Source organism: Myodes glareolus, chromosome 7, assembly GCF_982192425.1.
Source record: "Myodes glareolus chromosome 7, mMyoGla1.1, whole genome shotgun sequence".
Taxonomy (NCBI): Eukaryota; Metazoa; Chordata; class Mammalia; order Rodentia; family Cricetidae; genus Myodes; species Myodes glareolus.
Genome location: NC_142032.1, coordinates 55,393,236 through 55,454,183, shown reverse-complemented (window position 1 = coordinate 55,454,183; position 60,948 = coordinate 55,393,236). Strand labels below are relative to the sequence as shown.

Sequence of the window (60,948 nt, the reverse complement as noted above, 5' to 3'; positions counted from 1 at the left end):
GCTGACTTGAAGCCCTCATTTCACATGTCGGACCTCTCCAGCTGCTGTCTTCCTCCCTCGGTCACACCTGAACCCAGAAAGGCTTCTGGAATTCCTGCTTAGACACAGCCCTAGTCCCAGACGCCCTGAGCACAGGCTGCCTGCCATTAATGAGGCAGTGAGCCACTTCCATCCAGAACCTCCGGGGAATTCAGGAGCACAAACACGGCTCAGCGTCACCCCCTCAAACAACAGTTTTAACTGTCCAATGAGCTCTGACGTCTGAGAGGCCGTCTGCATTTCATAAACAACCGAAACGCTTGTGCTCTTATCTTTTCCTTTGTTTGCAAAAATGTTAGTAGACCATCCAAGTGGAAAAAAAGATCAGAAAACTGAAAATTCAGAGGGTTTGTGCCACAAAGTAAACCCGTCCCCGGCAGGCTAATTCATTTGTTTTTGGGCTGCGAAGCCATGTAGAGGGCGATCAGGCAGTGGATGGTCCCTCCTATAGTCAGCGCCATGGTGATCCTGTAAAGCATTTAATCGGGAAGGCCTCGTTTCAGGTGGATGGGCAACCCATCAGCCTTCAGGAAGAACTTCTGCAGCTCTGGAACTTTATTCTTGCCTGCATAGTCATACGCCGTCACAGTGGAGGTCAGCTTAGTCGCTGTGGCAAATATGATAGGCAGTGCTTCTGTGGAAACCACTGGCTTTAACCCCTGTGGACTATAGGCTTCTGAAGCCCAAGCTCCAGCCAACTTCTGCGTGAAACCGCCCTAGGGAAGGCCAAAGTATTCATCTTTATATCATATCTTCCCCCACTGTTTTAGAAAGAGATTGTGACCATTTAACCATTTATAATCAACCCCCTTTAAATGAAAACAGACATTTATAAACAATCATTTTGGGAACTTGGATGTAGTTTTCTCCAAACTGTTTCTTGATATTTATTGGGTGAAGTATTTTTAGGGTTCATGGAGACCTTTTGTGGGGTTTGTTTTTATCAAACTACATTAGTCTTGAAGGAATCCACAGGTTTTTATCTTCTGTGGAAACAAAAGTAGAACCTATTTACCAAATAAGCATTCTTAGACTCAAATTTTGAAGTCAAGATATATTAAAATATATATATGTTGGTTTAGTTTAGCAGCCTGTACAATAAAATGTCTCTGTAGTTAACTCATTCATAGTCAAAAAAATTCAAAGAAAACGCAATAATATGCATAATCCAGATTCTCTGTGTATAGTCCATCTTTATGTGCCTTATTTTTTTACTTTATTACTTTTTAATATTTATTTTATTATTTTTACTCCTTTAATCTATGGCTGTCTCTTTCTTCTCTTTCTCTTAAGTCCACATACATTTATCCAATACTGTGACCCATTTAGAGATCTTTTTTTGTCTGAATCTGTCTTTATTGCATAATCTGTAATCCTTTTCTGACCAGGAGTGCTTCTTAAAAATGCTAAGCTGTGTGGCTATGACTAAGGCTGCTTTGCCTTTTGGCTCCACCCAGTCCAACATGGAGGTATGTTTGCTGCCAGCTCTGTAGGCCATGCTCACTGCCCCGGTTCCAGGAACTCAGTGGGTCTGTTTTGCCATTAAGCAACTTGTAGCATTATTCTCACAAGCCCCATTTAAACAGACCTCCTGAAAAATTCAGAGCTATTCATGTTGCCAGCATGAACCAGGAAGCTGGCTCTTAAAGGAGCCAGGCAGTTTTTGCTGCTAACGCTGAGTTAGAAAGCTTCTCTTAAAGAATCACACCTCTGCTTGCCTCCAGCAAACAGAGCCCACCCGAGAAAATGCTGCTACCAAAAAATTGTGCTTAACTCTGTTCTTTTGTGTCTAGAATTCCTTTCCAAGCCCTCTCAGGTTTTATGTGGATTTAGCTGGCCCACATTGACACCATTTGTAAACTGAGACTGCATATTCATTTCCCAGTCACCTAGACCCGAGTAATCACACAGAAACTCTATTAACTACAATACTCTTTGGCAGATGGCTCAGGCATATTTCTAACTAGCTCTTATATCTCAATTTCACCCATTTCTATTAATCAATGTATCACCATGAGGGTGTGGCCTACTGGTAAGGTTCCGGCATCTGTCTCCTTCAGCAGCTATGTGGTGTCTCCTTGACTCTGCCTACTCTCTCTCTATATCTCTGTTTGGATTTCCTGCTTAGCTTTATTCTGCCCTGCCATAGGCCAAAGCAACTTCTTTATTAACCAATGGTAATAAAACATATTCACAGCATATAGAGGGGAATTCCATAAACTTTCTTTTGTTTGTTCTTCCCTTCCTTTTATTTTTCTTCTTCTTCCTCCTCCTCCTCTTCTTCTAGAAATTATTGTATGTGTGTTTGTACGTGGGTATGAATGTAAGCGAGTGCAGGAGCCCACAGGAACTAGGGGTGCTGGATCCCCTGGAGCTAGAGTTACAGGTTGTTGTGAACCTGATATGGTGCTGGGAATTGATTTCTGGCCTTCTGGAAGATCAGTGCATGCTCCAATCCCCCAAGTCATTTCTCCAACCTTAATTTCTGTCTGTCTGTTGTGTGTGTGTGTGTGTGTGTGTGAGACTTTGACAGCTTTGGGAAATAACACTCAGGTATTTTGTAGACACCCTCAGTTTGGGTTTTCCTAATGTTTTTCTTGTGATCAGACACGGTATAGGCCCTGGAAAGGTCAGTAGATGATAGACAGCCTTATCATACACCTGCGAATGTATGCACAGTGGTGCAGATATCACTACGGATCCCCAAGAATGTTGGGCAAGGTGGTGTCTGTCTAGTGTCTTGGGAACCCTGACTAAGGCTGTTATGGATCAGTTGCCAGTTTCATCTGGTTTCAGCTGCCACAGCAGTTTAGAGTCTTGTGTTCTCAAAGGAGATGTATTCAGACAGGACACAGTAGCAGACCAAGAGGTCATGGTTTGATTAGAGCAAGCAAGGGAGTAGGAACATGCTCTTTAGAGAGAGAATAGGCTATGTGAGCAGCTAGGACCTGACCTTGGCAGACATGGGCTATGTCTTTCCTCCTGCTGTTATCTCCTCCCTGGTGTCTTTCTTTAGGGTGGGCACTGCTGGGAAAGGGGTGTATTCTTTCTAGAAGTCCATTTTACCCAGAATCCAGTTTACTTTAAGGCTCCCTATAAGATGCAAGGACATGCCTCAGCAGGGGAGCTGGAGAGATGCTCAGTCCTGGCTGTTCTCCCAGAGGACCTGAGTTAGTTCTCAACACCCACACTGTAACTCACCCGTCTGTACCTCCAGTTCCAGAGGGTCTGATGCCCTCTTTGGGCCTCTGTGGGCCTCTGTGGACATTGCATGTGTGTGGCTCACAGATACTCAAACACATCAAATAAAAATAATAAATCATTCTTCAAAAAGAAAATGTGTTAAGTTCACTGGAGGGAAGAGGAACCGTTCACTGCATACATTCTCCAGACAGAGCTGACCTGGCTAGTTGGCCACATGACTGGCTGTTCTTCACTTCCTGTCTCATGGACTCCAACTATCTCTACATCCTGTTTCGGGACCCTGAGCTGTCACAGCTGGAGAGATCACCACCACCTATGATCCCCTGTGCCTGTTTTTGGGATCCTTTTGGTCAGTTCCTCCAGAGCTCACCCCCTACTTACCACAGTCATTGCTAAGGATGTTTAGTTCTCTGAGTCCCTGCCCCAAGCAACCAGATGTGGAAAAACAACCTAAGTACAGTGATAAGGCAGAGCAGCTCATTTATACAGCATCTGCCTAGTGCAGAAGTCTGTGGGTTCTGTCCCTGCAATACACACACACACACACACACACACACACACACACACACACAGAGAGAGAGAGAGAGAGAGAGAGAGAGAGAGAGAGAGCCAGCATTGGTGGGACATAGACAAGGCTGAGAGAATTCACTGCAAGTTCATGGCCAGACCCAACCTAACCCTCCTCAGTCCTTCAGTCTCATTATTTCCCCATCGTTCCCTCTCCATGCTTTTGATCCCTTAGCCCCTTCTCTCTTGCTTGCTGCTTTCATCCCTCCCTTGAAGTCTCAGGAAACAACTCATACTGTCCACCATCCCACCCAGCCCTTTAGTCCCTGTTTTTGTACTCCTTCCTCCAACGTGTACACACAGCTCTTCACCTTATCCCCATCTACAGCCTCCCATGTTATAACCCCTGATGAGGACAGATTCACCCACTGTAATTTGCTGTGGAATAATCCTCTTGTTTGCTGTAAAGACTTGTCACTTGAACTGGTTTAATAAAACAGTGATTGGCCAGTGGTTGGGCAGGAAGTATAGGTGGAACGACCAAACTAAGGATGCTGAGATGAAGAAGGGCAGAGTCTAGAGAGATTGCGGTGAATTCAGAGAAAGCAGGATGTATAGAAAATGAGGTAACAAGGGCTGGAGAGTTGGCTCAGCGGTTAAGAGCATTAACTGCTCTTCCAGAGGTCCTGAGTTCAATTCCCAGCAACCACATGGTGGCTCACAGCCATCTGTAATGAGATCTGGTGCCCTCTTCTGGCCAGCAAGGAGACAGACAGAACACTGTATACATAATAAATAAATAAAAAAAAAGAAAAAGAAAATGAGGTAACAAACCATGAGTCACATGGTAGAACTGAGATAAGAAATATGGGTTAATTCAAATGTAAGAGTTAGCTAGTAATAAGCCTGAGCTATTGGTCAAGCATTTGTAATTCATGTTAAGTCTCCGTGTTGGTTATTGGAAACTGGCAGCTGGGAAAGAAACGTCCACCTATAGTGATTGATCTGAGATGTAAATCATAAAGACCACAGAATCCCACACGAATGTTACCAAGCTGCACATGTTGAAGTGTACGAGACCAAGCTGCACATGTTGAAGTGTAGAGTGTATTGAATGTTTGGAGTGGTGTGCCACTTTGGTCAGTGGCACATGCCTGGGAACATGTGGCTGGCAGTGCTGAAACGGCTCCATTCCTACAACTCAATGTGGATCTGTTGAGATTTATTTGATTTAACTGAATTTTTTTGCTGTACTGAATTGGGCTTGGACCTTATTGTCACTGGGCAGGTAGATTCTCTTCCACTGAGCCACACATTCAATCCAGTGATTTTAACTATAATTATAGTGTTTGCTTCAGAGCTTGGGGCAGGGGAAGAGAGTCATTAAGAAGCCCTGGCTGACCTAGAACTTACATCTGGTTTACTTATTAATATATTTATTATGTGTGTGTGTGTATTCACACATGTAGATGTGTGCGTGTGCGCATGTGTGTGTGCACGGGTCTATGTGGATGTTGAGGACAGCTTTGCGGCTCTGGTTCTCTCCTTCCACCTGTCCAGCTGCCAGGCTTGCACAGCAAGCACCTTTAACTCACCCATCTGTCAGACTCTTGATCATCTATTCATCCGCGGAGTAGTGTTTTGGTTGTTTCCAGTTCTTGGTAATTACAAATAAAGTTGCTATAAACTTGTATATGTTAACGGTCACAGTGCCCTGCATTTCCTGTCCTCCTGCTGAATACGCAGCAGAGATTGACAGGCCCCATGGTGGGTTGATGCTGAATTTCCCCATCCCAGTCACTCCACAGTCTTGCAGTCGCTGCTACCTTAGCGCCTTGTTCTGCACTGGGCTTTGCATGTCGTCCAGGCAGGCCTTGAACTTGTGATTCTCTTGCCCCAGCCTCCTGAGTGGCAAAGATGACAGGCACGCCATACTCTGTTGCCGCTTTCTCTTGCTCGTCTTCCTTTCCAGGAGTCCTTGTCCCAGATAAGCGTACCCTGATGTGTACCTAAAACTGCAAAGAGCTGCAAGGAGTTAGGTAATTTTTAAAATAAGAGAAAGGAAAGCGAGCAGATGTGATAGTGCAGGCCTTTAATCACAGCACCCTGAAGGCAGAGGCAAGTAGAAAAATCTCTGTGGGTTTGAGGGTAGCTTGGTTTACACAGTGATCCCAGGCTAACTAAGACTACATAGTGAGACTCTGTCCCCCCCCCTGCAAAATACATATTTTTAAAAGCAACTAACATCAGACTTTCTGAATATGTCTTTCATATTTTTTGAGATATAAGATGATCGTGTATACTCCTGATTTCCCCCTGCAACTTCCCTGGATCTCCCCGCAATGCACCTTCCCCCTCCTAACCTCATATCTTTTCTCTTTTTTATATCCCAGTAAGTCCAGTTAGTGCTGCCCATATTTGCATGGGGGTAGGGCCAGTAGCCACAGCATTCATAAAGGATGGTTTCCCCCAGCAACTGTCTACTGTCAATAGTTCCTCAGTAAGGAATTGTGCCAAGAGAGTCTCCCGTCTGTCTCCGTCTCTGCTGCTGGTGATCACAGTCGCTCTGGGTTCATGGGCTTGAGAACTACATCATGTCCAGAAGTCAACATGCCATATCTCCTCCCCTTCCTCAGGCTCCTGCACTCTTTCTGCCTCCTCTTCCTTGATGCTCCCTGAGCCTTGGTGCGGGTGGGTCAACCCAGATGTCTGTCTAGGCGGTGTAACAAGTGCTCTATCACCGAGCCACAGCCCAGTCCTTTGTTCTTCTCTTTGCAGACTTGTTTGAGCTAATTCTGTTCTTTGTGTTTCCGTGTAAACATTAGCTTGCATGTGCTTGTCATGGTTTTGTTGGTATGTTTCTTTGAGACAGGGTCTCCTGAAGTCCAGGCACTCTGGAAATTGCTATGTGGCCAAGGATAACTTTGAACTCCTCATCTTCCTGCCTCTCTCCTACATCCTGGAATTATAGGCGCCTCCACTTCTGACTGTGCTTGTCTGTTTATACATAGGAGAATGTTGACAAGGAGGTTCCATCGAATCCGAGAACCAAACTGTAGAGAATTGGCATTTTAATAATATCCAGCTTCCTAATCCTGAACACAGGCCAAATGTCCATTATTTGTTTCTTCATGAGTTTGTGCCTTTGTTCTTCCTAGCGGCATTCACGAGCTGCCCTTCCTTCATTGATTTATTCCTGGGTATGGCGTCTCCCCATGCCACTGTTAAGAGGCTTTTGCATTAACACATTCACTTCTATAGGTTACTAGTTCCCAGAAATACAGTGGAATTGCAGATATCAAACTCGCATTCGGCAGCTCTGCCAATCTCAATTACTTCAGTGACTTAATTTTGAGCTAGCCCAGTGAGCTGGTTACTTCTTGTTTTTGAGACAGGGTTTCTCTGTGTAGCCTTGACTGTGCTGGAACTTGCCCTGTAGACCAGGATGGCCTCAAACTCAGGGATCCACCTGCCTCTGCCTTCTGAGTGCTGAGATCAAAGGTGTGCGCCATCACCGCCCAGTGAGCTGGTTACTTTTAACTATCAACTACACACAACCTAGACTCACTTGAGAGTCTTACTGAGGAATTGTCTAGATTGGCTTGGCTTGTGGACATGTCTGGGGAGCATTGTCTTTAATTTGTGATTGATGTAGGAAAACCTGTCCTGAATGCTGAGATACCACGTCACGGGCCAGCCCTGGGCTATATGTGAAGAACGCTAGCTGAGTGGAAGCAGGGAGCAAGGATGCTTTGTTCCCACTCTGCTCTTGACCGTGGATTGAGTCTGATTAGCTGCTTGAGTTTCTGCCATGACTTCCCCTCAGTAACAGACTGTGTGAAGGTCTCTAGCAGGCCTCAAGTGTTACAAACATTGCAGATAGGTTTTGCCCATTTACCCCTTTTCTTCTCCTCTGCTGGAAACCCTTACATCCCTAAAGCTGCCCCCAAGGTTTATTCTCTTATTTGGCCTCTTTCTCCTCCCGAGGCTGACTACCAAGGTCCAGCTATCAGAGTATTCAAGTCCAGCAATCAAAAACCTCTTTTGGCTGCTCTAATTAACAGCCTAATCAAAAGTAAACACCTCATCTAAAGGCAGGGTTTCCCTCTTTCCTTTATAAAGTGCCATTTGCCTACAGGTCTCTGTCCAGAGGCAGTCCTTTGTCCCTCCAGGGCAAATATCCCATCCCTCCCTTGTTTCTTCCCCCTCTTCCTTGTTTCTCTTCCCTTCTCCCTTGTCCTCTGTCTCTTGTTTTTGTCTCTTGTTTGTTCTCTGCCTCCCCCCCCACAGGACAAATAAATCTTCTTCATGCCAAGAACTTGGTCTTGGGGTGTCTTGTGCCGACTTTGAGGTCCTTTCACGGTGACTTGGAATTATTGTTGTTTGGGGCTTTTTTGGTGTTGTTGTTGTTGCTGTTATTTTGTTTTTTGAATTTTTTTCTGTGTAACCTTGGCTGCCCTAGAGCTCAGTCCGTAGGTCAGGTTGGCCTTGAACTCACAGAGCTTCCTGCATCTGCCTCCTGGGCGTGGAATTGAAGGTGTGTGCCACCACCACATGGCTTATGACCTGGAATAGTAAGTCCAATGAATCCCTTTCCCCTCCAAGCTGCATTCTGTCGGGATGTCTTATCACAGCTGCAGAGATACAGCTAGACACCCAGGCTAATTTCGAACCTGTGGTCATCTTGTCGCCTCGACCTCTGGGTTGCTGGAACTGCAGGTGTGTGTCACCACGTTTTTCTGAAGTGTTTATCTAATTATTTTTTAATCAATAAAAACTCGGCAGTCAGATACTGGCATAATGATCAGAAAAACAGTAAAGAAGCCACCAGTGACTCTCCCCTCTCTCCTTGATCCAAGAAGGCAGAGACCCTCTCTCAGCCCCGCCCTACTACTTCCTGTGTGTCTCTCTCTCTTCAGTCCTCTAAAATCTCTATGGTTAATTCTGGTCAGTTAGTGGCTAGTTCCCCCCTCTTATTCAAAATAAACTTTATTGGAAGTCTTGGGAGCATCAGAATTTAATCAAAGTTTATACAACACTTCCCCATTTTTTTTCTAAATAGAAAGGGAAGGTTTTCACTCTGACACAGAAAAACTATATTAAATAAGAACAATTATCAGGTAAGAATTGCATTCACGATGAAATTCACAATTGCATTTGACAAATGCAGAGAAAATATTTCATTATCTATCTTGGTGAGTCCAAAGCCTTGTACCTAATTCACTTTCTATCCTAACTTGTATTACCAACCCCAAACTATTTTTTTAGACCTCAAACCTTTTCTTAGGTAAACAATTGAAGCTTTTATGTCTCTCAACCTTATATATGTCATACTTGTGAGTTTCTTTTCTGAATTTGGTACTAAGGAAAACTATAACTATAACTATCTAGTCGTCAACTCAATCAGAGACTGTTTACCTGAGTAAACAGAAGTGCAGAACAAACAACTTCCAAAATTGTAGACAAGAAAGAGACAGCGACTGCCTAGACAGTTACCCAAGGTTCCTCTGCAATGTTGGGGCACCCTTCTTTGGCCTACAGGCTTAGAAAATCTGACAGGATTTTTCTGTGAAACAGGAGTTTTGGCGGACTGGCTATCTTGTCTTGGCAAAGTTCAGCAGTTGCTTTCTTTTGTGTCCTGCTCATCTAATTTGGTGTCAGCAGTGGACAAGGGCAGTTTCTTCCCCAGTGGCTAACTTTGCCACAAAGAAAGCAGACTCCATATGAAGGCCTTTGGATGCCCATCATCTTCTCTGAAGTAGATTGGTGTTGCCAGGAGCAGAAGTGTCTCATTGTCATAAAAAGACTAATGTTATTATAACATTTTAAATGACATATTCTGAAGCTCTCTGAAGTGTTTGAAGATCACCTACCTAAAATATTTCTCTGTTTGACCTTGAAAACATACCTAACATGACTACAAGTTTTATTGTTATAGGTGACTAACAGTAACCTGAATTTCTTTATTATCATAAATAGCAATAGGACTGGAAATTTACATTACATTGTTAAAGAGCTGCATAGGTGTAAGAGTAGAAATATATGTTCAGTATATCCTAACAAAATAATCTTGTATTTGTACCAATATACAAAAACCAATATCAGTGTAAAATATTTAAGACGAGTAGCTGCTTTTTCAGTTTAAAAATAGATTCAATAATCTACTCTTTTATCCTATCATTTCTATTTCCCTCTTTTTCTTTTCACAGTGAGTTCCCTGAATATAATCTCCTTCTTTCAGTCTTTTTCCTGACTGATACCAATAACAACTTGTAACAAATATCCATAACTCACTGAATGACAAAAAACACCCATCCCCTGCCTGCCTGCCCTCAGCCAGAGCCAGCAGGAAAGAAGGCCCGCCCACCCTCTGCTGGAGCCAGCACAAGCAGACCTCCAGGATAGCTGAACAGCCTCTGGAGTGACCAGAACTGTGGCCCTGACTCCACTACGAGGAGTGACCATCTAAGCCTTGGAACCACTGGCACCAGAGGAGAGACCACCAGAGACGCAGCCCCAACTGCACCAACTAGAGGAAAAGATGGGTAGACAACAAGGTAAGAACACATTCAACAACACAAACACGGCACCACCAAAACCTAGTGGTTCTGCAACAGCAAGCCTTGAACACCCCAACACAGATGATGCAGAAGAAAACGACCTAAAAAATAACTCTAGGAAAATGTGTGACACCCTTAAAGAGGAAATGAAAGATTCCCCAAAGGAGTGGAGGAAAAGACAAAAAATTGAAAGAAATCAACAAATTCCTTTAAGAAAACCAAGAAAAAGCAATCAAAAAAGTAAAAGAAATAATTCAAGACTTGAAAACCAAAATAGAAACAATAAAGAAAGCACAAACCGAGGGAGCACTGGAGATGGAAAATATGAATAAACAGTCAGGCACCACAAATGCAGCCTAATAACAGCATACAAGAGACGGACGAGAGGATCTCAGGCACCGAAGATACGATAGAGGAAACAGAGTCATCAGTCAAAGAAAATGTTAAATATAACAAAAACTTAACACAAAATATCCAGGAAATACGAGACACCATGAAAAGACCAAACCTAAGAATAATAGGGATAGAAGAAGGAGGAGAGGTTCAACTCAAAGGCACAGAAAATATATTCAACAAAATTACAGAAGAAAACTTTCCCAACCTAAAGAAGGATATGCCTATGAAGGTACAAGAAGCTTACAGAACACTAGACTAGACCAAAAAAGGTCCTCTAACCATATAATAATCAAAACACTAAGCATACAGAATAAGGAGAGAATATTAAGAGCTGCAAAGGATAAAGGCCAAGTAACATATATAGGTAAACCTACAAGAATTACACCTGACTTCTCAATGGAAACAATAAAAGCCAGAAGATCCTGGTCAAGCATTATGCTGACATTAAGAGATCACATACCCAACAAAGTACTAGAAGGAAAACTCCAACCCAAGAAAGTCAGCTACGTCCACAAAAGATAATTTCCAAATACCAAAGAAGGAAAAAGCACACACAATAGCATCACCAACAACAAAGACTAAAATGACAGGACCTAGCAATCACTGGTCATTAATATCCCTTAATATAAACGGACTCAACTCATCTATAAAAAGACACAAGCTAACAGATTGTATACAAAAACAGAATCCACCCTTCTGCTGCATACAAGAAACACACCTCAACCTCAAAGACAGACATCACCGCAGAGTAAAGGGTTGGGAAAAGATTTTCTAATAAAATGAACCTAAGAAACAAACTTGTATAGCTGTAGTATGAGGGCTGGCTTGTTGGGGTTTCTGTCCCTCCCAGTACCCCAACAGCCGGCAAGCAACAAAGAAAATCACACACAAGACTCCATAAGGTTATAAACTGATTGGCTCATTAGGCCAGGCTTCTTGTTAACTCTTATAACTTATATTAACCCATTATTCTCATCTATGTTAGCCATAATGACTCCGTACCTTTCTCTGCTGGGCAAGTTACATGCTGTCTCTTTGGTGGTCTGTACAGGAATCGCTGAGAGAGAGCTTCTGCTTCCAGAATACTCCCAGTCTCTTTGCTCCACCCCTACTTCCTGTCTGGCTTTCCCACCTATACTGCCTGCCTGGCCAATCAGCGTTTTATTAAAATATGATTGACAGAATACAGATAATTCTCCCGCACCATTTCCCTCTTTTTTTTTTAAACAAAGGAAAATACCCATAATCCATTTGTTGGGAATGTGGGCGTAGTATTTCAGGCTACTTCCTGCTGGTTGGGGGCGCTGATAGTCTTAAGGGGACCTAAAGAAAATTTAGAGTTATAATCAAGTCATGACTGGAGTATCCTGTGAGCCTCGATCATCTCAGGCAGCAGTCTTGGATCAGTTCTGGATGTAGACCTCTGTCATCTGGGCCATCTGTTCCTATTGGAGATTTTTCAGGTGGCCTCCCTTGGTCAAAGGTGATTATTCTTAACTCTGAATAAATCCAGAGTCTCTCGTTTTCTGTGGAAACAAAAGCAAAATCTCTTCTCCAAAGTAGCATACCTTTTGACTTCAATTTTGAAGCCAAGGTATTTTCAAAATATCTATATTGGATTAATTCAGCAGCATTTATAAAGAAAAGTCTTTTAGCAGCTGTTGCTCCTTCCTCAACAATCAAACAATTCAAAGAGAGCATAATAGGATACAGTATGAAGATTCTCTGTGTATTTTCCATTTTTATGCGGCTTTATTTTAACCTCTATTTCTTTTATTTTTACTTTTACTTTTTGAGACAGGTTCTCTGTATATCTTTGTCCTGGAATAACACTGTAGACCAGGCTGTACTTGAACTCACAGAGATCCTTCTGTCTCTGTCTCCCCAGTACTGGGCTCAAAGGTGTTTGCTACCACACCTTGAACTACAGAGATCCACGTGTCTTTGCTTCCCCAGTTCTAGGATTAAGGGTGTGTGCTATCACACCTTGAACTCACAGAGGTCAACTACCTCTGCCCCTTAAAAGTCTCAGAGGTCAATGTACCTCTGCCTCCCAGGCATTGGGATTAAAGGTGTGTTCTACCACACCCAACTACTCTCTTTCTTTTTACTTTAAGAACTTTAACTTTTATCCTGCATATATTTTTAACATACTGTAAACCATTTAGAGGTTTTTTTCTCTTTGAATCTCTCTTTACTGTATATCTTTTTTTTTTTGACCATATGAGTCTTTAATTTACTAAGCAATATGGAAAGCTGTGGCTTTGACGGCTAGATCCAGCTCATTCCTTAGCTTTTCAGCCTCAAGGCTGAGGTACCAGCCAGAGCTGTGTTCACTGCCACAACTCTATGGTGTTTCAAGGTCCTTGTCAGCAAGCAAGCTGCAGCATTCTGCTCACAGACCACACTCAGTCGGACTGCCTGCCTGAAAGAGTCAGAGTTTGCCCTGGCAGGACAGTCAAGAAAGTCGGCATTTTAAAACAGCACAGTTTTTCTCCTGCTACAGCTGAAAACTGAAAAGAATGCGTTCAGCTTGTCATCAACAACATTTAAGTGTTTTGTGGCAGGACCTCTTTAAAGAGCTGCAAGGTTTTGCAGCTAAAGCTGAGTCAGGAAGCCTCTCTCAGATGAGAGCGCTTGCTTGCCTCTAGCAAGCAAAGTAGACCTGAGAAATTGCTGCCACCAAGAAGCCATGCTTTACTCTATTCTTTTACAAGCTTTCTCAGGCTTTCTGTGGATTCAGTTATCCACGTCTGGGCGCCATATGTAGTATGAGGGCCGGCTTGTTGGGGTTTCTGTCCCTCCCAGTACCCCAACAGCCGGCAAGCAACAAAGAAAATCACACACAAGACTCCATAAGGTTATAAACTGATTGGCTCATTAGGCCAGGCTTCTTGTTAACTCTTATAACTTATATTAACCCATTATTCTCATCTATGTTAGCCATAATGACTCCGTACCTTTCTCTGCTGGGCAAGTTACATGCTGTCTCTTCGGTGGTCTGTACAGGAATCGCTGAGAGAGAGCTTCTGCTTCCAGAATACTCCCAGTCTCTTTGCTCCACCCCTACTTCCTGTCTGGCTTTCCCACCTATACTGCCTGCCTGGCCAATCAGCGTTTTATTAAAATATGATTGACAGAATACAGATAATTCTCCCGCACCATATAGCCGTCCTAATATCTAACAAAATAGACTTTAAACTAAAAATCAAATAAATGAGACAAGGAAGGACATTCATATTTGTCTCAGGAAAAATCCATCAAGAGGAAATTTCAGTTCTGAACATCTATGCCCCAAATACAAGGGTTCCTTCATATGTAAAAGAAACACTTCTAAAGCTTAAATCACACATCTATAGAACATTCCATTCAAATATAAAAGAGTATACCTTCTCAGCACCCCATGGAATTTTCTCAAAAATTGATCACATACTCAGTAACAAAGCAAACCTCAACAGATACAAAAATATTAGAATAACCCCATGTATCATATCAGATTACCATGGCAAATATGTGAAACCTCCTTAAACTGAGATGTTCTGTGAAGCAAAGGACACAGTCAACAAGACAAAGCAGCAGCCTACGGGTTGGGAAAAGATTTTTACCAACTCCACTTTGGACAGAGGACTGATCTCCAAAATATGCAAAGAACTCAAAAAACTTAACATCAAGTGAACAAATAATCCAATAAAAAATGGGGTACAGACCTAAACAGATAACTCTCAACAGATGAATTTCAAATGGCTGAAAAATACTTAAGGAAATGTTCAACATCCTTAGTCATCAGAGAAGTGCAAATCAAAACAATTCTGAGATTCCATCTTATACCTGTTAGAATTGCCAAGATTAAAAACACTGATGACAACTTATGCTGGAGAAAATGTGAGCTGAGCTGCTTCATTGCTGGTGAGAGTACAACTGGTACATCTGCTTTGGATTTCAGTATGGCGATTTCTCAGAAAATTAGGAAACAATCTGCCTCAAGACCCATCAATACTGCTGTTGGTTATATACCCAAAGGATGCTCAATCATATCACAAAAACATGTATTCAACTATGTTCATAGCAGCATTAGTTGTCATAGCCAGAACCTGAAAACAACCTAGATGCTCCTCAACTGAAGAATGGATAAGGAAAATGAATAAGGAAAATGTGGTACATTTACACAATGGAGTACTACACACCAGAAAAAATAATGACACCTTGAAATTTGCAGGCAAGTGGAAGACAAATATAACATATACTCACTTATAAGTGGCTCTTGACATTAAGCAAAGAAAAACTTATAGTCTGTAACCCCAGAGAACCTAGACAACAAAGAGGACCCTAAAAGAGACATACATGGATCTACATAGGACAGAGAAAAAAAAATAAGATCTCCTGAGTAAACTGGGAACATGGGGGTAATGGGAGAAGGTAGAAGGGGAGGGAAAGGAAGAGAGGGGAGCAGGGAAAATATATAGCTCAATAAAAACAATTCAAAAATGGTTAAAAAAACAAATCACCCATCACTTCTTGGGAATGTGGGTGTTGTGTTCTCTAGACTGTTTCCTACTGTCAGGGGAAGGCAATGGCATCTCTAGGGGACCCTGAGAAAACAGATAATGATCAAGTACTGGGAATGCTATCTGTATTATTTGTTACCAGTCTCTGTGTGATAGGAAAGCGTAGAGCTTATCTGGAGTCTTGACTGGAGTAGTGCATGAGGTCAGAACACCTCAGTTCAAAGCCAGTTGCCTTGAAATTGTCCTGAGCAGTTTGTAGTCTTTGGGTGGTGTTTGTCAGCTTAGTGGTGTTACCACAATCCAGGCGGAATTGTTGCTGTGGGGCCCCATCATCCTTTTGGAGAATTTAAAGGTCGCTGTTAGGAATGGTCACAGTTCACTGCAGAAAACTTATACGTTTTAAATGTCACATGCAGCAGATCTCAAAGAGGTTAAAGGACCACAATTTTCTAAGTACATGGGGGCATACAAACTTAATTCCTAGTTATCTGATTCAGACTCAAGCCTGAAATCATGTACAGGAAGCTAGATGAAGCCTTTTTTCTAGAATTAGTGAGTACTCTGTATGACCATTAATATCATGACAGAAAGTACACATATATACACATATATAGATATTAATCTTACAAATTTTAAGATAATATTTATACCTTAAGAAAAGTTTTTAAAGAGTCAAAATAAAATCTAAGAATTAATGGCAATAGAATAGTCCCTTAATTTTGGTTTTTCTTCTGTCCCATACAAGGTGGTTCTTCTGACATGAGACAGATTTTGGATTTTTCTTTAACAAGCATGCTTGGTTTTAGGAAAAGAGAGATCCATGCTCCAACTCCAAAGTCAACTTTAATTTTTAAATGAACGTGAACTATCAAAAGACCATTTGTCTTACATGTCTGTAGAGAACAGCAGAAACAAACATTTGGGAAGATTTATGAAATTTTATCTTGTTGGAAATGTGTTATACCATTAGACAAATTTATTCTTTTTCTTAGGACATTTTTATTCAAATGTCTCATTTGTCCAGTGGTCTTCAGGTTCCTTAGTTGGATGCCTTCATTATCCTGAAAAGACAAAAATAAAACCCTTTCCCAGCCCCAAGTTTGGGGAGCTTCTCCTTATGGCAGGTTATATCCAATCAAATGTAAGGCACTTGGTAGTCTTATAAGTTAGTGTAGATTGAATGATCACACTGTTTGATAAACTAATCTCCTATAATCGAGGTCTCTCCTGCTCAAATCTAATCTAGTCAGTTTTGACGGTATCTATAGTTTTTCTTCTCCTGTGGAAGCAAAAACAAAACCTCTTTTCTGACATAACACGCATCTTGGTTTCCATTCTGAGGTCAACATATCCTTAAAGTATACAGACTGATTTAATTCAGCAGTTTTCCCTATTCTCCAATGTCTCTCCAAACCTGTCATTCCTTTCTCATTAGCGTTTAAAAAGTTAAAGTCAATGAAGCACTGTGCCTTCTATATCTAGGGTCTTTATTACCCCTTTATATTTATTAAGCATCTCTTTTAAAGTGCAATTAGATCTTTCTATAACTGCTTGCCCTGTAGATTGTATGGTATACCTGTCATATGCTTTATGTTATAATATGTAAAAAAGTTGTTTCATTTTACTAGAGACATATGCTGGAACATTGTCAGTCTTAATTTGCACAGGTATCCCATGATGGCCATAACTTCTAATAAATGTATAATTACAGAATCTGCCTTTTCAGAACTCAAGCAGTTGCCAATTGAAATCCTGAATATGTGTCTGTGGTATGGTGTACATATTTTAATTTTCCAAACTCTGCAAAATAAAACACATCCATTTGCCAAATTTCATTTCTTTGAGTTCCCTTTGGGTTATTTCCTGAAGGTAGTAGAGTTTGGTTAAACAAAGACCAAGTAGAACTTTTCTTTATAATTTCCTTGACTTGTTGCCAGGTGACAGAAAAATCTTTCTTCAAACCCTTGCTATTAGTATGGTGTTTCTTATGAAATTTTGAGGGCTCTAGTACATTTAATACCAGTAACTGATCAGTTTCTTCCTTATCTTGCACTAGAGGACCTGGTAGACCCATATGGAATATGATATATGTCATATCCAAGGGATGATTTCCATTTCTGATGATTTCTTGTAATTGAATAAATAGCAAAGTTAGTTATGAATCATCTAGCATAATTTCAGTGTTTTCAATATGTAAAACAACTCTTTCTGCATATTTAGAGTCAGTAACTATAGTAAAAGGTTTGGGAAAAATCTAATAATACCTTGAGAATAGCATGTAATTCTGACTTTTGAACAGAGTTATAAGGATTTTGAGCCACTTTATTTAAATTTCCTGACTTATAACCCGTCTTTCTGGATTATTTGCATCAGTATAGAATATAGGGGCTCCAGAACTTGGAGTTTCCCATAGAATGTGAGGAAGAATCCAATTCGTTTTCTTTATACATTGAAGTCTCTTGCTTTTGGAATATTTGTTGTTAATCTCTATCCCCAAATTACTGCAAATTGTTTGCCAATGTTTGTTTTCTGCCCAGAATGAGGAAATTTCAGCACTAGCAAAAAGCACCACAGTTTCTGCTGGGTTGATCCCTGTTAACTGACAAAGTCTCAATTTTCCTGTCAGAATCAATTCAGAAACCTTTTCACATAGGTCTTTATGTTTTTTACTCTGTGTGATAAAATATCCATTCTAAAATATTATCTTCTCTCTGCATAAGATTTCCTGTAGGAGAATGTGTAGAAGGTAAAATAACCAGAATAAATCAAGCTCTGGATCCAAGTGATCCACATGTGCATCCTGGAATTTCTTTTTCTACCAAAACCAATCCTCTCCCAGCCTCAGCTGATAAATTTCTTGGACTATTTAAGTTCTTATCACCTTGTACATTTTGAAATAAATTACTTTTGAGCTGTATATCTAGTTGTGGGCTGTAGCCAGTTAATATCTCCCAGAATTTTAATTATTGAGTTCGTAATTGATTTCTCCTGATTTGTACTTTCTGTGGTTTAATTTTTTGTTAACTTATATCCTAGGTAATTAATGAAATCTCTTTATATTTTTTTTCAGGAGCAATTTGTAATCATCAACAAGTAATATTTTTCTTCTTCAAATATTTTCTCTAAGATATCAGCAACCGAGTCTTCTAATACACATCATCTGTAAAATGGTAAATTACAAATTGAGGGTACTGTTTATAAATTATTACCAATGGCTATTAAACAAAATGTTGACACAAGGTAGGGTTGCTTAACAACTGTTGTGAATTGCAGGAAGAGGACTGGCTTGTTTGTCCCAGCTGCCCGGCTAGCTTAGCCCCGAAATAACCACACAGAAACTGTATTATTTAAAATACTGCTTGGCCCATTAGCTCTAACTTCTTATTGGCTAACTCTTACATCTTAGTTTAACCCATTTTTGTTAATCTGTGTATTGCCATGTGGCAGTGGCTTACCGGCAAAATTTCCACATGTCTTACTCTGGCGGTGGATCCATGGTGCCCCCCTCACTCTGCTTTCTTCCTCCCAGAATTCAGTTCCGTCTTCCCCGCCTACCTAAGTTCTGCCATATCAGGCCAAGGCAGTTTTTTTATTAGAAAGAAGGACCTCCTACACCAGTTGTAGAAGAATTTTCCACTCTTTTAACAGCCTGGGAATTATTATAAGTAGGCACTGTGAAGGCAAGTTTTTCTGTATCCTGTTATTGTAAAAGTATAGTAAAAAAAAAAGTCAGTCTTTTAAATCAACCACTATAGTAGACCATCCTTTAGATAATAGATAAGGCAAGGGAATGCAGGCTGTAAAGAGCCCATTAGTTTTATCACATTATTAATAGTTCTTAGATATGCTATCATTCTCCATTTTCCAGATTTGTTTTTAATGACAAATACAGGAGAATTCCAAGGACTGGTCAATTCTCCAATATGTTGAGCATTTAGCTGCTTCTGTATCAGATGTTCTGGTCCCTGTAATTTTTCTGATGTCAGAGGCCGTTGTTCCACCCAGACAGGTTTGTCAGTTAACCATTTTAAAGCTAGGGCAGTTGGTATCTTTGAAAGATCAGCAGCTGTTGCACCCTGCTTATGTACAATCTGAATGGTTGGTGACCATTCTTGATAATGCCTTTTAATATTTTTCTCAGAAGCATACATTAATTTATGACTTGTTTCTGATATTGTGGGAATGTTAATCTGGGTTTTTCATTGTTGTAACAAATTATTTCCTATTGTGCAATGTTTTGCTCTTTTGGATTTTTGAGGGCCCACCACCCAGCTCTCAGAAAAATCACCCATGGAATCTTACTTTCTTATAGTCTCCCAGTCTTAACTTGGCTTGTTTCTTGCCAGATTTTCTTAAATTATTCCAACTACCTTTTCCTCCCAACTTTTTCCTTTTCTTACTTCTGTACATCTTACTTTCACTCTGACTCTATGGCTGGCTGGGTTCCTTGGTGGTGGCCAATGACATCTTTCTTCCCTTGTTCTCTTGTTGTTCCTCCTCTTCCTTGTTTCCTCTTGTATTTATCCTCTCTGCTTGTCAGCCCCACCTATCCCTATTCTAGACTCACTGTTGACCATTCAGCTCATTATACCATCAGGTGTTTTAGACAGGCAAAGAATCACAGCTTCACAGACTTAAACAAATGCAGGATAAACAAAAGTAACATACCTTAAAATAATGTTCTCTGACATTTCCCCTTTTTTCCTTTCCTAACAAAAATTAAAAATTTTTATTTTAGCACACTAAGACTGTACACAATAAGAACAATTTTCAAATAAAGATTTCATTCACAGTGTACTGAATTCCAATTTATGTGTTTGTTAAATTTAAAGAAAATACTCCATAATCTATCCTATTTTAATAAATCAAAAAATTTATATATAACTTACTTCTATCTTATCTAAGGAAAACTGCAACTATAATTATCTAGTCTTCAACTCCACCAAAAGCACCAGAAGAATATAATATGATTTAAGTAAATAAAAAGTCATTGCAAATGACTTCTAAAACCTCTAGAAATGACAGAGACATCTGGTTCTCTGGACAGTCACCCAAAGTTCCTTTGCTAAATTGGGGTATCCATCTTCAGCCTATAGGTCCCTAGTTTCTGACAGACTTTTCAATGAATCAGGAAATCTGAAAGATTGTCCCACCTATGTTGGCAGTTTGTCAGTCACTTTCCTCTGTGTCCTGCAGAATGTCTGGCAGTTTCTTCTGTGAAGCAGGAACCTTGAAGGATCATCCTGTCTTGTTTTGGCAAAGCTCAGTGGTCACTCTCCTGTGGGTCCTGCATGTCCAGTTTAAATAACACACTGTCAAGCAGTCCAGGCAAGAGCAGCTTCTTACACAAATAACTAGATTTGCCACATTAACAACAAACTCCACAGGACGTTTCTTCAATGCCCATCATCTCTGAAGTAAATTGGTGCTGCCAGGAGCTGATGTGTGTCATTGTCATGAAAATCCCTAAATTAACAAAACATTTTAAATGCCATATTCTGTAGGTCTTTGAAAGATTTGAAGACCATCTATCTACCTAAAATGTCTCTATATGATCTGAAAAGCATTCCTAGCATATCTACACATTTGATTGTTACAGATGTTTATTGACCTGTGGTGTGGGAGAATGGACTGTATTCTGTCAATTATATTTTAAATAAAAGCTAATTGGCCAGTAGTCAGGCAGGAAGTAAAGGTGGGACAACCAGACAGGAAGTAGAGGCAGATCAATGAGAACAGGAGAATTCTGGGAAGGAGGAAGCCCATTCCTCTGCAGTCCTGACTAACCACAGAAGAAGCAAGATGTGACTGCCCCACTGAATAAGGTACTGAGCCCTATGGCTAACACAGATAAGAATAGTGGGTTAATAATGAGCTATATAAGTTATAAGAGTTAATAAGAAACCTGAGCTATTGGGTCAATCAGTTTATAACTAATGTGTGATTTTTTTTGGGGGACTTAATGATTGCAGGAACCAGGCAGGACAGAAAACCTCAGTCAACAGACCTGTATTTCTTGATTATCCCAAATAGTTCATAGTAATAGCTATCAAAAACCAGAATTTTATGTTACATTTTAAAATGAACTATACTTATGTACAATACCTTAAACAAGAGCAGAAACATACAATATGTTGTAACAAAAAATAACCTTAAATTTGTATCAATATACAAAAGTCCTTTAAACAAGAGTAAAAACATATATACAGTGAAACAAAATTGTCTTTGAATTTGTATCTATTTACCAAAATCCATGCTAATGCAAAATACCTGAGATTAATAGTTGTCTTTTTATCCTGCATTCTCCAAAATTACAGCAACATCCATGACCCACAAAGTAACCAAAGGCCATCCGTACCCCTTTCCTCTTTGGAATGTGAGTGCAGTCCTCTCCATACTGCTTCCTGCTGTCTGTGGTGTCATGAACCACCTTTTGGGTGTGATTTCTGCAGCAATCCTACCCATGGCAGATTCATTTATTCCAGGATAGGGGTGTTAGAAAAGTTAGGTAGGAGGAACAGAGATAAGAAAGGATCACAGAGACACAGGATAGTATCTCAGGGCCACTTAGTGCTCTTGTATACTGAGTTTTGAGTTCTGAGGACTATGCCTGTGTTCAGTTTTCCATACACTTTTATACCCTAATACAAAAGTGGGGGAGAAGCCAACAGACTGCTTTAACATGATACAAAGGACAACTAGAACAATTACTTGCTTCAATACTCTGAGACATCAAGCCATTAATTCATGAGAAATACGTTCTGTTGTTTAGGCAGCGAAGTCATCCTAGACCAAGTATTCTGAAGGTAGCCACTTCCTAGGTCAAACCTCTTATTTCAAAAGGAGGAGCAGAAGTATTCTTGGATTCTCTGACCTTTGGTCAGGGTTGACTGGATCTACCTCTATGGGCCATCTTAGTGTCCAAAGCACCAAGTAACTACACCCTAGGTCAGGGTATATAGCCACAGTTGTTGCCAACAACTTTGAATAAGCTCAGACTCTCTGACTTTCAGACAAGGTGGAATAGGCTCACATTTTTGGGCCTTACATACTGTGGGTGAAGAGATCCCCGAGAGTCCCTTCCTTATTTCTCCTTCTATTTATATTCTCTGTTCACCAACCTTGTCTATCCTTGCTCCTGCCTTGCTGTTGGCCATTCAGCTCTTTATTAGACCACCAGGTGTTTTAGACAGGTAAAGAATCACAGCTTCACAAAGTTTAACAAATGCAGCATAAACAAAAGCAACATGCCTTAAAATAATTTCCTCTCTGTCCTTCTGGCCCTTTTCACTTGACCTACCTTGTACTTTTTTTCCCCCTGAGATAAAAGTTCTAATCCCTAGAAGCTGAACATTTACCTCCTGAAGAGGCCAATTTGGATGCCAAGATTTTGGTACAATTATTGTGACATCTGCCTCTGTGTCTACCAAACCCTCAATTTCAAAGTTATTTATTTGTATTTTTTAAACATTTGTCTTTGATCATTCATAGAACTTTGTCAGAATACTTATTTTACATTCTCTCCTGAAAATTTTGTTTTTTCAAGTGAAGCTGTTCTGTCATTCAGGGCTGTATGGTTTTTCACAATAGGCATTAAGTCTTTTAGTTACTCTTTGGAGGAGTTTCCATGCTGACAGGGAATGATTGAGCCAAATTTGACACAGAGTCCTTCAAGAGGCCCTGTAAGGCATTTCCTGATGGCAAAGAGTTACCTTGCCTGTCCCATGTTGATCTGCATTCATTAGTCCAATGCCTGCCTTTGCCACACCTTCTGCATATTCTAAGAGACTGTGGCCTTCTGTTTAGATTATCTCTAGAAAAAACATTCTTCCTAAAATGACACCTACAAACTCCTTTCGGATGACCTGGTTTACTACAATTAAAACGTTTAACCTTTTGATTTTTCTTAAAGGTTTTAGAAGTCACTTTTATCCAAGTATCATCATAAATGTGGGATCCAGTATCAGCTGTATTTCTAATTAATTTGTCTATTGGTGCTGAACTTGCCTTTAAAGGCCTAATAACATTTTACATTCTGAATTAGCATTTTTAAAGGCCAAAGATTCAATTAATATTTATCTAGCTTCTAGATCTGATCTCATTCTATTTATAGCTGAAATCAATCTTAAAAAAAATCAGTGAAAGCTTCTTTTAGACCTTGTACAAATTTAGTAAACGACTCAGTCCTCTTTTCTGATTCTTCAACCTTGTCCCAAGCATTCAAAGCTGGGACAAGGTTGATCATCAGATGTAAATTGTCTTTGCAAATCAGCGTACAGACCTTCACTAAGACAGTGCTTGGGAGATTTTCATTCCTTTAGCCCTACTTCATTGTTTTATGACCCTATCTTTCTCTCTCACCATGTTTTCCATTGTAACTAAGGGTCAGCTTCCAACATTGCCGTATCTAAATCTTTCCAGTATTGTAGAATAATTTTGTTCATGTGGACCATGAGTTTAACATCTGCTTTACAAAAGGTGAATGCATACCACATGAAACTATTGCTTCCTTAGCTCTCTTCAAATCTAACATTCTTATAGGATGCCAGTTAACTTCTGAATAACTTTAGAGGTGCATATCGTCTGGTGGCTGTTCTCGAATGGTAACTGGATAAATTGAGGTTGGTTTTCTAATAACTTTGGGTCATTCCTCTTCAGTTTCTTAATGCCGTGGTGCATAGGTTCTGTTCTAAACTCTTCTATGTATGAATATTTATCTTAGTTTCATTAGTAGGTCTATCTAAGAATTGTATCTTAATCAGTCAACACTTTGCATTTGACACTGATATCAAACAATTTTTTAAAGGATAAAACATGAATTACCAAACTGCCTGAAGAGCAGATCCAGAGGGACCTGTAGAAGAAACACTTGTGGTAGGAAGTGAGGATACAGGTGGAGTCAGCTGGTAGCGGTGGCTAACTCCGGCAGTATTTGGAGTTTGGGGCTTGAGCTGGGTGGCAGCTGAAGGATGCTGTAGATAGGCTGCAATGGGAAAATCCCAGATTCATACAGAGAGCTGGGGGACAGAGAAAAAGTCAGCTGTGGCTCTGAGGGCTGCAGAGCTAGCAGTGAGCGATTACTTTGTGATCTTGTGCCCCGAGTAGGTTGCCAGATGAAATATCAATTATTCTTTATCAATAAAAACTCATAATCAGATATTGGAATAAAAACCTGAATGATCAGAGAAGCAGCAGAGAAATGACCAATGACCTCTTTCTCATTCCTTGATCCCAAAAAGCCAAGAGCCTCTCTAAGCTCTGCCCTACTACTTCCTGAGTCTCTTTGTCTCTCCTCGGTCCTTGAAATCCTCTATGGTTAATTTTGGTCAGCTAGTAGCTAGCTTCCATCCTCTGATTCAAAACAAACTTCATTGTCAGTCTTTGGCACATCAGAATGTGATCAAAATATAATACCACAGTTTTCTGTTGCCTTATTGCTCTGATGAGGGGCAACACTGAATAGAAACTTCAAGCACTGACCTCCCATTTTCTGCTCCATGTTGGCAGGAAATGTCTGCCTCTCACCCTTTAGGGCAGAGTTACCCCTAGGACAGCAGAACAACCACCTGGGCACAGATGTCTTTTGTCACTTGAGGTAGCCCCTTTAAGTCTTTCTCTACTCATGCTGGTTATTGGGAATGGATTTTGAACTTTTGTGCATGCTCTTTGCACATCTATTGAGAAGAACATTTTATTTATCTGTTTTGAAATTTTGGAGGTGTATATTTGTTGAGACGAGATTTAACTTTGTAGCCCAGGATGGCTTTAAATATGTAAACCTCATTTTCAGACCCACAAGAACTGGGATCTGTTCACGTGGAAGTTCCATCCTTCTGCCTGGACCAAGACCAACTTACAGAGGGCCCTCCAGATGACACCAGCACCTGCACCAGCTCCTGGGACTCCACCATTGGTACCACCACTCCAGACTCAAATGGGTACCTACCCAACAGCCAAAATCTGGTTTTAAAAAGCATTTATTATCTGCTCTTGTGTCTCACTCATTTGCCCTTGCCTCTCCTGCATACTCCATCCCATTCTTTCTGGCAGCTAATCACCCTCCCTATGGCTAGCCTCATTTATAGGGCTGATAATAACAATCAATTTTTTTCTCCTAGCAACCTGCTTTCTCATCTCCCTTAAGGAACAGATGCCTGAGGACTCCACGATGGCAGTTTGCTGGATGCCCCTCCAGCCACACCTCCCATTGAATGTGAGCCCACCAACTCCCATCTCTCCCCTCCGCTACATCACCCCATGCCTTCAGAAATTAGCCAGACTTGAGCCGGTGCCCCTATACCCAAAGAGTCTGGAATGTTTGGATTAAAGCCTCACTCTAGCCCCTGATATTCATATACTCGTAGAGTCTGGACTATCTGGGCTAAAACTTCACCCCAGCCACTGGATTCCATATACCCATAGAATCTGAATGTTTGGATTAAGGCTTCATCCCAACCACTGGCATCCATTTATCCAAAGAGTCTGAAATGTTCCATCCCAAGCCCCCTCCCCAGGATTTGCCTCAGTCCAGACTCCACCACCAAGAAAGCTCACCAAAAGATGACCCTTTCCAGAGATGCTCACGACTACTCCCAAAGGGTATTTAAACTGCCCCCAGAGAACAATACGTGGTTTTTTGGTCTTCCTTTCCCTGCTCCTCTCTGGGGGGCTGGAAAACCATCCAGGAACGTTGGTATCCATTAAACCTGGGCTTTTTCTAATTAGATTTGATTTGGTCTGATTCGGAATATTATGTTGGACTTGAGATTTATCAGGGTGCAGAAACTTTTCAGGGTCATGGAGTAAACTGTTATGCCCCAAGTTCAGAACCCCAAAACACCACCAAGAGATGGAATCTGATGCAAAAGTAAAGAGTCTTTATTGTGAGTTAACTCAGGCCTCTCTGTCCATCTGAAGCAGTAGCTTCAGAGGAAGCAGGAACAGGAAAGACTATGAGCAGCATGGGGCAGGGGTTGGAATTGGCTTGAACCCTGGCTAGGGGTATCTGGACTGAGCTGATTGGCTTCTCTGAGTCTAGGGAAGCTGTAACATTGTAGTCTTAGTATGAGGACACCTGGAATTGTTTGTCCATTTCTGATTGGCCTCTCCCTGTGGGGGTGAGGTGTTGTATGACCCTGATTGGTTTCTCTCGGTGGGATGAAGTGTTGCCTGTTTCTGATTGGCCCCTCCTTGTGGGATGAGGAGTTCATGGTTCCTGTGGCTAGGATTAAAGTCAAGGGAAGGTCAGGGTCAGTCCCAGCTCACCTACTGGACGGGCTGCCTTCTGCTCAGGTCTTTGTGCTATGGCTGCAATTCTGCTGAGGCCTGGGTCTCTCACACTACTACCAGGCCAAGCTTGAACCTTTTGTTTTAAGTTGGTTAATGATTTAATTTGTTAATCTGATTTTCAAATGTTCATTCAACCCTGGAAAGGAGTTCATTTGGTTGTGGGTCCCTTTTTACAATGTGTTATTATTAATAGACTCAGCTGTTAATGTTTAAGTTGTTCTGGTTTGTGTTTTGCTCATAGGCTGCAGAAGCTGCTCAGGGTAAAGTACTTGCTGGCATCTGGCATCCGTGAGGTTGCTTATCTTCCACACCATAGAGAAGAGAGTTGAGGTCTGTGTTCATCAAGGACGCTGATTTTCCACCAATGTTCTTGGCTGGGTTTGCTGATGGACTAAATTGAGGAAAAATTATCTGTATTCAGCTTTCTGAAAATTTGTTTGGAATTGGTGCTGTGTTTTGTTTTTTTGTTCGTTTGTTTTGCTGAAGTATTTGACAAAAGTTATAAGTGAAGCTGTTTGAGCCTGGCTTTTTCTCTGTGAGGAGGAATTAACCATAAATTAAACTTCTTTAATAGTTTAAAAGTTTTTTCAAGGCTAAAAAAATTAGCATTTCCCCCCTCTTCCTCCATTCATCCTCTCTGTCTCTCCCTTCCTTCCTCCCTCCTTTTTCTATCTCTGTTACGTAGCTGTTTCCTCCAAGATTGAAACATTCCCTCCTCCTGGCTGGGAAACTCCTTAATCTGGAATGGTAAGCAACTCAAAATAGCTTCAGGAAGTTTCTGGAACAGATCAAACTCACTGAGTTCCTCCCTGCCAGAATAAAACAGTTAAGGCTGAGAGTCCCTCCCAGAGGAAGTGAAACTCAGCCACCAGGGTGACTCTCACAGGAGAAAAGCTACCAAGACTGAGATCAGACCAACTGCTTGGAAGAAGCAGAAACCTGCTGAGCTGCCTGGAAGAGGTGCTCCCGGTTTCCTAGCTTTTGTGGGCTGTCACCCATGCTGGAGTGGGCCTTGATGCAGCTATCTTTGAGTAATTTCTAGTCCTATAATTAACCATTAATCATACTCTTGCAAGCAACCCCAATAAAACTCATTGTTCCCCCAAGTTGGACTTTGGTGGTATCTGTACTTTGGTCTGTTGTGGGTTCCCTTACTAGGGTAAGTAGATGTGTGTGTAGCGTCTCCCCAGGAAAAGCTTTGTCGCTCTTTTTTTGTTATTTATTTGTTTAATTTTTTGTGTGGCTGCATATTGACCTGCATATATGTGTGTGTATCCTGTGTATGCGTGATGCCTGTGGAAGCCAGAAAAGAACTTCAGATTCTCTGGAGTTGTAGATAATTGTGGGCTGCCTGAACCCAGATCTTCTGCAAGAGCAGCCAATGCTTTCAGCCACTGAGTCATCGCTCTGGCCCCTTCTTTTAAAAGTATTTATTTTTATAATTGTTTTGCCTGCATGTATGTATATGTAGCATACCTGTGCTTGGTGCCTGTTGAGGCCAGAAGAGGGCATTGGATCACCTGGAACTGGAGTTAGGTAGGGATGATTGTGAACTGCCACATGGGTGCTGGGAACTGAACCTAAGTCCTCTGGAAAGGCAACCAGTGATCTTAACCACTGAGTTGTCTCTCAACCCTATCTCTTTTTATATCTTTCTTTCCTTATTGGTGCTAAAGACAGAGTCCCAGGCCTTGCACACACTAGCAAGCACTCCACCATCATGTCATACCTCTCCTTGTCTTTGCATCTCAAGTGACATTTCTGTTTGATTTTTTAAATTGTTTTTATTGAGCTAAATGTTTTTCTCTGCTCTCCTCCCTATTCTTCCCTCCCCTTCTACCCTCTCCCATGGTCCCCATGCTCCCAATTTACTCAAGAGATTTTGTATTTTTTACTTCCCATGTACATTAGATCTATGCATGTCTCCCTTGGGGTCCTCTTTGTTGTCTAGATTATCTGGCATTGTGAATTGTAGGCTGATTTTCTTTACTTTATATCTGAAAGCCACATATGAGTGAAGTGAGTACATATAATATTTGTCTTTCTGGGTGTGGGTTACCTCACCCAATATGATGTTTCCTAGATCCACTCATTTGCCTGAAAATTTTAAGATATTATTTTTTCTACTGTGTAGTGCTCCATTGTGTAACTGTACCACCTTTTCCTTATCCATTCTTTGGTCAAGGGGCATTTAGGTTGCTTTCAGGTTCTGGGTATGACAAACAAAGCTGCTATGAACATAGTTGAGCACAAGTCCTTGTGGCATGATTGAGCATTCTTCGGGTATATACCCAAAAGTGGTATTGCTGGGTCTTGAGGTAGATTGTTCCTTAATTTTCTGAGAAATAACCATGCTGATATCCAAAGCAGCTGTACCAGTTTGCTTTCTAAACAACAATGGAGAAGTGTTCTCTTTATCCCATATTCTCTCCAGCATAAGTTGTCATCAGTGTTTTTGATTTTGGCCATTCTTACAGGCATAAGATGGAATCTCAGAGTTGTTTTGATTTGGACATTTCTGGTTTTCTGTTTTTGGTTTTTTAAGAAACTTATTAGTTGCTGGGTGGTGGTGGTTTATGCCTTTAATCCCAGCACTCACAAAGCTGAAGCAGGCAGATTTCTTTGAGTTCAAGGCCAGTCTGGTTTACAAAATGAGTTCCAGGACAGCCAGGGATACATAGTAAGACCCTGTCTCAAAAATTGATGAGAAAGGGCTGGAGAGATGGCTCAGAGGTTAAGAGCATTGCCTGCTCTTTCAGAGGTCCTGAGTTCAATTCCCAGCAACCACATTTCCCAGCTCACAACCATCTGTAATGGGGTCTGGTGTGTATGCAAACATACACACATACAGAATATTGTATACATAATAAATAAATAAATATTTTTAAAAAATTGATGAGAAAGAAAGAAAGAAAAATCATAGCAGTCTATGACCTCTTTGCTGTCTGCAGGGTCTGTATTGTTGCTTCATCTTTTATTTGCTACATTGTCAATGTTCCCCACTGTTTGTAGAACTAGAGGTTTATAATTTTGTCATCATTCCAAAGGATAGACTTCAGGTTTTATTGTTTTTCTTTATTATTTCCTTTGTTTTGGTTACTTCTAGTTAAACTCATTTATACTTGTTCTAACTTCTTTTTTCATTCTTTCTTTCTGACAGGGTCTCACTGTGTAGTCCTGATGGCTTGGAATTTGCTGTGTAGTTGAGGCTGGACTTGAACTTACAAAGATTCACCTACCCCAGTCCTCTGTGTGCTGAAATTAAGGGCATGTGTCACTATAACTAGAATCTAGATATCTTTTTGTTACTGATATTTTCTTTTTAAAAATGAGATTTATTTCTGGTGTATGTATATGCAAATGTGTAGGCCTCTGTGTGTGTGTGTGTGTGTAGATAAGAAGGGGCTATCAGGTGTCCTTTGTCACCCTCTGCCTGTTCCTTTGAGGCGAGCTGTTTCCCTGAACTTGGGGCTCATATTTTCTTGGCCAGGCTGGAAGCCAGCAAGCCCAGCCATCCTTCTGACTCCATCTTCTTTGGAGCTGGGGTCATAGGTATATATAGGATGCCTGGCTTGTCATGTGGGGCTTGAACTGTTGAAGTAAGGGTTGCTTGTTGGTTCCTGGTCACCTGGCTAGCTTAGACCTGAAATAATCACACAGAAACTGTATTAACTAAATCGCTGCTTGACCCATAGCTCTGGCTTCTTATTGGCTAACTCTAACATATTAATTTAACCCATCTCCATTAATCTGTGTATCGCCACGTGGCTGTGGCTTACTGGCTAAAGTTTCAATGTGTCTGACTCTGGCAACAGATCCATGGCTTCTCTCTGACTCTGCCCTTCTTTCTCCCAGGGTTAAGCTTAGTCTTCCCTGCCTACCTAAGTTCTGCCCCACCACAGACCCAAAGTAGCACACCAATGTGGATAACTACATCCATATAAAAACCTGAGAAAGCTTAAAAAGGAATCCTAGATGCAAAAGAACAGAGCTAAACCCGGTTTGGTAGTGGCATTTTCTTGGGTGGGCTCTATTTGCTAGAAGCAAGCAGAGGCATGGCTCCTTTAAGAGAGGTCGTCCTGATTCAGTATTAGCAGGAAAAAAAGCCGCACCTTTTTGAAACATAGCTGCCAGCGTGAACTCCAGCTATCGAGCATTTGAATGACATTTGTGGGCCTGGGTGTTTGTGTGCCCACTCGAGGTCAGGAGGAAAGTAGCTGAGACCATGCCCATGGCTCAGTGCTCCCCAACGAGGCAGGCAGCGGGATCAGGTCTACTAGGTGTGCACAGGCAGGAGAGCATGGCAGATTCCCGCCGCCACACACAGAGCTATTTCCAGGGTGTGCAGTGCTCTGCATGGCAGATTTAGCTATTACTCAGATAAAAAGGGTTTATGTGCAGCATACTCATTCTCAGAGTTAGAGTGCTGAGCGCGGCTCCTACCTGGAGACCCCAGAGCTGGCAGTAATGGAACCTCCACTATTTTAAAAGTGGAGAGAGGCGGAGCCAGCATCCAGAGCAGCTGCAACCAAGCTGTTTACCATTTTAAAAGCTCTTCAAGACAGTAAAGAATTACAGATAATGCGATAAGGACAGATTCAGGCATAAAAGAATTTTAAGTGGGTCACAATGTTGTATAAATGTACATAGGTTTGGGAGAGAAGGAAAGGAATATAGAGAGTTGGAAAAGAAGTAAATCATTTTTTTAAAGTCTTTAAAGAAACAGAGTATCATAAATTAAAAGAAATAAAGAAAAATTAGCCATGTAAAGATGAACTATACACAGAGAGTCTGGTTTATGTATATTATGTACTTTCTTTGAATTTTTTGACTGTGAGGAGCTAAGTACAGCGAGACATTTCATTGTATGGGCTGCTAAGATAAACCAGCATGTGTATTATAAAGGTATCATGGCTTCCAAATTTGGGTCTATGGATGTGTTGCTTTGGAAAAGAGGTTCTTCTCTTGTTTCCACAGAGGATGAGAACCTGTGGATTGCTTCCATACTTGTGTGGTTTGATGGAACAAGATCCCCCGAAGGTCACAGTAATCACCCCACAAAATTACTATGTCCAATAAACAGCAGGAAGAAGTTTGGAGAAACTATGCCCATATTCCTAAATATTGTTTATAAATGTTTATTTACATTTAAAAGGGGTTATGATATGGATATGAATAATTTGCATTGGTATGAATCTTGGTTTATTGATACAAATTTAAGGTCAATTTTGTTATATTTATATGTATTTCTGCTCTTGATTAAGGTATTGTGTTTGTGCAGCTCATTTAAAAATGTAATGCAATAGAAAGTCATTTATAATAGTCAAGTTTGTAAGTCATGTTAGTTAGGTTCTGTAGATGTATAGAGATATATTTCAGTTAGATAGGTATTCTTCAAATCTTTCAGAGACTTTCAGAATATGACACTTAAAATGTTTTAATGACTTAGGACTTCTCATAACAATGCGACACATCTGCTCCTGGCAGCACAAGCTGCTTCAGGAGGAAGATGGACATCAAAGAGGCTCCTTATGGAGTTGTTAGCCATTTGGGCAAGAAACTGCTCCTGCATGGACTGCTGAACTGGACATGCAGGACCCACAGAGAAATGACTACTGAACTTGCCTAAAGGTGAGACGATCCTTCAGGGTTCCTGCTTCATGAAAGAGTCTGCCAGACATTCTGCAGGACACAGATGACTGACAAACTGCTAATATAGGTGGAACTGTCTGAAATTTCCTGCTTTGTGAAAAAGTATCCTGGATACTATGGGCCTGTAGGCTGAAGATGGATGCCCCAATAGTACAGAAGAACTTTGAGTGACCATCCAGGTAGCGAGATGTCTCTGTCAATTCTAGAGTTTTGGAAGTTGCTTGCAATGCACTTCCTGTTTATAATATTATATCCTTCTGGAGTCGTTGATGGAGTTGAAGAATTTATAGTTATAATTTTCCTTAGTTATGAAAAAAGATAAAGTAGATATAAATATTGCAACTATAATTCTTGCTTGATACCTGTTTTGTTATATAGAATTTTACTATGTTAAAATTAAAACCTTCCTTTTTTATTTAAACAGAAAGAGGGAAATGGTGTGGGAGATCCTTCTGTCTATGTGTTGCTTTTATTGGTTAATGAATAAAGAAGCTGCTTTGGGCCTGTTGATAGGGCAGAACTTAGATATGCAGGGAAGACTAAGCTGAATGCTGGGAGAAAGAAGGGCAGAGTCAGAGAGAAACCGTGGACCCACTGCCTGAGACAGACGCTGGGAACTTTAGCTGGTAAGCCACAGCTACATGGTGATACACAGATTAATAGAAATGGGTTAAATTAATAGGTAAGAGTTAACCTTATTAGCTAGAGCTAATGGGTCAAGCAGTAATTTAATTAATACAGTTTCTGTGTGATTATCTCAGGTCTAAGCTAGCTGAGTGGCTGGGAACCAACATGCGGCTTTTCCTCCAACACCGAACTTCTCCTCCAACATTGAATTCTACTTGTTTCTAATTTAATTTAACTCCAGGATGGCTCCCAAACATTCCTTAGAAGACTTGATTTTTTTAAAATTTACTTATTTATTTATTTATTAAAAATTTCCACCTCCTCCCCGCCTCCCTTTTCCCTCCCCCTCCCCACCTCCCCCTTCCTCTCTAGTCTTAAGAGCAGTCAGGGTTCCCTGCCCTGTGGGAAGTCCAAGGTCCTCCCCCCTCCATCCAGGTCTATAAAGGTGAGCATCCAAACAAACCAGGCTCCCTCTAAGTCAGTCCATGCAGTAGAATCAAAACCCAATGCCATTGTCCTTGACTTCTCAGTCAGCCTTCATTGCCAGCCACATTCAGAGTGTCCAGTTTGATCACATGCTCCATCACTCCCAGTCCAGCTAGCCTTGGTAAGCTCCCATTATATCAGTCCCACCATCTCAGTGGGTGGATGCATCACTCGGGGTCCTGACTTCCTTGCTCATGTTCTCCCTCCTTCTGCTCCTCATTTGGACCTTGGGAGCTCAGTCCAGTGCTCCAATGTGGGTCTTTGTCTCTATCTCTATCCATCACCAGATGAAGGTTCTATGGTGATATGCAAGATATTCATCAATGTGGCTATGGGACAAGGCCAGTTCAGGCACCCTTTCCTCCGGTGCCCAAGGAACAATCTGAAGACTTGATTTTTTAAAAATGTTTTATATGATAAATCAGGCTGGGAACTGATAGGGGCATAAACAACTGGGGCTCTTCGTGGTTGTGGGGCAGAGGATGTATGATCACTCTAAAATTTATTTGTGTGTGTGTGTAGTCATGCACACTGTGTGTGTGTGTGTGTGTGTGTGGTCATGCATACTGTGGTGTGTGTGTGTGTGTGTGTGTAGTCATGCACACTGTGTGTGTGTCTGTAGTCATACACTCTGGTATGTGTGTCTGCAGTCATGCACACTGGTGTGTGTTTGTGTGTGTAGTCATGCACACTGTAGTGTGTGTATGTGTAGTCATGCACACTGTGGTGTGTGTATGTGTAGTCATGCACACTGTAGTGTGTGTGTGTGGTCATGCATACTGTGGTGTGTGTGTGTGTGTGTAGTCATGTACACTGTGTGTGTGTCTGTAGTCATACACACTGGTATGTGTGTCTGCAGTCATGCACACTGGTGTGTGTTTGTGTGTGTAGTCATGCATACTGTAGTGTGTGTATGTGTAGTCATGCACACTGTGGTGTGTGTGTGTGTATGTAGTCATGCACACTGTGGTGTGTGTGTGTGTATGTAGTCATGCACACTGTGGTGTGTGTATGTGTAGTCATGCACACTGTGGTGTGTGTATGTGTAGTCATGCACACTGTGGTGTGTGTATGTGTAGTCTTGCACACTGTGGTGTGTGTATGTGTAGTCTTGCACACTGTGGGGTGTCTGTGTGTGTCTGTAGCCATACACACTGTGAGGTGTGTGTGTGACTCCAACAACTTGGAGTCAGTTCTTTCCTTCTCCCCACCTGTGGGTCCTTTACCTGCTGAGTCATCTTGCCAGCTCAGAGAGTGATATTTTCATGAACCATGGGAGGCTTTTAAGCAAAGAGAACTGGGTTTGAATTCTGTCTCTTCTTCTACCCTTCCCCCACCTCCATCCCCGGCTCTCAGTCTAGTCCAGGCCAGCATGGAGCTATGTATCTCAGACTGGACTTTGTCTTGTAGTAACCCTTCCGACTCAGCACCCTAGAGGCTGGAATTACAAATGTGTGCCGTCATGCTCACTTGAACTGTGTTTCATAAGTGGGGTGTGTGTGTGTGTGTGTGTGTGTGTTGCACAATGTGGATGCCAGAGGCCAGTTTATATTCTGAGCAGTATCCAGAACCAAGGGGGAACAGATGGATTTGGGAGCTTTGAGGAAACGAAACAGACTAGAGTATGAGAGGGGTCCCCTGCATACTGAGGGACCAAGTGCAGCTCTTGGTGTCTTTGTTGCTGTTTCTCGAGACAGGGTTTCCCTGTGTAACAGCCCGGCTGTCCTGGAACCAGCTCTGTAGACCAAGCTGGCCTCCAACTCAAGAGATCCACCTACCTCTGCCTCCTGAGTGCTGGGATTAAAGGCGTGTGCCACCACTGCCCACCTGGCTGTTTTTTTTGTTTGTTTGTTTGTTTTAATTGCAAAAAAATCTTAAGAAAAAATTATTTAAAAATACAGCCATCTGTGACAATATCTTTTAAAACATAGTTGCTTGCTGATTCTTTGGAAATTTCACATCAAGCACCCCAATCTCACTTACCTCTCAGTCCCTCCATATCTGCCCCTTACCTCTGCAGCAAACACCCAAAAGAACCCCCCCCCCCAAATTAATTAAACACAAACACTCTGCCTTGCGCCTCTGCCTTTCCAACACCTCCTCATCCATCCTAGTGGCCTCAGGAGCTGAGGGGAGTCATGTCGCACACCATTTTATCCAATCAGCCTGCCCACAAAATGTTGATTTCAATTCAAATCCTCTGGCCTCTGACACACCATCCATCATCACTGGGCTCTCCCTGAAACTCCTCCCAGACATCCTGCCTTTGCCCTGAGTCGTGGAGATCCTGTGACTCTGGTTCTGCAGGACCAGTCCCTTCATGACTCCAGCAGGTCATAGATGGGGTAGATGGTAGGATGGGCAACCCAAGGCCCAGGATATGGGTCTGGTCAGTCTGGGCCACTGGTACTACCCCCTCAGGCAAAGGGCAGAGCCATCTCTCTATCGGGGCCATCTATCCTGGGTCGGGGGCAGGGTCAGCTCCTCTGTTGCAGTGTACAGTGAGGGGCAGGGCGAGCTAACCCAGGTCACGGTTCCTATGGTAACACAGGCCATGGACATTATCACAGACCCCAGCAGCAGCAGGAACACAGACCCAGATGTGGCCCTCCGCAGAAGCCCGTGCCTAAATGTCACCATGGCCCTATGTCACTATGGCAACACAGGCCACTCAGATGAATATGGAAGACCCTCGGACACCAGCATAGTCTCAAGTGGCTGTCCAGATGCATGGACCCATGTAGTGGCATTTCATTTGCATTTTAATCAATACAGCTTGCCTGAAGATCTGAGAATAAAACAGCCCCACTGGTCAGCCTTACAGACCAGGTAATGGTAACACACACCTTTAATCCCAGTGGCTACACTAGTTGCCCTAGAAACTGGGCGGTGCATGCCTTTAATCCTAGCCCTAGAGAGGATTATAAAACAGGAGGAGATGGACCATTTTCAGACTGAGGTCGAGGTAAGAGCCAGTGACCGGCTGCTTTGCTTTTCGGGTCTTCAGGTTGAACCCCAGTATCGGTCTCACAGCTTTTATTAATTGTGCAACAGACCCAAGCATGATCCTTGGCTGAATGTCATCATGTCCCCCAGTGGCAGCACAGGCCACCCGGATCAACATGGCCGCCTTGGTGGCATAGTCCTTGGACACCAAAATGGTGTCTTTAACCCAGTGGACTTTGGTTCCCTGTCCATCAACAAGCAAGCTAGTCTCCTCTTCCACAGAAGTCAGGAGTCACTTGGTACTTCAGAGCTCCTGGGTGCAGCCCCCTTGTGGCCCTGTGTGGTGGTAGGGCTGGCCTCTCTGGAATGTGACTATGATGAATTAAATTGCCATTGGTCTTGTCTGTCCAGTGTTTGGGCCACATGTAAACCGGGCGCAGAGATCTCTCTCTCACCAATGAGCAACAGGAAGTGGTTAAAGTGGGCCCCTTTCCTGTGATAGTCACCGCATCTGTAGAACAAGTGGCTGGGCCAGGGCAAACCTGGGCTGGATCCCAGCTCCCACAGGCTTCCTCTGTGGAGTGCCTTGAGATCGTACACAACCTACATACCCACATAAGGCAGCCGGCAGCATCCTGGTGACTGAACTAAGATCAGCTGGCCCCAGACCAAGCCCTGGGAGGGAAGTGGCGTCCTCCGTTTCACAGCTGAGTACGTGATGGGGAGTCTGCAACCCTAATCTTGAGCAGCGAGGGTGCTGAGTGAAGGTGTGGGAGAAGGGTCAGCTGAGACATCCAGGTCGTGCAGAACGGAGAATACGTTTAGGAAGGGGAGAACTGGAGTGAGGGCCTCTAGCTACAGGAGGCAGCCATGTGGCCCGCCCTGCCAGGGTGAGTCCTCCTGGTCATCGATGTGCTTCAGACTGAAGAGTCCATTCCTTTCCAGGAGGTTTCAGCCAGCCAATGGCTCCAGTGGTGACATTTCTAGAACCAGGTGCTTTTCATAACGACCACCTCTTGCTGGCTACCTTTGGCTGTGGATGACCTGGAATAATCCAGAGAGCAAACACTGACACGCGGGTGACAGCAGGTCGGGGAGTAGGAGCACTCTGACAGCTGGCTTTGATCAGCCCCTGTAAGCCGCACGCCTAGAACTGTATCTGAATCCCAGTAGGCGCACACGGGAGGGACTTAAAGGAAACAGTAAAGTTAAATCGAGCTAGGAGGCTGAGGCAGGAGGACTGCCTGAAGTTCAAGGCCAGCTTGACGGGAATCGTGAGTTCAGGTTTCATAGCCAGGTTACCCAGTGAGACTCTGACTCAAGAAAGCAAAACCAGTGGCCCAGAGAGACAGCTCAGCGTTGAGAACACGGGCTACTGCTCTTGCAGAGGCCCTGGGCTTGGTTCCCAGCACCCACATGATGATCATAACCACCTGTATCTCAGTGTTCCCAGGGAATCTGACATCTCTTTCTGGTCTCCTTAAACACCAGGTATACACATATTGCACATACATACATGTAAGCAGAGTGCTCACACACATATATAAATAAAAATAATACATAATTTTAAAAAACCCAGTCAATTGAATCAGCTTGCCTGCCTTTCTGCTGGGAGTCCTTATATAGTTATGGTTCCTTTAACAGTGAAATTAGGCAGCAGTGCTGATATTGCTTTGGCAGAATGTCAAAGAGAATACGTGCCAAAAAAAAAAAACCAATGTCAGGCAGTGGTAGCACACACCTTTAATCCCAACACTTGGGAAGCAGAGGCATGTGGGTCTCTGTGAGTTCAAGGCCAACCTTGAATGAATTCCAGGATATTCAGGGCTACACAGAGAAACCCTGTCTGGAAAAATAAAAACATAAAAAGTGGACTACAGATGTAGTTTAGTTTAGAGATGGGATGCTGGTCTAGCACAGTGAGGGCCTAGCTTCTAGCCCCTGCACTGAATGAAAAAGCAGAAGGGCTTGCAAAGTGCGACGGCTGTGGTGACAGCGGCAGAGCCCACGGCAGGGGTGGGGGTGGTGGGAGGGGGTCGGGTCTCCTGATCACCGAGAGAACGGGAGCCGCAGGGACAGTCATGTGAGAGCCACGCACTGCGACTCCAATCATTCACTCCTGAAGATGATTCTATGAGTGACACCAGTATTCTCTCTCTCTCTCTCTCTCTCTCTCTCTCTCTCTCTGCCCTGGCTGGCCTGGAACTCAGAGATCCACTTGACTCTTCAATCCCTGGGACTAAAGGCGTGTGTCACAATGTTGATGCACTCCGGACCTCTCACTGTCCTGGAGCTGGCCAAGTACGCCAGGCTGGCCAGGGAGTCTCAGGGTGTGTTCATGTCTACCTTCTGGTGCTGGGACTAGAAGGGTATCTCACCACACCTCTTTTTTTCCTCCCACAGGTTCTGGGGACTGAATTTAGGTCTTCAGGCTTACAAGGTGAGTACTCCACCCATTGAGTTGTCTCCCCAAGCCTTGTTCTGGTTTCCCTCTTGCCCCCCATTCTACATCCAAGGAAGCAGAAGTGAAGGAGACGCCGGTTATGAAGCAGCTGGGAATTCTCACCCCCTTCCCTGCTCCGTTGCATCATGTCAGATGTCAGGACGGGTGCCTGGAGTTCTACCAAAGACAGTTCTTCCCCTTTTGAGCCAGGAATTCAAGGGAACGTGGAGCTAGGACATCAGAGACTGTCGATGTCTTCCTGTGCCAGTTTTGGCAAGAGAGGTTACACATCTTCTCCACACAGGCGGGAATTCAGTCTGTGCCCTCATCCACACCATTTCCTGCCTCAGCTGTAGTCACCACCTCCCTAGGGGACCTTGGGCCTGTAACCTTGTTTCTCTGAGTCTTACTCATTCTGCAGATGGGAATGATCACCAGTCACAGAACTTCAGGGGTTTCAGGAGCACAAGCCCTGGAAACAGCTTCCATCGGACTTTCTCTCCAGCCCAGGGAAAACCTGACCTAGCCCAGGTGGCACTCACCTGCCCTCCAAGTCCCGGATAGTGTCTGGGAGTGGAATTCCCTTGGTCTCTGGGAGGGAGAGCAGGAGGACGAGGCTAGCGGCAATGGGCAAAGCTCCATAGGTGAGTGGTGGCATCAGGGGCAGGACCTGGCCGGTCATCTTAATCAAGGGGCCTGCTATAGCCCCTAGGCGGCCCACAGACTGCAGGAAGCCATCTGCTGTCATCCTGTGGAGGAGAGAAGGCTCAGCTATAGCTGCAGCTGCCACTGGGCTGGAGGGTGGTACGGCTGGGCCCAGGCATCCAGGAGTGGGACAGCTGGGTACAGGAGTCACTGTCTCATCTCCAGAAACAACCACCTCCTCCATGAAACCCACCTTGGTTTCCCCCATGGGTCTTCAAGGTAACTCTCTAGGGCCCTTAGCATCCTCTGTATCTCTGGGCACGTGGGGGCAGCCTCAGCGTCTGCTAGGCCACTCAGCTCCCCGCTCTGAGTCTCCATATTACAGGAGGAGAGCCAACAGACATTGTCAAAATGCATTAGTGATGCGTGCCTGTAATCCCGGTGGTCAGAAAGCTGAGACAGGAGAATTTCTGTGAATGAGGCCAGCTTGGCCTACATAGTGAGAGTTGGTCTCGAAACACCAAACCAAACCTCCAGCCTGGGTATCCTTGAGGCTCTAAGGGGTCCTGCCAGCCTTCCTTACTGAACCTCTTCGGTGGGGGCGGTCCTACCCTGGCTCTCTGACCACACCCATATCTGAGACCCCAACCGGCACCTACCTCAGCGGTGTTGGGAAGAGCTCTGTCGTGTACACAGCGAGACAAGTCAAGCAGATCCCGAAACATCCTTTCCCCAGGACAGCTAGGGCCACACGCAGAGTCTGCAGGTCTGCGGGTGCAACGGGACTGTGAGGTCGAGGCAGGTAGTCCTCGGCAGAGCCAACGCAGTGCCGGGCTACCGAGCACCAGGTGAGGACAGGGCAGGAAGACAGGTGTGCTGGGGCGGGCAAGCCTGGGCAAATACCCAGTAATGCCTGCGCAGGGCCTTGGGGTGCCCGGGTGCCTACAACCTTCTCATCAGCCCTAGCCGGAAGCCAAGGCCGGGTTACTCTCTTGTGAGTCTACCTTGGGCTTTGTCTTTCTGTACTGTCTACTCAGTCTTACAGGGACCAGAAGTATGCCTCAGTGGCCGCCACTTCCCTGGCCATCCTCAGTCCCAGGGGGGAAAAGAAAAAGTCTTGTGGTTGTCTTTGAGACAGGGCTTCTCTGTCTCAATGCACCTGCCTCTGAGACAGGACAGACCGTTACAGTCACCGCCGCCTGTCTGGAAAAAGTCTTCTAGAGGCCGTGGAGCGGGCTCAGTTAGATACAGTGCCTGTCACCGCCTGTGTTCGCAGCAGCAGGGAGGTAGGACAGAAGGACCAGGAGTTCAAGGCCATCCAAGGACACCTGGTGTTGTAGTTTAGCAGCAGCAGAACAAACCACAATGTACAACAAACCCACACGGAAGTTTATGAATAAGGGCTGAAAAGGGGGGATCATGGAGATGTGCCTCAGAAAGACGAGTGGTGTAAAGAGCTCGAGGAATGGGTGGAGTTCGCTTTTAAAGGAGCCTTAGCGTGTGCGTACAGATTTAAGTAACCACCCAGCACATGTGCATGGATTACATCTTGATGTACGACTGGGCCGTGGGACCCTGGGACTAGCTAGGTATTGCCTGGATACTGAGAATGCATGTACTGCCATAGGACCCTGGGGCTGGGTAGGTGATGCCGGAGTTGCTAACATGTGGGAGTCTGAGGCCGGCCTCACCTACTTGAAATCCTGCCTCAAAACAACTGAAGCCAGGACAAGTGACAAAAAGAAACACCCGCACAAAAGCATGTCTGAAAACACGCGTGCGCACACTCATGCATGCACACACACACACATGCACGTGCGCCCTTCCTGCCTGCTCAGATTCAAGCCCTGACTGTGTCACTGAGTGATTAAGGCTACTGCTTCTCTGAACCCCAGTTTCCTCCTCAGAGAAATGGTCAGGGGCTTTGTGACGGTCACAGCCCAGGCAGAACTGAGGTGTTATGGCTGTGGCTCAAGCGGAGGGAAAGGAGAGGTGTCATGGAAGGGAGTGGCGTGGCTGGGTGACACACCTCCTGCTCAGCCTCTTGTCTCACCTTGTGGCACCAGCACATTGCCTAAGATGCAGGACCCCGCCAGGGCCAGGAAGCCCACGAGCGTCACGCGGCGGCCCAGGAATCTGAGCAATAGGACGGTTGTGGCGCGGCCCAGGAAGTCCACAGCGCCAAAGAGGGTCTGCAAGAGGAAGATGTTCCTGCCCAGGCTTTGCAGGTCCAGGACCAGGCCATAGTAGGACAACATTAGGGAGAAGCTGCAGGCAGAGCCAGAGTCAGGAGCATGCTACCAAGGAGTGACCCCAGCCTGCAGCATCCTCTCTCACTGGCTTCATCCCCCGAAGGTGACAGCAATGGAGATCCTAGCAGAGGGACCTCAGAAAGTTGTATGGCCCTGTTTCAGGGAGCACGCCCCTTAGCTGGGGATAGATCCCAGGGCAGATCTATGGGGAGAGGACCTCCCAAAGGACTTGAGTTTAGCAGTGGCTACAAGGTGAAACTGTTCCTCACCACGTAAGCCCCATCAAAGCCCCCGGTGGCTTTGCCCAGTAGATGTTGACAGTCTGGGGACAGATACAGAGGCAAAGTGAGGTGCCAGCTTTTCAGGCTTGTGTGGACGCTGACTGATCTAGAGCCTTCTACAGGAACCGCGGGGAGTTGTGGGTAACGATGGGGTTAGCATTTCAAAGCCTCTGATTTGAATAACAGAAGATGCTCTGTGGCCCTGGAGAGCCAGGAAGATTTGAAGGGTTTTTTTTTTTTTTTTTTTTTTTTAGAGTCGGGGAGGGGGGATGAGGTCTGAATTTTGGCTTCCTTCTAATTTATCAAGAAGGGGTGGGGACGACAAAACAAAGCAAAAAACCCTAAAAATGAAAGATTACCAAAAAAGCATTTGATCGCATTCTTTATCCAGAAATTTATTATCTATAGTTGTAACCTGTATGTGGCTAACTGTAGTATAAAACAAACATCTTCCTCATTAGGGTTTGAGATGGGCTAACCTGTCACATCCAGTTTTTGCGTGGCACTGGGAATCAGCCCTAGGGCTTCCTGTTGGACAGGCAGGCGCAGGCGCTACACCCGCCGAGACACACTCCCAGCCTCAACTTTAGTTTTATTGGAGACCAAATTCCAATCAAGCCTGACCTTCCTTTTTCAGGGGCTCTTTGGATGTCATGCCAACTAAATTTGCTTCCAGGAGACATTTGCTGATCCCTACTGCTGCTCAAGGAAAGGCCTCCTCTGTGCAAGGCATGTTGGGTGATAGTGGGGAACAGGAAGCTGCTTGGCTAGGGTTCAAGTGCAGGCTCCCACTAGCAACCACTCAGCCATCAGGGACTTCCTTGTCCCGTCTGTGAAATGGGAGCTGTAAGGGGACACAGCACTTGTTGCCCTCTGGGGTCTGACTGTCACCATGAGCTGCTAAGGCTGGAAAATAGCATCCTCTTCAGCTATGGTCCATCTCCAGGGGAGCCTGGCCCTGGTCTCCTGCAGGGACTACACCCATGCCCAGACCAGCTTCTCTCCTGTCTCAATCCAGCCTGCTAGACTCCAGTCTCTTGGATGCCGCTGGAAGACGTGAAGGTGCTGGGTTTCCTGGACACCACCCTCATGCCCCAGCTCTGCCTTGGAGAGAGGTACCCAGCACGCCATACTTCACCACCACCATGACACAGGTTCTTTGGGCGAGCATAGGCACACGGAACAGGTCCAACACGGATCCCCGAGTCTCGGTTGCCTCCCCGGCCATGCAGGATTTCAGCACCTCAGAGAGGGGAGAAAGTGGGAGAGGGTGTTAGAGCGATGGACCTGCGCTGTGCCAGGTAGTGGTACTCAAGTGGACAAGAGCGAGGGCTTAGCCTAGCTTAGGCCTCTGGACCTGGGGGTGGGAAGGGCAGCAGAGGTCCCCTCTGGCCTCTGTGGCTTCTTCTGCAGGCCTGGCCTACTGACCTGGGTGGAGGAGTAGTCGCGTGTGGCGCGTCAGGCTCTACAGCCCTGATGACTGGCACCGTGGCATGCCTACCCTGGCCAAACTGGCCCCTCACTGTTCCCAGGGGGCTCATTTAGTCCTCCTGCACCTTGAGCCCGCCTAGCCTGGCATTAACTATATGGCCTGCTCTGGTGGCTTCTTCTCGTATCCCCACAGAGCTCCGTGTCCTCTATCCTCTGCAGAATATCCTCCACATGCTTTCTAAAAATAGCTAGCTTCAAATAACAACCTTATTCCCCTGGCTACATCATGAAGTTCCATGAGGTCACTGGTGAGACAGATGATAATAGTGGTATTGTTGTTATTGGTAGTGATGGTATTGGTTGGTGATGGTGCTGATGGTAACAGTCGTGGGGACAGAGGGCTTAGTGGGCGTGGTAATGATTGTGGAAATAGCAATGAGGGTAGTGATGCTGGGGATGGTGATGATGGTGGGGCTGATGGACACAGTGGGGAAGTAGAGAGTGTGGCGGTGGGGAGGGTGGGGAGGGTTGCAATGGTGAGCACGAGGATGATGATGGTGGGGATGGTGAGGAGGGTGGGGATGACTGTGATGGTGAGGAGGGTGGGGATGACTGTGATGGTGAGCATGGTGGGGATGGTAGAGATGATGGGGAGGATGGGGATGGTGAGGAGGGTGGGGATGACTGTGATGGTGAGCATGGTGGGATGGTGAGGAGGGTGGGGATGACTGTGATGGTGAGCATGGTGGGATGGTGAGGAGGGTGGGGATGACTGTGATGGTGAGCATGGTGGGGATGGTGAGGAGGGTGAGGATGACTGTGATGGTGAGCATGGTGGGGATGGTAGAGATGATGGTGCTGATGGTGCTGATGTTGGTGGCAGTGGTGATAGACAGCAAAAGTGTAGGTGGTATGGCAATAATGTTTTGTAGCGGTACCAATGGTGATGTTAGGGATAGTGTTGACTGTGGTGAAGAGGAGCTCCACTGTGGTAGAGGAGGTGGTTGTAGAGATGGTCTGTGGTGGTCCTAATGCTGCTGCAGAAGGTGTTGACAGTGATCTTGCTTTCATCCATGACAGCAGCAGTATTCATGGAGCGGTGTGTGCTGAGGGGATTGTGCGCTGTTCTTGGTAAACCTGATGGAGATGGTGGTGCAGTGGACAATGACAGCTGGGGGTGACACCCTAGTGGACGTATTTTCCTGAGTGAGAAGTAACAGCCTCTCACCTCTATGGTCAGTGTCTCCTTGGCTTCCTTGTGGCCATTTATCCGGGCTACCTTCTGGAGCTCCTGAAGTGCTTTCTCTGGTTGGCCTGTAGTAATCAGCCATCGGGCGGATTCTGGCAGCCACCTATCAAAGAAGCAGATATTTGGCTAGGACTTTGCTGTCCTGGAACACCATGGGTACTCCTGAGTTGGGTGGGAGGGGATGGTGGGCAGCGGAGCCCTCAGGGTGATGTAGCGGAGGCGGGGGAGGGGGGGAGATGATCAGGAAAGTACTTCATAGCTGTCCTGTGAAGCTGAACTGGACAGTTTGGAATTCAGCTGAGCCCCAACCCCCAGACTCCTCCCTCTTCTAGTCTAGGCCACCCCCACCTGGCCTTTCTTGATGTCCAGTCGGTTACACGGACACTGCCTCTCCAGCAATTCTGAGGTCATCTCTGTGGTAGAAAGGCCACCTGGGATGCTGGGATGCTGGGATGCTGGGTAAAGGTACTTGCTGCCAAGCCTGGCAACCTGGTTGAGTTTCTGGGACTCACATGATGAGAGGAGGGAACTAATGTTGGGAAGCTGTTCCCTGACCACACACACAGTGGGACACATGCATCCCCTCCCCAAGTAAGTAAATAAATAAATCTAAAAGAAAGCTTGGCCGGGCGGTGGTGGCGCATGCCTTTAATCCCAGCACTTGGGAGGCAGAGGCAGGTGGATCTCTGTGAGTCTGAGGTCAACCTGGTTTACAAGAGCTAGTTCCAGGACAGACACCAAAGCTACAGAGAAACCCTGTCTCAAAAAACCAAAAAATAAAGGAAGGAAGGAAGAAAGGAAGGAAGGAAGGAAGGAAGGAAGGAAGGAAGCTTGACTTGCACACACACACACACACACACACACACACACATACACACATACACATACACACACACACATACACACACATACACACACACACATACACATACACACAGTCACTTGGTGCTGTTTTATTCTGTCTTCTTTGGTCTTTTGTTTGTTTGCTTGTTTGTTTTTTTAATAAGTCCGGGGGAGCACTTCTCTAGTCAAAGACACTGAGTTTGGCCGGTTTGAGGCAGTTTAGCACAGTGGCTAAGAGTCAGTTGCCCAAGGCCAGCAGCACAGACCTGTGTCCTGGTGCTCAGGAGGCTGAAGCAGTAGGTTTGCAAGGTTAGCCTGGGCCATGTAGTGAGTTTGAGGCCAGCTGGGCAATTTTGTTTCAAAATAAAGAGTAAAAAGAAGCCTAAAATATAACTCAGTGGTACAGTGGCCCCTCACTCTTATCCCAAATGAAAAAGTAAAGCATGGAACGAACCAGCCTGCCCAACCCCAAGGTCAGACCTTGCCTCTGTTTTTTTTTTTTTTTTTTTTTTGCCAGTCCGTCTGATGTTCTGATGTAGGACAGAGGCAATCAGGGTCTTATCTGTAAATGTGTGACCATGCCTCCAGTGTCACAGACCACACCTGGTATGGACCGGGTTCCTGTAACTGGTCAGCCAGGAGCGGATATCATCATCAGGATACAGTCTTCCTCTTCCTTTACCACTGCCAGTCACAGACTGGAAGCACTGTGCTGTGGGTGGACTTCCGTGCCTGGAACCACATCTGGCCTGAGGCATGGACTAAGTCCTGTTTAAGAATGAATGTAGTCCTCCACACCGTACAGTGCTCTGACTGGGGCCTGGGCTGTCACCAGAGAACTACAGTGACATTCATTAGTATTGGTTTTCCTGTCCGTCCCCATGGCCCCCACCCAAACAAGGATTTCCAGATGTTTGCAGGACTCTAAAAGTAACAGCGACACTGACAGGCTCTTCTCCGACACTGGCCCTTGCAGACTTGGATGCCAAGTGCCCTGTGAGGGTCAGACTGGGGTTGGGGACAGTGCTGGCATGTATGGAGGATGGGATCAGCCTCAGCCCAGAGGACAGAGGCTGCTGCCCCATCCCTGCCTGGTGGGACCCAGGATCTTCTCTTTTTCCAAGAAAAGATGGTAGCATTACTTGTGTCTGTTTTTAAGAATCTCCTGGTTTTAACTCTGAGATTCCATCTTACACCTGTAAGAATGGCTAAGATCAAAAACACTGATGACAACTTATGCTGGAGAGGTTGTGGGGTAAAGGGAACACTTCCGCATTGCCGATGGGAGTGCAAAGTGGTACAGCCCCTTTGGATTTCAGTATGGCAATTTCTCAGAAAATTAGGAAACAACCCTTTTGGGTATATACCCAAAGGATGCTCAATCATATCACAAGGACATGTGCTCAACTGTGTTCATAGCAGCATTATTTGTCATTGCCAGAACCTGGAAACAACCTCAATGCCCCTTGACCAAAGAATGGATAAGGAAAACGTGGTACATTTACACAATGGAGTACTGCACAGCAGGAAAAAATAATGACATCTTGAAATTTGCGGGCAAATGGATGGATCTAGAAAACATCATATTGAGTGAGGTAACCCAGACCCAGAAAAACAAATATCATATGTACTCACTCATAAGTGGCTTTTAGACATAAAACAAAACAAACAAAACAAAAAACCAGTCTACAAATCACAATCCCAAAGAACCTAGACAGCAAAGAGGACCCTATGAGAGACATGGATCTAATGTACATGGATCTAATGTACATGGATCTAATGTACATGGGAAGTAGAAAAAGACAAGATCTCCTGAGTAAATTGGGAGCATGGGGACTATGAGAGAGGGTAGAAGGGGAGGGGACAGGACGGGAGGGGGCAGAGAAAAATATATAGTATAGCTCAATAAAACCAATAAAAAAAAGAATCTCCTGGTTTTAAGTGTTGGTAATGTCCCCTCTCAAGTCAATGCTGTGTGGTCCCCACTTGGCAGGAAACATAGACTTCTGGCCAAAGCAGTCACCCAGGGACTCCAAATGGTGAGTACCAGTGCCTTCCTGTGGTTCCCAGCAAGATGTGGCCAGTTAGATGGTGAGACAGAGAGATTCACTTCCCCAACAGGGCTCCCATGAAAAGAGACCCAAATGTACTGACCAGGACAGCAGGAATGTTGCCAAGAAGGGGATGGACACAGCCAGCTGGAGGTTTCGCCAGTCCCGCAAGGCATAGGCCAGGCCTGCCAAGGCCATCTGGCCTGTGCTATAAGTGCAGCCCAGGATCGCCATGGTAACAGCCCTCCTGCGGGTCGTGGTCCACTCAGCCACTGAAAGGTGTTACAGAGGCCCAGAGTGAGGTTCAGGCTCCTCCTGCTCCAGGGCAGGAGAAAGAACAAAGGACTCCAGGGTACCTACTCAGTGTAGTCTGGGCCAGTATAATGCCAGCCAGCCCAAAGGCACTCAGGAACCGAAGGCCACAGTAGATGAAGAAGTTGGGAGCCAAGATGGTGGCAGCACCAGCCACAGCCACTTGCAGGTTGCACCAGCTCAACATTGGCTTCCGCCCCAGCCTGTGAAGATGAACACATGGGGATGTCCCTGGGGACCCTCCCTACACAGGGCAGGTGATGCCTGTTCAAGGTCTGACAAAGGGAGCCATGTGCAGCTGGTTCTTGAGTTCTAGAAGCTTCTCGAAGCTCAGAGCTTCTAGAAACTTCTGGAAACATGAAAGGCTTTGTTATTGAAGTGGCAGTATCTTGCTCAGGGTCAGTGCAAGCTTGTAGTCAAGAGTACGGCTTTGGCACCAGGCACCCAGGTCTGGGCCTTCTGTGGTTCAGTGACAACACATGGGTGACCTGGGAGGAAATCCCCTCTGGTTGGGAACACTCGAGTTTGCCTAACACCTTCATGCCTTCTGCTCCCAGGGAGTTATTCTGTCCTGGGGGAGCTAGCAGGAGAGGATCTACTCACCTGTAGGAGAGAAAGCCCCAGACAAAGGCTCCTGCCAAGATCCCAGCCATGAAGATGGACTGGCCCAGGGGCTTCAGGCTCTGGGAGCCGCACACCAGGTCCCACTGGAAGAGAGAGAAGTCTGACAGCTTCTGTGGTACGCGAACGGGGTGACTGGTGGAGGGCTGAGGTGAGGGCCTTCTGCCTGGTCAGCCTACGCCTCGAGGCCCATTCCCCACAAGGATCCCAGCACTGGAAGCCCAGCTATTGGACACAACCTGCCTTGCCTCTGATAGCTTCATTTATTCCACAGGGACAGGGACAGGACCCAGCATGCAGGACTATGTGAGGACATGTCCAGAAGGCCAGCCTGTGGAACAGTGCATGCCACCAAAAGGTGACAGGACAGAAGAGAGTCTGCTGAGCCAGCCTCGCTATTCTAAATGCTGGTGGTGTGAATGGGTCAGTCCCGAGCTCTTTTCTGTCCTGAAACCCAAGCCTGCATCTGAAACCTGGGTCACCATAAGCCATCAGCAGTACAAACCAGATGATAAAATTCTCCACTTGAGGGAAGGGGTCTGGAGAGAGAGTTCTGTAGGAATATGCTTGCCACAGAAGCATAGACATATATGTGCCTTCAGTCTCCAGAACCCACATAAACAACTGGGCATGGTGGTGCCTGCTTGTAACCCCGACACAGGGTGGGGGTAGACAGGACTCTCTGGCCAGGCAAGTCTGCTGCCCCAAGACAGGGAGATCCTATCTCACAAAATAAGTTGGAGGCTGGAGAGGTAGCTCAGATAAGAGCCCCTTGTGTGCAGTCGTGAGGCCCAGAGTTCAGATACCCAGCCATGTTCTAAGCCAGGCATCTGCCTCACGCCTATAAACCCAGCTCTGAGGGAAACAGAGGCAGGAGGATTCCAGGGTTTGCCCACTTCTGGTCTAGATGAAAAAATGTGAGACCAGGTTCAGGGAGAGACCCTGCCTCAAAGGGGCAAGCAGAGTGACAGGAGACACCTGACACCTTTGGACTTTGCAGAAGTGTACAGACACCTATACACACACACACACACACACACACACACACACACACACACATTCTACACTTGAGCAAATTATTCCTAGATCCATCTGTGTTCTTGTACACTCCAATTTTGTTAAAGATCTCTGCTAAGACTGTTCAGCAAGAACACCCCACTCCGGCTCAGTGAGACTCCCGTTAGGTTGGTTTAGACAGCCTCTTCCATGACAGCTATTTTCTGCCCTCTGACCCCTCCAGGCTCCAGCTTGGACTGCCCTCTGACCCTCCCAGGCTCCAGCTTGGACTGCCCCTTTATCTTGAGTAGGGGTCCATCTCTTTCCCCCACAGCAAGACCGCATGTCTACCCGATGGTTTCTCTACCCGTGGAGAGGTCAAATCTGCCTTCCCATATTGAATAACTGGATGATGGTTTTCTGTGTTGGTGTGTGCATGCATGTGTGTGTGGGTACACATGTGTGTGTTGTCAAAGTTGACACTAGGCATCTTTCTCCATCACTCTTTTCTTTATAGTTTGAGACAGGGTCTCTTACAGAAGCAAGAGTTCACCGATTCGGTTGGACAAGCTAGCCAGTCAGCCCCAGGCATCTTTCTGTCTCTTCCCCTCAGCACTGCCCATGCCCACCCCTTTCTACTCGGGTTCTGGGGGTTTGAACTCGAGTCTTTAGCAAGCACTTTACCAGTTTAGCCACCTCCACAGCCCTGTATAGCATTTCAACATTTTGTTTGTCGTGCAAAGCTTGGGAGGAGGCAAGTTGTGCAGGCCAGCTCTGGGGACCTTACCCTGGTCACAACTGTAGCTATGAAGGTGCTGTGGTCATAGACCCAACCGTCCACACATGGCTCTGTGGCAGCCTCTCTCTCGTTGGCAGCTGTGACATTGGGGTTGAGGAACTGCCACTGTGGGTGGCGGAAGCGGCGGCACCGGTGAGGCTGCAGGTCGGGGCCAGGTGGGACGGAAATGGCCAGGAGGGCCTCGCGGGTCAGGTTGGTGGACACCTCAGAGCTGTCGTCCAGCACATGGGTCCAGCAGCGATGGTCTGGGACAGCAGCCGAGAAATTCTCCAGAATCATGTGAAAAGGTATCAAGACGGCGGAGAGGAGCAAGGTGCATATCTGCAGGACCTGGAAGAGGCCCACACTCCCAGCCCTGATCAGAAGCTCCTCAAACGCCATGGCTGGAGCTGATCCTAACCGTTGGGGAGTGCTGAAACCTGCTAGTCCTCTCTAGTCCTCATGGATTCCAAGTGCTCCCAAGCTCCTCCTTGCTCTGCTGGTGGAGACAGGGGTAGGGTGGGAGGATAAATGTTTTCTTGTCCTGTTTCCAGAAGTGGTCACTGGGATGTCCCAACACTGTAGAGGGGACATCAGGTAGAGGACTCACTGGGCCAAGCTGCCTGAACGGTCAGGACAGGGAGGCCTGAGCTCTCTCTGGAACCAAGAGGAAAAAGTCAAACAGACTTTTCCAACCTCCAGGGCAAAGCTGTTACTGAGTTACCGTCATGGAAAGACAGGCTGCTGTCACTGCTTCCCCGGGGGCAGTCAATGTTCAACCTCAGCCTGGACTCCAATCACTGACTCTCAGGACCCTTTCAAATTCTTGGCATAGGGATGTCCGATCAGAAATCCGTTGACCTCACTCAAACCCAGACAGTTCAGTGACTGATGCTGGCAGTTGCTGGTTATTTACTTATTTATCTGGGGGCATGTGAGGTGTGTGCAAATGTGTTACTAGGTCAGAGCACAACCTTCTGGGTTGGTTCTCCTCTCTGTCACGTGGGTCCCAGGGGTTACACTCAGGTCCCCGGTCTAGAGCCTTCCCCCACCTAGCCACTGCCCAGAGCTCTTCTGTTCTGAGGTTCCTTAGCAGCCTGGAACCTTCAGGGTGGAGCCCACGGCTGCCATTTCTCAGACTTTCTCTGCAGTCACTCAAGAGCCTGAGTGGTGAACATGTGTGGAACTTCACCATCTCACCCAAAGTTCCCCGTCAGGATGAAGGCAGCCTGAAGCTAGTGGGGCTTCTCAGCTGGTGTGACTGCTGTCCTCTGCTCCCAGATTCCCCTCCTCGTGTCCTCACCAACCTCTCACAAGGCAGAAATGAGTGTGAACTCTTTCTAACAAGAGAAAGGGGCTCAGAGAGGGCAGGCAACTTGATCAAAGTCAGACAACCAGGCTCAAATTCAAACCACACACCAAAACCTAGTTTTCCTGGATGCCCCACGGGCAGTGCCTGAGTGGCCCCTAGCTGGTCTGGAATAAGGGATATGAGTCAGAATCTCAGTCAGCCCCAGATAACCCCGCTGGGTGCCAGAGGGAACTGAGTGGGTTTTACAGAGAATCGTGCATGGGTGAGGATCCCGAGCTTCCAGGAACCTCCTTAGAGGGCTTGGGGAGCTATGTAGCCCTTACTCTGCCTCAACATGGGAACTCTCTGTACTGTGTGCAATAACAGATCCAGAGAGATGTGGTAACGAAGACAGAGGAACCCATGGGAGCTGATGGGAGAGTGCTAGGCCCCGCCCAACACAGGTGTGGTACCCTGGTCTTGACCTTAAGGCATGGCCTCACCGCCCTGTCCCTCTGATTTTTAGTCTGTGAAACAGAGCAGTGTTTTCCAACTGAGCACACATCAAAGACCAAGGGCTGGACTCTCGCCTGCCCTGCCTTGCTCCTGCCTCTGGGGATTCTGCTGTGCTGAGAGTCTCTGGGTTCCAGGAGGCTGAAAGCCAAAGCATGGGGGTGGGGATTTATTTCCCTTCCAACTCCTTCCCTGCCCTTTGCCTGTCACGGACTCTTCCAGGATTTGCTAGCAGAAGGTCAAACCTCCCGGATTTACCAGAAGGCTCTCGGAATCTCCAGCTGATTTCCATGTCCTGGCCAAGGAATTTTTAATTTGTATTTTCTGCTTTTCTAGGTCTGCTGGGGGCAGGGCCTGGGGTGGCTGCTCTGCCACCTAGTGGTTATACCCGGGACTGCAGCACTTCCAAGCATCAGGCTGAGCTTGCCCTGTTTGGTGCCTTGTGACCCCAGGCTCACTCAGCAAGAATGAATAAGTCAGTGAGGAGAAGGCCCTTGGGAAGAAAGGCAGACAATCTTAGATGATGGCCGCTGTCTTGGGAGCCTCACTAAACTCCTTTGGATGAGGTGAACACCAGTTCCTCACAGAACCAGGACTGCTGTTGGGTTAGTTTCCCAGACAAGGGTTCCCAAAGGCTAGTCTGGCTGCCAGATGACCTTACCAGTTCCTGACCCTTTCCTGTCTCCAAGATGTGGTCTTCCACTTAAAGTGGTAAGATTACAGGAGATAATGGACAGATGAACATTTGCTTCCACCGCCTTCACTACCGTCACCATCTCTGCCATCATCACCACCATCACCATTACCAGCATAATCATCATCTTTATCATCACCATCGGTATGACCCCATTATCCATGGCCATCACAATAACTGCCACTATCATTGCCATCACCATCCTCACCATCCCATCACCACCACCATCGCCACCTTCATTATTGTCACCATCACTGCCATATTCATGGCTGTTACTATCCTCATAGCACTGCTGTAGACACCACCATGTGGCTTTCTGCCTGATCTCCCTTGGTCTTTGCCAGCTGAAGCTGTAATTGCAGGTCAGATCCATCCAGGGTTATGGGGACCCCTGCAGTCTGTCAGAAGCTGGGCTCCTCAGACGTGGGCTCGGGACTCTGCAGCTCACGGCAGCAGCAGTGGCTGTATCTCCCAGCTCACGGCAGCAGTAGTGGCTGTATCTCCCAGCTCACGGCCAGCAGCAGTGGCTGTATCTTTTGTGTCACACAGCTCATCTTTTTCGACCTCCCAGAACTCACATCATCGCCCTTTATTTATTCTTTTAAGGAAAAATGGAAGAAGGGCGTTCCTTACTCAATACTCAATCTTTTTGCTTTGGGGTGGGGGGTGAGGGATGAAAGACTGTACCTCATGTACACTGGACAAGTGCTCTACCATTGAGTCATACCCTAGAGTGGCTCTATCCTTCCATGCATGTGTGTGTGTGTGTGCACGCGTGTGTGCGTGTGTGTATGCGTGCCTGTGTGCTCGTGTGTGTGTGTGTGCGTGCGTGCACGTGTGCTTGTGTGCGTGCGTGTGTGCATGTCTGTGTGTGTGCATGTGTGCACATGTGCACAGGGCCCAGACTGAGATGTCGAGTGTTGTACTTCATCATTCTCCATCCTTTTTTTCCTTAAAAAAGGGTCTCTCTCTGAACCTGGAACCAGTGTGGCAGCCAGCGAGTCCCAGGATGCTCCTGTCTCTGCCTCCCCAGTGCTAGACTCACACGTGTGCGGTACCACACTTGGCGTTTTCAGTGTGTTCTGGGTGTGAAACTCAGGTTCTTGCTTCAGGAGCAAGATGAAAGACAAGAACATGTTTCAGAGCCTTGCTGTATCCAGCTTTAAGCCTGAGGTCTTTTCTATGGCCACACAAAGAGGAGCCAGCCAGCGGACGGTAGATACTAGGTGAGGCGGGGTGAGAGTGTGGTCTGGCGGAGGCGGGGGCTGTCCTGCGGTCAGGTTGATCGCCTCCCCATGGCATCAGCTGTTGAGATTGACAAGATACTGCATTGCTCTGAGCCTTGCTGTTCCATGGGTCACCCACCTAGATGCCAGCTTGGGCGGGATCTGGCCCTGATCATCTAGGGTCAGCACAAGACTGTCTCGAACCAGCTGTCACACATCAGAGTATAGGACAACCTGGCTTGAATCAGGACCGCATCCCAGCCCGTGTGAGAGACTTGAATGTAATTTGTTATTCCCAAAGTGATCTAAGAGTCACAGATGAGGGATTGGCGGCAGCAAACTCTGTAACACTGAGACCTGGGCTGTGAACGTAAGTCAGCCGACCAGATGTGCTGAAGACCTGGGCTGTGAACGTAAGTCAGCCGACCAGATGTGCTGAAGACCTGGGCTGTGAATGTAAGTCAGCCGACCAGATGTGCTGAAGACCTGGGCTGTGAACGTAAGCCAGCCGACCAGATGTGCTGAAGACCTGGGCTGTGAACGTAAGTCAGCCGACCAGATGTGCTGAAGAAAAACCTGCTGTGCTAGACAGTTTCATGGCAACACAATACAAGCTAGAGTTAGCTGAGAGGAGGAACCCTCAATTGAGAAAATGCCTCCATAAGATCCAGGTGTAGAACATTTTTTTTTTCAATTATCCATTGATGGGAGAGGGCCCAGCCCATTGTGAGTGGCACCACTCCTGGGCTGGTGGTCCTGGGTTCTGTAAGAAAGCAGGCTGAGCAAACCATGTGGAGCAAGCTGGTGAGCAGCACCCTCCATGGCCTCTGCATCAGTTCCTGCCTCCAGGTTCCTGTCCTGTTTGAGCTCCTGTCTTGACTTCCTTCGGTTACAAACAGTGATGTGGAAGTGTAAGCCAAATAAACCCTTTCCTCCCCAGTTTGCTTTTTGGTCATAGTGTTTCATTGTAGCAATCGAAACTAAGATGCCTAAACTAAGCCTTCACTGTTCCTCTGAGAAGGGCCAGCTGACCCTCTGATGGGCCAATGGGAGAGCTATTGCACACTCTCTTATGGCCAGATGTTATGATTCATCCACCTGCCAGAGCTCACAGGGACACACAGGACAAAGAGCAACTGGGACCACCCATCACAGCTGTGTCCATCTGAAGGGTGACGTTCTGGAGGGAACTCTGGCTGGAAACTGACCACTGGAACGCTGGACTCAGCTCACACCCTCTCCTACCTCTCCCATCCCAGCCCCCAAACCATTGGCAGCCTTATTTCTCAACCCACTTCAGCATCAAGGATGGGACTGACTGGATCCAAGCCTAGAGGCTATATGATCCAGGTCCAGTCAGGCAGAAGGAAAGTACGCCCTCCCTTAGGTAAACTGAGGCAGAGTGTAAGAAAATTTTTCTCCATGGCATGATCATAATTTTTATAAAAAACCTGACAAAGACTGTCTAGAAGGAAAGACACAAACAGCAACTCAGCTTAGACGGCAGGAACCTTCCCCATGAAACAGGCATGCAGGAGCAAATCCACTAGGAGACGGATATGAGGTCCCAGATGGGAGCTTAACCTGCCACTGAAAAACCCACTAGGCATCTCAGCACATTCACAGGCATCTCTGTGTTAAACCTCAGCAAGCACCTCTGAGATAACTTCCGTTTTGGAGAGAAATGTATTACATTCGGGAAGTAAACAATTCACAGGCTTCAGGAAATCCCTGAAACTGACCAAATTCACTAGACCCCTTTCTCCCTGAGAGCATATATCCTTCCAAGAGATGGAACACTCAAGCTACCCGGAAGAAATGGAAACCAGACAACTCTGGAGGAGTCTCAGATGAGGTGTGCTGCCTAGACGAGGCTTTCTCCAAACTCTACTGCTGCCTGGGGATTGTGCGGGGAGCTGCAGGTTCCCAGCTTCCATGAACTGTCTCCTATTGTGGAATATTAGTTTTATGATGTGTTACATTTTTTCTGCTGTGGAATATTTATTAAATGATGCAAAGATATGTTCCTTTTGTTTAACCTTGTAACGTTGTGTTACTTTGCCTGTCTTAAACACCTGATTGGTCTAATAAAATGCTGAACAACCAATAGTTAGGCAGGAGAAAGGGTAGGTGGGGCTGTCAGGCAGAGTGGATAAACAGGAGGAGAAATCTAGGGAGGAAAGTAAGGAGCGAGAAAAGGAGGAGAGGAGGATGCCAGGGGCCGGCCACACAGCCAGTCAGCCAGCCATGGAGTAAGAAGGAAAGAAAGACATATAGAATAAAGAAAGGCAAAATGCCCAGAAACAAAACATAAAGAGAAATGGGATAATTTTTAAAATTTTATTTTATTTAATTAAAATTTTTTATTTATTTTACATGCCAACTGCAGTTTCCCTTCTCCCATCCCCACCACTTTCCTTTGCCCCCCCCCCACGCTTCTCCTCTGACTCCATTCAGAAAGGGGTGGGCTTCGCATGGGTTTGAACAAAGCATGGCACATCAGGTTGAGGTAGGACCGAGCTCCTCTCCCTGCATCAAGGCTGGGCAAGATAATCCATCATGCAGAGCAGGTTCCCCCAAGCCAGCTGAGCGCCTGGGACAGGTCCTGATCTCACTGCTAGGACACAACTGTCACATACATGCAGGCTCCCTAACATGGTCCTAACATGGTCCGGAGTCCATGTGCTCCCATGAGCTCAGGTCAACAGTCTCTGTGGGCTCCCCATCATAAACTTGACCCCCTGGCTCATACAATCCCTCCTCCCTTCCTTTAGAAGGACCCCAGGAGCTTGGCCCAGTATGTGGCTGTGGGTCTCTGCATCTGCTTCCATCAGTTAGTGGATAAAGGTTCTCTGACGACAATTAGAGCAGTCACCAATCTGATTACAGAAGATGCCAGTTCAGGTCCCCTCTCCACTATTGCTAGGAATCTTAACGGTGTCATCCTTGTGAATTCCTGAGAGTTTCCCTGGCACCAGGTTTCCTCCTAACCCTGAAATGCTCCCCGTCCCATCAAGATGTCTCTTTCATTATTCTCCCTCTCTATCCCACCCTCAACCCCCCTCCTGAGTCCAGCCTGCCTCACCCCACCCTACCCGCTCCCTCAAGTCCCCATCCCCCCACTTTCACACCCCTGCCTCCAGTTTACTCAGGAGATCTCTTCTATTCCCCCTTTCCAGGGACTCAGACATCACTCTTTGGGTCTTCTTTGGAGAAATGGGGTAATTAAAGTTAGAAAAGCTGGCTAGAAACAAGTCAAGATAAGGCCAGACATTCATAAGAAAGACTAAGTTTCAGTGTATTTATCTGGGAGCTGTGTGGTGGCCCCCCAAAGAGTAAGAAAAACCACCTACAGTCACCCATGCTGGGGTGGGCTTTGGGGATGCAGCTGTCTTTGAGTCATTTCTGCTCCTGTAAGTCACCCCTCACCCACATTTCTGTAAGTGACCCCAAATTAAACCCATTGGTTCACCAGTCGGAATTTGGTGGTATCTGCTTTGGTCTGCTACTGGGTCCCTGTCTGCAGATGGATGTTTGCTCCCATCTACCTCAGAATAGTGTGGTGCACAGAAGGAGAGCTACACTGTCACCCCGCAGAGCTGAGCAGACGTGAGCTACATCCAACAGCCGCTGGCTTGAGAAAAGCCGTCAGAGAATTCCTTTCTCTTCTTTTTAATTATAATTCATAAATCTCAAAGCCAACAAAGAATACAACTGAGAAATTCAAATTATGAAATAATTCTACATGTTAAAAATAAACATCAGGAAGAGCCTGATGTAAAAATCAAAAGACAAATTGGGGGAAAACCTGTATTTGTGACCCGTATCATAGGCAGGGCCACTTCCCTAGTTTACAAAGAGTGCATAGGCGTGAGTAGCTGGGTCCGAACTAGCAGAAAACAGAACAGGAGAGTCACAGAAAAGACACAGCTCGTCTTTGGCATTAGCTGCTCAGTCTCACTCCGAAGAAATGCAAAATAAAAGTGGTATGGCCTCACTGTGACACGGGGCAGCCACAAATACAACAACAGCTCACTGTACCACGGCCACGGCCTCACCGTGACACGGGGCAGCCACGAGTGAGACAACAGTTCACTGCTCCATGGCCACGGCCTCACCGTGACACGGGGCAGCCATAAGTGAGACAGCAGTTCACTGAGACATAGCCATGGCCTCACCATGACACAGGGCAGCTCACGAGTGCAACAACAGCTCACTACACCACGACTCTGGAGAGAGATGTGGTCTCACGTCACTGCTCAGGTACCTTCCATGGAGCAAGTGCCCTTCTGGCCGTCACCTGACTCAGGTGGCAGCACACACTCCAAATAGGACTTGTGCAGAACGGCTTGTCTCGGACTGATGCAAAGTCAGAGTCGGACATGACCCTGAGTCTGGGAGTGGAGACCAGCTGAGTCAACCCGTCCTGTAGACATCTACGCACTGCAAGCGCGAAGGACATAGTCTCAGTGTGGGAAAGCATCCATGGTGGAGGAGGGGGGGATGAAAGGCAAGGCCAAGGCAATAAGACAAGGATGTGTGTTTAACCTGGCTTGCATTTTTAGAAGAAATCTGGGGAGATACAGAAGAAACAGAAATAGTTCCCTGTGGGTGTGTAGGAGGTGGGAATGGATTGGAAGAGGGTGGACAGGAGAGAACCCTCTGTCTGCATAGTTAGATTTTTCTGGTCTTGGACGTGTGAACTTACCGTCCCTTTATCAGTCTCACTGTGTTGCCCTGATTAGCCTGGAACTTATTTTGTAGACCAGGCTGACCTCGAACTCAGAGATTCACCTGCCTCTGCCTCTCAAGTGCTGGAATTAAAGGTGTACGCCACCACACCCAGCCGTGTTCAACAACTTTTGAAGTTTATGTGTATGTTTGAAAATTCATGAAGATTTTTCTGGACAAATATTGTGCCACACCTGGCCCCACCTCACACTCTTGTTCCAATTTTTTTCCTTAAAGTTGTTTTCTAGTAAATTTCTCACCACGTCTCGAGACTCGATCCTGAAGGCTGTGAGTTCATTGTCGCTTCGGCATGGTGTCTGTTAGTCACCTCCCAGGTGTCAGGCACCATGTGGGGCACTGAGGACCTGAAGGGAATCAGTGCTGAGATCCACCCTGTAAGGAAAGCGTGTAAAAGTTGTTACAGTGTGCTCCAATCCCACAGTGTTGGCGGAGCCCGACATGCTGTGGAGCAAGGCAGAGAACAGAGCTGAGGGCGCAGGGCTTACTCCAGGACGATGAGAGCGTGCACAGTGGTCCTGAGGCTGGGGTGGGGAGACAGGGAGGAGGGTCTGAGCACTAGTGGATGAAGGGCAGTGGGGATGGGTTTTCATAAGAAAGATTAAAACCAGTTAGAGGCTTGGGCAGTCCCAGTATTGAGCCTGAACTGGGAACGGACAGTGAAAATCGATTAATGGGTGCAAAGCTGAGATATGATAATGAGACGAAGAGACAGGAACACCAGACCTCGTCAAAGACTCTAGGATAAGTTTTATAGTGTCCAGCCAGATCTCTAGCACCTCCCTTGTTCCCCTGGTCTCCAGCAATGCGGGGCAAGTGTGTCCTGGTTACATGCTGGGTTAACCAGTAAGTGAACGAGTTAGCACCTGCTGGCTTTCAACAGGGACCCTCAGAGAAACTTGCAGGTTAGGATACCCCAGATTGGTGGATATTCACACTGACCTCGGCCACTCGCCAACATCATGGGCAGCCACGTGTGACGGCGCAGTGAAGTGGAGGAGTTTTTGCATTGACCCAGAATGACCCTGTGGGAGTAACCCTACCACACTGAACCCTGCTGACTCATCCAGTCCCAGGAAAGCGCTATGGGTTCCTGGCCCTGGCCATGCCTTTGTACTCCACTTAAGAGTCTCACTTGGGGCTTTTGAGGAACCCACCACAGACTTCAGAATCTGGGGCGTGTACTGGAGAAGTGGCTCAGGGTGTGGCGTGCTTGCTGTGAAGCCTGGGCACCCGAGCCTGATTCCCAGCACAGACGGAAAAGCTGAGCAAGGCTGGGGACTGCTGCAGCTCAAGTGCTGAAGAAGCACAGGTAGATGGAGCCCTGGGACTCGCTGCTCCACCAAATCAATTAAAAGGGAACGTCCCAAGTTCAGTGAGAGACCCTGCCTCAAAGACTAAGGCAGAGAGCAATCTGGCCTCTACATGCACACACACTGACAGACACACACCACACCATATTGTGCATACATACATACATGCTCAAGCACACACACACACACACACACACAGAGAGAGAGAGAGAGAGAGAGAGAGAGAGAGAGAGAGAGAGAGAGAGAAGGGGGAGTAAAAAGAAAGAAAAGAAAAAATCTGATCGGGGGAGAGGTGTACTTGCGTACATCACACCAGGACCTCATCCAACTCAGGTAGCCATGTGGGAGCAGAGTCAGCCTGAATTTCTGGAGAATTTTTTTCCTGTCAAGTCACATGCTGATATGTGGTGTCCTGTCTAGGCAAAGCCACACCAGACCTTTTGCCTGCATGGGTCTTCAGCCCTGGTCATGAGGAGCCTGCAAGCTAGACTGGCCTGAAAACCACCTATGTACGGATCTAGAGTTAGGACAAGGTCTCCAGGACAGCTTGCTGCTAGTGAGCTCTTCTGGGGGCCCTCAGGATGAAGTGGATCACTGTTGGTCCAAGACAATCCAGATGCTATCACCCGAAGAAAGAGTTTCAGGCCCCACCCAACCTTGGCTGGGCAGCATCTGTCCTTACCAAGACCCTGAGATATCTCCGTGCCCAGGGAATTATGAGAGGCACTGACCTAGAACAGGCTGCAGGGTCACAGCTGTCCCTCAACCCTGTCTACTCTGAAACACCTTCTGAATGCCTGAGGCCCCAGGTTTGTTTTGATCTCCAGCACTGAAAGAAAATTCATAAAGAAAAACAAAACAATAACTTTCTTGGAGCGGGAAAAATTCTCCTAACCTCCAGCCACCTGAGCCCGATTGTGCACTGAGCTGCCTCCCAGCTGGAAGGAGGGGACTTTGTGTTGAAAAGCCACAGTCTGCAGCCAAATCCAGGATGTACCCTGAGTGGTCAGGCAGTCCATACAGCAAGGAGTGGGACAGCACCTGAGGAC

General features: G+C 45.7%; 1 protein-coding gene, 2 long non-coding RNA genes and 1 pseudogene across 4 annotated transcripts; 1 reads left to right on the top strand and 3 right to left on the bottom strand.

The window, feature by feature from the left end:
* Positions 1-395: 395 nt before the first annotated feature.
* Positions 396-25,122, bottom strand: LOC125415930 (cytochrome c oxidase subunit 7A2-like, mitochondrial pseudogene; annotated as a pseudogene).
* A 1,353-nt stretch (positions 25,123-26,475) lies between these two features.
* LOC146893556 (uncharacterized) lies at positions 26,476-29,846 on the top strand. Of its 2 annotated transcripts, none has more exons than XR_015003183.2 (3): positions 26,476-26,503; positions 26,742-26,830; positions 29,661-29,846. It is a non-coding gene; the product is annotated as an uncharacterized LOC146893556 (long non-coding RNA). The 2 variants fall into 2 exon arrangements; XR_015003184.2 differs by having other exon boundaries at positions 26,480-26,585.
* Positions 29,847-36,286: 6,440 nt separating this feature from the next.
* On the bottom strand, positions 36,287-51,005 carry Slc22a11 (solute carrier family 22 member 11). The gene is made up of 10 exons (XM_048458488.3): positions 50,123-51,005; positions 48,322-48,425; positions 47,767-47,921; positions 47,510-47,678; positions 44,492-44,615; positions 42,966-43,075; positions 41,353-41,567; positions 39,959-40,067; positions 39,197-39,403; positions 36,287-37,255 (listed from the first exon to the last, which is right to left on the bottom strand). The coding sequence occupies exons 1-10, from the start codon at positions 50,513-50,515 to the stop codon at positions 37,195-37,197; spliced, it is 1,647 nt and encodes a 548-aa protein (XP_048314445.3). The 5' UTR covers positions 50,516-51,005; the 3' UTR covers positions 36,287-37,194.
* Positions 51,006-56,975: 5,970 nt separating this feature from the next.
* Positions 56,976-59,296, bottom strand: LOC146893557 (uncharacterized). Its single transcript, XR_015002955.2, has 3 exons — positions 59,075-59,296; positions 58,829-58,961; positions 56,976-58,280 (listed from the first exon to the last, which is right to left on the bottom strand). It is a non-coding gene; the product is annotated as an uncharacterized LOC146893557 (long non-coding RNA).
* Between the last annotated feature and the right edge of the window lie 1,652 nt (positions 59,297-60,948).

Excerpts from the sequence above, each read along its gene's own strand:
- Slc22a11 (XM_048458488.3), bottom strand. The coding sequence starts at position 50,515 with ATGGCGTTTGAGGAGCTTCTGATCAGGGCTGGGAGTGTGGGCCTCTTC. Across the intron at positions 44,616-47,509 it reads GCAACATTCCTGCTGTCCTG|GTGGCTGCCAGAATCCGCCC; the intron begins GTCAGTACATTT and ends CTTCTTTGATAG. Across the intron at positions 43,076-44,491 it reads AGGAGACACTGACCATAGAG|GTGCTGAAATCCTGCATGGC; the intron begins GTGAGAGGCTGT and ends CCCCTCTCTGAG.